The sequence below is a fragment of the Bos grunniens genome, chromosome 13 (genome assembly GCF_055505025.1).
Source record: "Bos grunniens cultivar Pamir isolate PY7600 chromosome 13, Bosgru_T2T1.0, whole genome shotgun sequence".
Lineage (NCBI taxonomy): Eukaryota > Metazoa > Chordata > Mammalia > Artiodactyla > Bovidae > Bos > Bos grunniens.
The window spans coordinates 54409250-54481338 of record NC_141177.1 but is presented as its reverse complement, the minus strand read 5'-3'; positions in this window follow the sequence as shown (position 1 = coordinate 54481338).

The window sequence follows — 72089 nt, the reverse complement described above, 5'->3', positions numbered from 1 at the left end:
GTGCTGCCAGAACACCTGTGACCCAAGCAGCTGCACCACCTCCACACCTGGCCCTCACAGGAGCAAACCCAAGCCCTCCAGGGTAGCCTCACGAGCTAAACCGCAGTGGACGACCCACATGTAGCTGCTGCTGTTGTCACTTCAGTCGTGTCTGACTCTGTGCGACCCCATAGATGGCAGCCCACCAGGCTCCCCCATCCCTGGGATTCTCTAGGCAAGAACACTGGAATGGGTTGCCATTTCCTTCTCCAATGCATGAAAGTGAAAAGTGAAAGTGAACTCGCTCAGTCGTGTCCGACCCTCAGCGACCCCATGGACTGCAGCCTCCCAGGCTCCTCCATCCATGGGATTTTCCAGGCAAGAGTACTGGAGTGGGACCACAATTGAAACCCAGGGGCAGTGCGGCTAAGGAAGAAGATTCAAAACCTTCCCACCAGCTGTACAAGCTGCAGATTAAATCCACATGATCAACTAAGCAGACTCTGTGTCTATGGAATATATAAAAGGCCACTGAGAGCCCCCACAAAAGAAAATACACTAGCTCTGATAGCTGTGGACATTGCAGGCGAGAACACACAGGAGTAGGACCAGATTAGAATCTGAGCAGCCCCCACAGCAGGTCCAGAGATCAGTACAGTGTTGGAGGGCATCCTAGGGAGGTAAGGTGGACTGTGATTCCCAGCATGGGGAAGGACTCCGACAGCAGTGACTCAAGAAAAACATTTACTATTTTTTTTTACTTGTTCTGTAGATTCTTTTGGATTTTTTTTTCCTCCCTCCTGCCCCATTGTAGTTGTCGATTTTATTGGCACTAAGAAATCCTTTTGGGTTTTGTTTTGTTTTGTTTTCTTTTTCCTCAGTCACATTTTTATTGTTGTCATAAACCTCTGCCTCTACATTGGGCTTTTGCAGTTCTGTGGAGTTTTCCTCTTTTTTTATTTTAATTTTTTAAACCTATTATTATTTTTTTTACATTTATTCCTTTGCTTGCTTTTCCTACTGTTCTTTTCCCCTTGCAGTTAATCTTTAATGTATATAAATCTTCTTTATCTACTTCTATTTAACTTTGCATATCTATTCTTTCTTTCCTTTCCCTCCTTTTCCTCTCAACATATTTGTTAGTTTTATTTTCATGGCTTTATTCCCCACTTGGCACCTTGCTTTAGTTTTGTTTCCCAGTTTGTGTTTTAATTAATTTTGTTCCGGTAGATATAATTTTTTGGTTTCCTTTGTTCACCAAGTCAATTTATTGTACTTAATTTTTGTTGGACTGTTTTGATTCTGCTTATGGGTGTATACATATATGTGAATATTCAGTCACACTTTCTATTGTTATAAACCTCTGCCTCTACATTGGGCTTTTGCAGTTCTGTGGAGTTTTCCTTCCTGCCCCCACCCCCACCTTTTTTCTTTCTTCTCCCATTTTATCTCTTTTCTATAATTCTAATTTTTAATTTTTTAAACCTATTATTTTTTACTACATTTATTCCTTCGTGTGCCTTTCGTATTGTTATTTTCCCCTTGCAGTTAATCTTTAATGTATATAAATCTTCTTCATCTACCTTTATTTAACTTTGCAGATCTATTCTTTCTTTTTTTTTTTCTTTCCTTTCCTCTCAACATATTTGTTAGCTTTGTTTTCATTACTTTATTCCCCACTTGGCACCTTGCTTTAGTTTTGTTTTCCAGTTTGTGCTTAAGTTAGTTTTGTTCTTAACTGGTAAGTATAATTTTGTATTGCCTTTCTTTGCCAGATCAATCTACTGTACTTTATTTTTGTTGGACTGTTTTCACTTTGCTCGTGGGTATATAATGTATATGTGTATATTCCATTATTTTAATTATTATTTGCCTGATTTTATAACTGCCATTTGTCTAGAGTTCAGCTTTGGTTTCTCATTTTTGGATATTTCTTTTACTCCCCCTTAATGCCATAACAAACCACTTGTGGAATCTTCATTCCTGACCAGAGATCAAACCCTGAGCCTTTGGAGTGGGAGCACTGACTTCAAGACCCTAGACTGCAGAGAACTAACCCTAGGGAGTACCAAGTAGTGAGAACTCATACAAAGAAAATCACTTGAATATAAGACCTGGCATCACCCAACCACCAGTAGCACCCTGTGCAGGACACCTCATCTAAACAACAACAACAACAAAAAACAAAAATAGAAACCCAATCATCAGCAGACAGGAGTACCACCTCACTCAGCCTTGCCCATCAGGGGAAAAACAAACAAGCACACAAAAACTCAGCACAAATCTCAGCCTCTGTGAAGCTCACACAAACCACTGGACCAACCTTAGGAGGGCAGAAACCAAAAGGAAGAAAGAATTCAACCTTTTTCAAGGAAACAATTCAACTTTCCTTGAAGCCTGGGAAAAGGAGACCTCAAACACAATAATTTTTAAAAAAATGAAAAGGCAGAGAAATACTGCACAAATGAAGGAACAAACTAGAAACACAGAAGTACAAATAAATGAAAATAAATAGAAAAATTACCTGAAAAAGAACTCAGAATAATGATGGCAAAGATGATTAAAAAAAAAAAAAAAACCTTGAAAACAAAATGGGGAAAATGCAAGAATCAATTAAAAAGACCTAGGAGAATTAAAGAATAAGCATACAGAGATAAACAATACAGTTACTGAAATTAAAAATACTCTAGAAGGAATCAGTAGCAGAATATCTGAAGCAGAAGAATGAATCAGTGAGCTGGAAGATAAAACGGTGGAAATAACTTCAGAAGAGCAGAATAAAGTAAAAAGAATGAAAAGAACTGAGGACAGTTACAGACACTTCTGGGACCATATCAAATGCACCAACATTCGAATTATAGGGGTCCCAGAAGAAGAGAAAAAGAAAGGGTATGAGAAAAATTTTTAAGAGATTATAGTTGTAAATTCCCCCAATATGGAAAAGGAAATAGTCAATCAAGTTCAAGAGGTACAAAAAGTCCCATACAGGATAAACCCAAGGAGAAACATGACAAGACATACTAATCAAACTAACAAAGACTAAACACAAAGAAAGAATATTAAAAGCAGCCAGGGAGAAGCAACAAGTAACATACAAGGGAAATCCCATATGCTTAATAGCTGATCTTTCAGCAGAAACTCTGCAGGCCAGAAGGGAATGGCAGGATATATTTAAAATACTGAAAGGGGAAAATCTATAGCCAAGATTACTGTACCCAGCAAGGATCTCATTCAAAATCGGTGGAGAAATAAAAAGCTTTTCAGACAAGCAAAAGTTAAAAGAATTCAGTACAACCAAACCAGCTTTACAACAAATGCTAAAGGGACTTATGTAGTCAAGAAATACAAGGGAAGAAAAAAGATCTACAAAATCAACCCCAAACAATTAGAAAGTGGCAATAGGAACATATATATCAATAATTACTTTAAATGTGAATGGATTAAATGCTCCAACCAAAAGACACAGACTGGCTCAATGGATACAAAAACATATGCTGTCTACAAGAAACCCACTTCAGCCCTCAAGACACATATAGACTGAAAGTGAGAGGATGGAAAAATATATTCCATGCAAATGGGAAGCAAAAGAAAGCTAGAGTAGCAATCCTCATATCAGACAAAATAGACTTTAAAATAAAGAAGATAACAAGAGATAAGGAAGGACACTACGTAATGATCAAGGGATCAGTCCAAGAGGAAGACGTAACAACTGTAAATATCTATGCTCCCAACACAGGATCCCCTCAATACATAAGACAAACACTAACAGACATAAAAGGAGAAACTGACCATAACACAATAATAGTAAGAGACTTTAACATCCCACTCACACCAATGGACAGATCATCAAAGCAGAAAATTAATATGGAAACACAAGTCTTAAATGATACATTAGATGAGATGGATCGCATTGATATCTTCAGGCCATTCCATCCAAATGCAGAAGAATACACCTTCTTCTCAAGGTCACATGGAACATTCTCCAGGATAGATGACATCCTGGGTCACAAATCAAACCTTAGTAAATTTAAGAAAATTGAAATTGTATCAAGCATCTTCTCCGCACACAACGCTATGACACTAGATATCAATTACAAGAAAAAGACTGTAAGAAATGCAAACGCATGGAGATTAAACAACATGTTTCTAAATGACCAATAGGTTACTGAAGAAATCAAAAGGGAAATAAAAAAAATTCTATAAACAAATGACAATAAAAACACAACAACTTAAAACCTATGGGTTCTAAGAGGGAAGTTTATAGCAATACAATCCTAACTCAAGAAACAAGAAAAACATCGAATAGACAACCTAACTTTACACCTAAAGCAACTGGAAAAAGAGGAAGGGAAAAAAATTAGTAGAAGGAAAGAAATAATAAAGATCCAAGCAGAAATAAATGAAAAAGAAATGAAAGAAATAATAGTAAAGATTAATAAAACTAAAAGCTGGTTCTTTGAGAAGATAAACAAAATTGACAAACCCTTAGCCAGATTCATCAAGAAAAAAGAGAGAAGAATCAAATTAGAAATGAAAAAGGAATGTGAAATATATATAAATGTTGGAAATTCTACCTAATTACTAGAGTTTCGTCCATTTCATATGTAGCTACTGTTGGGATTACATTTGAGGATGCAGCTGGAATGTGATTAAGACAAAGACTAATTGTATATAATATCTCTCTACCTCTCTCATTTTCCATCAAAGTGATCAGACAGGGCTCCTTATGTCCTCATTATCTGCTCATTAGCATCCTATAAGGCCATTCCCAGGCTGGCACACTTTCTAAAAGAGTTTTCTATGGAAGATTGGCACTTCTTTTGAACCTGCAAAGAGGCAGCACTGCCAAGTCCCCAAAATCCCTTCCAAGGAGTTCATTTACATACTGGGTCATAGGACTGCTTCTTCCCAGGACCACTAGGGCCCCTCTACATAGGGAGAGAACGAAAGAGCTCTGGGCAAAGGTGTCTGCCAGTCAGGCGGTGTACTGGCTCCCTGCCCAGGACAAATCCGTCATTACTACGACCTTGAATGGAAGGCAGGCATCAGTACTGCTGAGTCATCAATACTAGCTGGTAGTGTGGAAACTCAGGCAGCATCCTTTATGTTGCTGCAGTAACCAATGCTGTGCTTCAGATCCCTTCCTATTCTGATTCCAGATACAACTCTTTAACACAAATATAAAACACCAACCTGAAGGTTTAAAGCCCAAAGGACCAGCAGCACTGATAACCTGGTAGACTTAGGGCAACTAGTTTATTATAAAAGTAATATAATTGATTTTTCCTTTCTGATCCACCCTTTTTTGCTGTCATGGTTTCATGTAGGGACAGGGAAATTCTAGGGCCATATACAGTGGGCAAAAAGTGAAAATCACTGAAATATCCGTAATGGAGTTGGGACCAGTGAGACAAGATGAAAGTGATCTAGGTCAATGCTCAACTTTCCCAGGTCCTTAGGTGGTCAGTGTATTGACGTCTTAGAATGGGGACAAGTCTAAGAGGCAGAGGAGGGTGGCAAGAAGTATTCTCAGATTGAATTCTAAAGGTTCTGAAAGGAAGGAGTGGGGACCTAGAGCAAGAGAGGGGCATTAGAGCAAATTCCAATTCAACAGCTTCCCTGGTACCTCAGTGAGTAAAGACTCTGCCTGCAATGCAGGAGACCTGGGTTCAATCCCCAGGTCAGGAAGATCCCCTAGAGAAGGAAATGGCAACCCACTCCAGTATTCTTGCCTGGAGAATCCCATGAACAGAGAAGCCTGGTGGGCTTCCATGGGGTCACAAGAGTTGGACATAACTTAGTAACTAAACCACTACCAACTCAACAAATCAGACTGCCTGCTCACACCCTTATTTCTGGACTCAGAGGCTCAAAGTATACAGTGAGTCCACACATTCCACCTCAAAGGCCAGCTTTCAAATGTCAGGGCATTTGTTCCTAACAAGTTTGAATTCCATTAGTGATTTTGGATCCATCATCCTCCAAGTCCCCATGCAGGCTCATGAACCATCAGCCTCTTTTCATGGTAATCCCTTAGTCCTTTCCCAAGCTCTCTCCTTCACTACTGTATTTATATGCTTTTGGAGCATACTTTCTTTTTTGCTACATGTGGTTGCTTATCAACATGCCTAGGGAACCGTATAAGCTATAAAGCCTTAGGCAGAGCTAAGACCTCTGCATCTTTACATTCTGCAGTATCCTGAAGATGATGGTGCTCAATAAATGTTTGCAAAATTAATAAGTCATGAAAATATGGATAAAACATAACACAAGAGTATTGTCTCTAGTAGAATTCCAATCTGTGAGACACCTGAGTAAAGAAAATTTTTTTGTGCCTAGAAGTCTTTTCTGTAGGTCCCATTAGCTTCTGCAGACATGCATGAATTTATAAGCATTCTTTGAAAGGTATTTGAGGGACATAAATCACCAAGAAACTGAAATCACTCTGCTTCCTGGAACATAAAATGTAAACCTAACAAATATTCTCTTTTGCACTGAAATTGGACATTTCATGATTCGTAATCATAGATCACAACACAGTATTCTTTCTCTTCTCCCAATACTAACTTGAATTTTCAGTAATTCAAGAAATTTTTCAGTCTTCCAGGCTACCAAAATTTTTACTAATTGTTTATTCTTAGACAGTTAACATTTTTTAAGACAATATGTCCTTCCTAGATCAACTTTGCTTGCCTGTAGCATGGCACTCTTTTGTATCATTTTAATCATTCCCATGTCAGTATAGAGTTCTAATCTGTTATCATTAAATTATTATAGATAGTTTTAGTTATTTCTCTTCGAAAAGAAGACAAGAGAAAATTATTTATATTTGTCTAAAGTTCAATAAATTGGCATGTTCAAGGCAAAGAATAGTTTTTCTCCCACCTGTTTCTTCTACTTATAAATAAGATCTTATTTGTAATTAAGTTTTAACACATGAGCAAAGTCTCTGCTTATATAAGCACAGGGATGATGGACAGATAGATAAATAGATTAGAGATAGATAGACATAAATACATACAAGTGGAAGAAAGTGAACACATATTTGGATTTATATTATACATTTATATTACGTAAAGGTAAAATACCAATCAATTTTGGAAATTTTCTTACAGGTGGTGAGATATGGTTTAGACATGGAAAAGAATGGAGGGACAAAAGGTTTAGCAGAGGGAGATTACACCAAAGATGGAGGCTTACCAGAAAGACTGGGGAGGAACAGTGTTGAGATCGGTAGCCATGACGCATGAGTGAGTGATGAAAAACGGGCACAGTGAGGGAAGTCATAATTAAGACAAAACCGTGACTTTTGTCTTAGCTATGTTGACTAAGGTCATTAATGATCAGTGCCAGTGAATTAGTAGAGATTCATTTGTTGTAGTTATTATTTCATTCATTTGTCCAATAGTTTCAAAAAAGATACTGTTTATATATAATGTCATATACTTAATTATGGATAAAGACGGGCGCGCTAAAGTGCCAGTGGCTGCCACGGGCGTGCTAAAGCCTGGCCGAAAGGAGTCACCCCACGTGCGAGGTCAGGGGCAGAAGCCAGGAGGACCCCATGCCCGAAGGACGGCGGCCAAGAGGAGTTATCCCACGCCCGAGGTCAGGGGCAGTGGCCGAGAGTACCAGACTGCGACAGCGCAGGAACGGCCGAGAGGAGCTACCCCGTGTCTGAGGTCAGGGGCTGCAGCCGGGAGGAGATAACCCCATGCCCCAAGCCATAGGCCAGGGGCGGTGGGTGGGAGGAGCTACCCCACGCCCCTAAGCCTGAGGCAAGGGGCGGCGGCCGGGAGGAGCAACCCCACGTCCAAAGAGCCGTGGCAGCGCGAGTGCAGGAGGGCCTAGAGGAGCTATCCCACGTTGAAGGTCAGGAAGGGCGGCGGTGAGGAGATACCCCTAGTCCAAGGTAAGGAGCAATGGCTGCACTTTGCTGGAGCAGCCGTGAAGATACCCCACGCCCAAGGTAAGAGAAACCCAAGTAAGACGGTAGGTGTTCCAAGACGGCATCAGAGGGCAGACACACTGAAAGCATACTCACAGAAAACTAGTCAATCTAATCACACTAGGACCACAGCCTTGTCTAACTCAATGAAACTAAGCCGTGCCTGTGGGGCAACCGAAGATGGGCGGGTCATGGTGGAGAGATCTGACAGAATGTGGTCCACTGGAGAAGGGAATGGCAAACCACTTCAGTATTCTTGCCTTGAGAACCCCATGAACAGTATGAAAAGGCAAAATGATAGGATACTGAAAGAGAAACTCCAGGTCAGTAGGTGCCGAATATGCTACTGGAGATCAGTGGAGAAATAACTCCAGAAAGAATGAAGGGATGCAAAGCAAAAAGAATACCCAGCTGTGGATGTGACTGGTGATAGAAGCAAGATGATGTAAAGAGCAATATTGCGTAGGAACCTGGAATGTCAGGTCCATGAATCAAGGCAAATTGGAAGTGGTCAAACAAGAGATGGCAAGAGTGAATGTCGACATTCTAGGAATCAGCGAACTGAAATGGACTGGAATGGGTGAATTTAACTCAGATGACCATTATATCTACTACTGCAGGCAGGAATCCCTCAGAAGAAATGGAGTGACCATCATGGTCAACAAAAGAGTCAGAAATGCAGTACTTGTATACAATCTCAAAAACGACAGAATGATCTCTGTTCGTTTCCAAGGCAAACCATTCAATATCACAGTAATCCAAGTCTATGCCCCAACCAGTAATGCTGAAGAAGCTGAAGTTGAATGGTTCTATGAAGACCTACAAGACCTTTTAGAACTAACACCCCAAAAAGATGTTCTTTTCATTATAGGGGACTGGAATGCAAAGGTAGGAAGTTAAGAAACACCTGGAGTAACAGGCAAATTTGGCCTTGGAATACGGAATGAAGCAGGGCAAAGACTAATAGAGTTTTGCCAAGAAAATGCACTGGTCATAACAAACACCCTCTTCCAACAACACAAGAGAAGACTCTACACGTGGACATCACCAGATGGTCAACACCGAAATCAGATTGATTATATTCTTTGCAGCCAAAGATGGAGAAACTGTATACAGTCAGCAAAAACAAGACCAGGAGCTGACTGTGGCTCAGACCATGAACTTCTTATTGCCAAACTCAGACTTAAATTGAAGAAAGTAGGGAAAACCACTAGACCATTCAGGTATGACCTAAATCAAATCCCTTATGATTATACAGTGGAAGTGACAAATAGATTTAAGGGCCTAGAACTGATAGATAGAGTGCCTGATGAACTATGGAATGAGGTTCGTGACATTGTACAGGAGACAGGGATCAAGACCATCCCCATGGAAAAGAAATGCAAAAAAGCAAAATGGCTGTCGGGGGAGGCCTTACAAATAGCTGTGAAAAGAAGAGAAGTGAAAAGCAAAGGAGAAAAGGAAAGATATAAGCATCTGAATGCAGAGTTTCAAAGAATAGCAAGAAGAGATAAGAAAGCCTTCTTCAGCGATCAATGCAAAGAAATAGAGGAAAACAACAGAATGGGAAAGACTAGGGATCTCTTCAAGAAAATCAGAGATACCAAAGGAACATTTCATGCAAAGATGGGCTCGATAAAGGACAGAAATGGTATGGACCTAACAGAAGCAGAATACATTAAGAAGAGGTGGCAAGAATACACAGAAGAACTGTATAAAAGAGATCTTCACAGCCCAGATAATCACGATGGTGTGATCACTGACCTAGAGCCAGCCATCCTGGAATGTGAAGTCAAGTGGGCCTTAGAAAGCATCACTATGAACAAAGCTAGTGGAGGTGATGGAATTCCAGTTGAGCTATTCCAAATCCTGAAAGATGATGCTGTGAAAGTGCTGCACTCAATATGCCAGCAAATTTGGAAAACTCAGCAGTGGCCACAGGACTGGAAAAGGTCAGTTTTCATTCCAATCCCAAAGAAAGGCAATGTCAAAGAATGCTCAAACTACCGCACAATTGCACTCATCTCACACGCTAGTAAAGTAATGCTCAAAATTCTCCAAGCCAGGCTTCAGCAATATGTGAACCGTGGACTTCCTGATGTTCAAGCTGGTTTTAGAAAGGGCAGAGGAACCAGAGATCAAATTGCCAACATCTGCTGGATCATGGAAAAAGCAAGAGAGTTCCAGAAAAGCATCTATTTCTGCTTTATTGACTATGCCAAAGCCTTTGACTGTGTGGATCACAATAAACTGTGGAAAATTCTTCAAGAGATGGGAATACCAGACCACCTGATCTGCCTCTTGAGAAATTTGTATGCAGGTCAGGAAGCAACAGTTAGAACTGGACATGGAACAACAGACTGGTTCCAAATAGGAAAAGGAGTTCGTCAAGGCTGTATATTGTCACCCTGTTTATTTAACTTCTATGCAGAGTACATCATGAGAAACGCTGGACTGGAAGAAACACAAGCTGGAATGAAGATTGCCGGGAGAAATATCAATAACCTCAGATATGCAGATGACACCACCTTTATGGCAGAAAGTGAAGAGGAACTCAAAAGCCTCTTGATGAAAGTGAAAGAGGAGAGTGAAAAAGATGGCTTAAAGCTCAACATTCAGAAAACGAAGATCATGGCATCCGGTCCCACCACTTCATGGGAAATAGATGGGGAAACAGTGGAAACAGTGTCAGACTTTATTTTTCTGGGCTCCAAAATCACTACAGATGGTGACTGCAGCCATGAAATTAAAAGACGCTTACTCCTTGGAAGGAAAGTTATGACCAACCTAGATAGCATATTCAAAAGCAGAGACATTACTTTGCCAACAAAGGTTTGTGTGGTCAAGGCTATGGTTTTTCCTGTGGTCATGTATGGATGTGAGATTTGGACTGTGAAGAAGGCTGAGTGCCGAAGAATTGATGCTTTTGAAGTGTGGTGTTGGAGAAGACTCCTGAGAGTCCCTGGGACTGCAAGGAGATCCAACCAGTCCATCCTGAAAGAGATCAGCCCTGGGATTTCTTTGGAAGGAATGATGCTAAAGCTGAAACTCCAGTACTTTGGCCACCTCACGTGAAGAGTTGACTCATTGGAAAAGACTCTGATGCTGGGAGGGATTGGGGGCAGGAGGAGAAGGGGACGACAGAGGATGAGATGGCTGGATGGCATCACTGACTCGATGGAAGTGAGTCTGAGTGAACTCCGGGAGTTTGTGATGGACAGGGAGGCCTGGTGTGCTGCGATTCATGGGGTCGCAAAGAGTCAGACACAACTGAGCGACTGATCTGCTCTGATCTGATCATTTATTTGCATACACAGAAATCCCTTCTAGTTTAGTAGTAAGTCATATTCATGACAATTATTTTTGAGGTAAGAGAAAGTGAGAAGATACCCCAGATATACATAGTATAGATTTAGATTCATTCTGTCAAAAATATAGAAAGTAATGTTACAGGATTAACCATTTGAGAAATGAACTTTTTGTGTATTGTTTTGTTTTGGTCTTGTACTAAAGTTTTCTCACAATAGAATAATGGATTTTCCCAGCACTTGACCATTTAAGAAGACAGTCCAAGGCTTTGAACCCTAGAAATCAAGAGTTATCTTGTTGCAAGGAGTTAAGCTTTATTTTTAAAAATGTGGATTACCAAGGTAAGAGAGGTCACTAGTCCAAAAGATGAGAGCACTGAAGATTTGGATTCCAGAGAACTGGCCCAACCCAGTCTTAATTCCTTGAACTGAAGGATGGGAACATGGGGTATAAAGCAATGGGTTTTGCACAAGTGGTGGGGACGTTCCCTCTTCCCCAGGATGCTCCCTGAGACCAAATGACAGGCTGGACACCAAGTCTGCAGTTTTATAAGCTGTGACAAAGGTCCCTTCTGGTCAAGCCTGTGGTTGGAGGAAGACCTTGGCAAAGAGCTCTCTGCAGCTCTCCCAGTGCCACTGGGAGATCAGAAACAGGGGAAGCAAAATTACCATGTAGCAGACGTTGTCATGGCAACAATAGTGTAGCTACAAGGATGCTTGGGTTGTAAGCAACAAGAACAATGCTAGTAATTAAAAAGGTCATCTCAGAGAATCAGAAAACTGAAAACCCAGGTCTCCAAAAGGACAGAAACAGTAAAGTTCAGGGTATCGAGGTAACAAGAGATGACCATCTCCTTAGGGCTCCACGATTGGAATGCTTCAGTTTCCATATTTTCTGTGCAGGTATCAAATGCAAGTGTGCGCTAAGTTGCTTCAGTTGTATTCAACTCTTTGCAGCCCCATGGACTATAACCTGCTGGGCTCCTCTGTCTATGGGATTCTTCAGGCAAGAATACTGGAGTGGGTTGCCATGCCATCCTCCAGGGGATCTTCCTGACCCAGGGATGGAATCCGCATCTCTTATGTCTCCTGCATTGGCAGGCAAGTTCTTTACCAGTAGCACCACCTGGTTTAGGTATCAAGTACTCAGCTCCAATTCAAACTTTCAGAAAATTGAGTGTGATTGGCTTGGTAGTTTGGTTGTCCACCCCTTGGCCAAAGAAGGGCAGGGCACTTGGTTAAGAATCCGCCACAATCAGTATACATACAACTAAGGGGAAGTCATTTCCCGTATGAACATGAGGCGCTATGTGCTAAAACAAAGGAACAAACTGGCAAAAACACAGGTGTCTACTACAGAAAGGGCCCTTACAGCTTTTCCCACAGTCGCAGAAGAGCCAGGACAGTTTAAAACCCAGTGTCATACAGGGGTGCTTCTCAGTAACTGATATTCATTGTGATTTATGATAATAATGGTATCTTGAGCCAGTTTTACCTCAATTTAGAAAACTAAAGCAATGAGGCATTTCTTGTGCCCAAGCACAGTGTGGGAAATTCATTCTAGTATGTTCCAGTGGAGTTGTTGGTGATTTTCTACTTATTCCTCCACTTCCACTTTGTACCCATCATCAAACCCCAGGAGGTTGATCTCTGTAGGCTGCAGGTGAGCTCCTTGCCCTCTGGCTTCTGGCTGGTTGGCTCAACGAGGGGTAAGAGATTGGAGGGCAGGAAGAATCTGAGGCTGTGTTCCACCAGGCCCTCCCTGCTGGATGCCATGGAGGGGCTGTTTCTCTGAACCTAAGAGCACAGGCAGGCAGCCCTCTGCTTTCAACCCCTCTCTCCAGAGTTCTCAGAATTGCTCCTCGGTCTTGCCCTTTCAACCCATGAAAGGATGCTTCACAGTCTCTTGCTGGTACCCCTAAACTACTCCCTCCACTTTAGAAAAATTGCCTTAATTAACTTGCTGCAATTATTTCTTTGGAGGAGTCCATCTGTTTCCTGCCTGGCCCCTGACTGACGTACACAGTAAAAAACGAATTCAAGTTGAGGAATCAAGGACACGATAGCCAGCTTGACTCAACCAATCACATCCTGTTGTCAAGTACAAGTGCCAGCCTCTCCTTCACCCAAGAATAAATATGATCTGAGCAGCTGTAGCAGCAAATTTATGTCTGTCAAAGAGCTTAGGAAAGATCAGAGAGCAGCTTTCAGTACAGCTCGCTCTTCAGGAGAATGTGGGGCCAACAGTCACAGGAGCCCATGAAACCCCCCACCCCTTTTTTACCTCCCACCAAAGCAATACAAATGCAATCAGCTCAACTGCCATTCTCACACTTGAAGAGAAGGGGCAAGATGGCACCCAGGTTTGGGCAGCATGACAATGTCATTCTTCCTCACTGGATCATGTGGGTGCCATTTCCAGAGCCTATGCACACATCGCTGGATGCTGTGGACTGTGCCAGGGTGATCTCACAAGGCTTGTACCCCGGTTGCCATAATGGAAGAGAGTGGCTAGACCACACACATTACATATGTGTGAGTGTGTGCTGATGCCAAGTAGCAGCATGTGTTGTTGATCCTATTTCAAAAGCACCCGGCAGTCAGCTGCACCAGGGGGAGAAGAATGTATTGCTGATTGGAGGTAGAGTGAGAGGCAGGATGCCATGTGGTGCTATTGTTAGACAGAGCTGCAGCCAGTCCCAGGAAAAGAACTCTGAGGACAAAAGCGATAGCAAAGAGAGGAGGCTCTTAGAGGTTTCAAGAATCGGCTTCTGCCTTGAACACGTTGGAAGGCAGACCAACCAACAGTTGCTATGGACTGGAAATAGATGCTATGAATTGTCAGAGCTTTTGAAACCAGGTACTAACGTCACCTTCACAAAGGAAAGGGCAGGAAAGAGTTAAATCTCAAAATCCAAGACTACCAGGGAGTGAGAGGTGGGTAGAACGAAACAGTATGCAAAAAGGAGGCACTATGGAGAAGTTCTGAGATGGGGGGACCCTGACACAAACCAAGGCAGTAAACGTCCTAACCTCCTATTCGGTGCTACGAACTGGCTCACTCAACACCACTTCCACTGCTCATGTGCCTTCTTGCATTACACAGACTCAAGTGTCAAAAACTATATTTCTCAGACTCTCTTGCATCCAAGCAAAGGGGGTGTGGGCTTCAAGATACCTTTTGGGGTACTTGTTGTAGGTACAACCTACAATAGTCCACTTTTTCATTTGGAAAGGAAGATTGAAGTTCACTCCAGATTCTTGCTGTGGTAATGGCTGTGTAGTTTGGTGGTTGTTGAGCTAATTGAAAAACATTTCAACTTTCATTCAAAACAATGTCTAGCTTCTCAATTTATCCTTTTCTTGCCTTTGAAACAACTCAGACCTTCAATAGCCGCTATGGCATGCAAAAGCTCTACAATGCAAACTAAAAATACACTACTGAGAGAAAATAAAGAGAAAGTAAATGAATCAAGGTGTATGACATGTACATAGACTGTAGGGCATGGTATTATAAACATCAGATATTCTCCTAATTTATCCATAAGTTTAATGCAACCCCAATCAAAATCCCAGAATTTTACTTCTTTTCTTTTTTTTAGAAATTGGCAAGCTGATCCTAAAATTCATTAAGAAAATACAAAAGGCCAAAAAGAGCAAAGATAGATAGCTGTCAAAATATTATTTCTGGGTCATTATGCCTGTGAGGGTGTTTTCAGAAGAAGAAGCATTTGAATAAGTGGACTGAGGCAAGAAGAGATAAGCATTTGAATTAATGGACTGAGCAAGACCACCCTCCTCAGCCTGGCTGAGTGGGCATCACCCAATCTCTTGAAGGTCTAAATAGAACAAAAAAAAAAGGAAGGATGGGCACATTCATTCTCTCTCTCTTCTTGAACTGGAAGGTGCAAACATGGGCAGCTATGGCAAGGGAGATGACCGGTCTGGTGACAATGTTGGCATCCTGGTAAGCAAATGCTCCTTTGCCTCCTGGTAGGAGCCCCAGTGGCCACTAGGGAAGTAACCACACACTGGCATCCAGAGACCCCCTCCAGATTGCCTTCTCCTGTCTAATGTGGGAACTGGAGCTTCCTCAGGATTCCTTATAGGTTGATACCCATTCGGACTGGCATAACCCCAGCCATAGCTGCCCATGCTTGCACCATCCAATCACTTAGCTTGTCACACTGAGGTTGCCTGGTTGCCCTCCTCCTGCAACCATACTGTAGGTGGAGCTGGGAGAAGCAAACATTATTTCACCTTCATACCCCGGCACCATGCCCAGGTAGGTACAGCAGCCATGATGGTCGAAATGCAGTTTTCTGCAGATTGGCCAAGCTTTTGTCCTCAATTCAGTTAACTGAGCATTGGCTGTGTAGAGTCCAGAGGCAGATGGCGGACTCATCTGTAAGTTTCTCTAACGTCCCCTTCTGAAGCCAGAGGACCCACCCAGCAGGCTGACAGCTGCCTCCAGTCCACTGAGGCATTAGGAGGTGCCATGCACACAGCCAGGCCACTGACCTGAATAGGCCCAACACATCATGAATCCTAAACAGCCATAAAAGCCATCGTCTGGGACTGAATGGCCTCTATCCCATCCAATTTAAATAACACTGCCTCCAGGCTCGTCGGCGCTCTGTTTTAATAACTCAGCCTACCGTTTTAGGTAGAGACCGAGTTATCTGCTATTTCCAAATTAGCCTCCAGTGCTCACCATTAAGTCATCAAATCTTTCCCTGCCAAAACTCATATACCTTAATGCTGAAATATTCCTTGTTTGATTTATCTCTAGTAAACAGCTGATTTTCCCCAAAGTTGGCAGTCAGTCAATGATCTGCCCTGCAGCCTAGGCAATCAGCTGCACTGTTTCCTCATTCATGATGCTATTCAGAGTGCCTTGTCACCTGCGGAGGCCCTTAATCTGGACCAGGTTTGCTGTTGAAAACTGCAGTTCCCTGTGGGTAACAGATGACTGTCAGTGGAACACCGGGGGAGAGTGTTATGGACAGATGTTTGCTACTTACTCAGGTTCTGCTGTAGCTCAGCAGAGGGAAAGGGTTTGGTGCCAGGCAGACCAGAGTTCAAATCCCAGCCCTGTTGTATATCATCTGGGTGACCTCAGGCAAGTTACTTATCCTTTCTGAATTCCAGTTTCTTCTTCTACAGAAACCGGGCTAACCATTCTCAGCTTTGGTGTGAGGATTACATGAGATGACATATATATAAAGTGCCTGGTACTTAAGAGGCCTTAGATAAATGCTAGTTACCCTTTCCATTTGCTATTAACTTGTATCATTAACCTAACACTGTATTTTGGGAACTGCTCAGAAACAGCTGGGCTTCCCAGGTGGCGCTAGTGGTAAAGAACCCACCTGCCAAGGCAGGAAACATAAGAGATGCGGTCAAGAGGTCCTCTCAAGGTGGGCACAGCAACCCACTCCAGTATTCTTGCCTGGAGAATCCCATGAACAGAGGAGCCTGGTGAGCTACAATCCACAGGGTCACAAAGAGTTGGACACAACTGAAGTAACTTAGCACGCACACTCACAAGAAACAGCTAGGAGGAAGCTTACTTGAGAGACTCTGGCACAAGTTGCTTTGTTCACAGATTCACAGACAATGAAGTCAGAGATGACTCCCCTCCAGAAACATAAGAGAAAGTGTGGCCATGCAAACTCTCCCCCTCCCTCTTGACTGTATACTGCCCTAGCTCCCCTGTAGAGTTGGAAACTCTTCACATTGGCCAGAGAGAGATTCTGCTTGGGGGCCTCAGCACTGGCACATATGGTTGCACAGGCACAATTACGGGAGTGCATTCATACCAAAAAATGAAGTGGTGCCTCTGGGATGTGGGGACATGGGTCCCTGGACTTCTCCTTGAGGAGACAGACATACTTTCTCTTTTTAGGTGGAGCCAATAACCTGGCTGCTAGTGTAGAGCCCAGGATGCTGCAGAGAGCTGGCTGGGAATGCCAGTCTCAGAAAATGAAGCAGAGATTCAGCGGTTTCTAACAGCTATCCAGCTTGGAAAGGGGGCCTCATATGACTCTTGGAGGGGAGTTTTGGGTATGTTGATGAGACTATTTGAAATGTACCTAAAGATTCTCAAGGATGGAAGACCCTAACTAGTGTTAGAAGTTAGTATGTATCTGGCAGTTACAAGTATCAGGCACTGTGCTAATTGCTCTTCCTAAATTTATCATTTGATTGTCTCAACAAGGCTAAGAAGGAAGGACTATGTTTCCTCATTTTAAATTGGGGGAAACTGGGATTTATTGAGAACAAAAAATTTATCTGCAGTCACACAGCTGATAAGTGACAGAGGCAGGATTAAAATGCTAGGAGTTTGGTGTCACAGTCCACCCTGTTGGCCATTCTCCAATACTTGATTAAAATACATGATATCAGGCTAGAAGGAGATGGGTTTTCAATGATCCAAAAGTCACATACTTAACAGATAGAAAGATTACAGAGATGTTCACTCAAAGACATTGTGCAGACCAAAAATATTTGCAGGCTAAACTTAGGGTTCCTAACTTGAGATAAAGCTATTAAGTGAAGTTGGATATATTGGAAACATAATCCTAAACTGCTGAGGAATAACTACTAATTAACCCAGGTTAATTAGTATTAGAGTGAAATCAGAAAGAGAAAAACAAATGTCATTGATTAGTTCATGGAATCTAGAAAAAAGGCACTGGTTTTCCTCCATAGTTGTTTAGCTAATCCACTATGTGGGTATTAATATGCAATTTGACCAGAGTTGCCAGCCAGTGGAGTGGAAAAAGACATCCTCCAAAAATGTATAGCCATTATAGCTTAAATCACTACATGTATAAATGCTATATTTAATAATAAATGCTATATATAATGATGCTAAAGCTGAAACTCCAGTACTTTGGCCACCTCATGGGAAGAGTTGACTCATTGGAAAAGACTCTGATGCTGGGAGGGATTGGGAGCAGGAGAAGAAGGGGACAACAGAGGATGAGATGGCTGGATGGCATCACTGACTCGATGGACGTGAGTCTGAGTGAACTCTGGGAGTTGGTAATGGACAGGGAGGCCTGGCGTGCTGCGATTCATGGGGTCTCAAAGAGTCAGACACGACTGAACAACTGAACTGAACTGAACTGAATTAGTATTAGATTTAACTGCTAGGAACAGATAACTTCTCTCTTACATAAATATAGGCCCTTAAGTCTCAGTGCTCTACTCATCTCTTTAAGTGTCTTCTATTAGATCCAAAATGACTGCTCTAACTCTAGCCATCACATCTGCATTCCAGCCAGAAGAAAGGGAAAAAGGGGGTGGGGAGGCACATTCCATCCTTTGAAAGCACTTTCTAGAAGGTACACATATCACTTCCATTTACATCCCATTGGCCAGGATGTAGTCAAATGGCCATACACATTTACAAAGGAGGCTGGGTAATGTTGTCTTGAGTCCAAGAACCCATATGCTAAGCACAAATAGAAGATTGGATAAAGGGAGGAAGGGTATCGGTAGCACAAGCACCATTTGTCATAGGATGATAAACAAGGACCTTTATGATTGGGTCACTTCTCTCCTATCTTTGATGTCCCATCAATCCCCTGTCGATACACACCCACTCCATTTCAGCCGTGTTGAACTGCCTGTATTTCCCTAACCACACCAAACTCCACACTATGTCCTTCCTCTTCTTCTTGCCCAGTTGAGCCTCTCCGTTCTTTCTCTTTTGAGCTCCTTCCTTCCCAACTCCATCTCCAGCCCCATCCCCTATAAGAGTTCCATGTTCCTCTCCAGCCCTCCTCCAAGCACCACAGCATCCTCTACTTTCCTCTCATGTGATTCTCAGTGCAATGTGTTATCACCAACAGTTTACTTACCTGTCCCCTCTGCTAGGTTGCAAATGCCTTCAGGTAGGTCCTGGGTCTTATTCCCTCCCCTAGAGCCTGCTCTCAATCCCTGCCTTCCACTGGCTGGTAAAAATTACATAACTATCAAAGCTCTTTGCACTTCCCTGCACCATTGTCAGAAGCCAAGTGAGAAGCCACTGGAGCCTGGACATGGTTGGGTGTGTCTGTCTTTTAAAAAAAATTGTGGCGATAAAATATTTGATGACTGTAGCATCAAAACTTTAATAAACACACTGCATCACATCTTCATCCACTCCATTTCTCTTCCCCCCAAAGGAATAATTTTTATCAATTTCTTTTCCCTTCTAGTGTTTCTTTATGATATGCAAACAAATACAAATATATGCTTATTTTCCTCCATTTTATGTAAAAATTAGCACTGTTTGTCTTCTTTCGCTCTTCCACTAAATCACATATCCTAGAAATCATACCATGTTGGTAAAAGGAGCACACCTTGATTCCTCTTTACATGGCGTCAGTTCAGTTCAGTCGCTCAGTCGTGTCCGACTCTTTGCAACCCCACGAATCGCAGCACGCCAGGCCTCCCTGTCCATCACCAACTCCCGGAGTTCACTCAGACTCATGTCCATCGAGTCAGTGATGCCATCCAGCCATCTCATCCTCTGTCGTCCCCTTCTCCTCCTGCCCCCAATCCCTCCCAGAATCAGAGCCTTTTCCAATGACTTTTTCAACTTTTCCCATGAGGTGGCCAGAGTACTGGAGTTTCAGCTTCAGCATCATTCATTCCAAAGAAATCCCAGGGCTGATCTCCTTCAGAATGGACTGGTTGGATCTCCTTGCAGTCCAAGGGACTCTCAAGAGTCTTCTCCAATACCACTGTTCAAAAGCATCAATTCTTCGGTGCTCAGCCTTCTTCACAGTCCAACTCTCACATCCATACATGACCACTGGAAAAACCATAGCCTTGACTAGACGAACCTTTGTTGGCAAAGTAATGTCTCTGCTTTCGAATGTGCTATCTAGGTTGGTCATAACTTTCCTTCCAAGGAGTAAGCGTCTTTTAATTTCATGGCTGCACTCACCATCTGTAGTGATTCTGGAGCCCAAAAAAATAAAGTCTGACACTGTTTCCACTGTTTCCCCATCTATTTCCCATGAAGTGGTGGGACCGGATGCCATGATCTTTGTTTTCTGAATGTTGAGCTTTAAGCCAACTTTTCACTCTCCTCTTTCACTTTCATCAAGAGGCTTTTGAGTTCCTCTTCACTTTCTGCCATAAGGGTGGTGTCATCTGCATATCTGAGGTTATTGATATTTCTCCCGGCAATCTTCATTCCAGCTTGTGTTTCTTCCAGTCCAGCATTTCTCATGATGTACTCTGCATATAAGTTAAATAAGCAGGGTGACAATATACAGCCTTTGATGTACTCCTTTTCCTATTTGGAACAAGTCTGTTGTTCCATGTCCAGTTCTAACTGTTGCTTCCTGACCTGCATACAGATTTCTCAAGAGGCAGCTCAGGTGGTCTGGTATTCCCATCTGTTTCAGAATTTTCCACAGTTTATTGTGATCCACACAGTCAAAGGCTTTGGCATAGTCAGTAAAGCAGAAATAGATGTTTTTCTGGCATAGGGTCCCGCTATTGTGGCATTGTGTTTTTTTTTTTAACAAGTTTTCCCTTTGTCACTACAAACAATGCTAAAGATGTTATTTCGTGTACAGAGACATGAACTTACAAAATAAATCCCAAAAGTGGAAATTCTGCATGAAAAGGCAAATGCATTTGTCATCTTGTAGATATTAAGGCATAGCATTCCTAAACGTAAAACAAACCCCCCAAAAAGCCAAATCTGAAGAAGGGTATCTCCTGTGCATTGAAAAAACCTTTTCAAAATAACTCATAATAAAATTTTAAAAGAACAACAAAGAATAATCTTTTCTAAGGAAATAGACCATGAAGATAGTCAGGGCAAATGATCTCATTGTCACCAGAATGTTTTGTCACATTCACAGCGAACAGGGGAAGCACCAGGTGTGAAAAATCACTCCGCCTGAGTTCTTTTTATAAACACAGTACATTTGAACTCAGTGATTTTCTTGACATTTAGAGAAAGGCCATTTCTGCCTGGGGTTTATACTACTACAAAGCTTTTAATGGAGCTGGATACAAATGACAAATTCCCCACACTGGAGGCAGTTTCCTGGAAGCAAGCGGTGTGGCTACACACACCACACAGGGAGCTTTGAAAACATCACAGCACATGAAATTGCCCAGCCATCTGCAGTTTCCTGTCACAGGTGGGGTGGGGCAGGAGTCGCCTCTCTGGACCTCGGCAAATGCGCTGGGGTCGGGCCACGGCCACGTCCATCTGCATCCGTCCAACAGATGCCCTTCTATGAGCTCAGGGTTCCTGCCTCTGGTCTGAACAAGCACAGAAATCACAGCTCAAACATCCTCCCCATAAAAGCTGGTCTTCAGGGAATGTATATATTTAGCAGCATGTCCAAGGTCACAGAGACCAGAGCTGAGCAGGTGTCGAGGATGAGGAAGAGGTAAGGAGAGTTAGTACCCCCCAGCCCTTCCATCGACGAGCCTTCAACCCATTCTGCTTGTGCAGGAGGTGATGAGGTGCCACTTGGCCAGGACATGTGTGGTGGCAGGGGGTGGGGGGTAGCGGGGGTGGAGGGAGAGACACATGGTCTAAGCTCCAGGGCCTGAGACAACAGAATGAGTGGATGCCCTCTCCAGTGGTCTTATCAGTGATTCTGGAAGCAAGTGTGTATGCCAGGGAGATTTAGAGAAAAATCTACAATAGACCAAGGTCACAAAGAGTCAGACACGACTGAGCGACTGATCTGATCTCATCTGATGCAGAAAATAGCTACTGTCTTCAGGGTCCCTGAATCATCCCTTGCACAGGCCTACCCCCTTTGCAGGGTCCCTTCTGTCATATCTCACTTGGGTTACAGCCAGAGCCTCCCAGGTGATCTACAGTTTACACTTTCGTCTATCCTGAACACAGTGCCCAGCGCAATACTTTCTGGTGTGTGACCATGTAGCTCCCCAGTTCAAAAGCTTGCAATGGTGTCCACATCTGGTGCTTTCAGAGCACAGGGCCGTACCTGAGCTGATACCCTCCAGCCTCGAATCCTATCCCCTCCTCTCTCCCCACCTCCTCCACTTCAGCCATGCAGCCTCCTCGTTGGTCCCCAGTCACCATCAGAATCCCACCTTTCAGCTTCTGCCCTTGCTGGTCCTTCTACCTGGAAATCCCACCCCACCCCCCAGAACTGCATAACCTCTTTCCTTTCCTGCGGGCTTCCCTGACCATTCTACTTAAAGGGGTATCATGTATCCCCCTCCCACCGGAATTCCTCACCTCCCTCTGCATATCTTCCTCCAAAGTACTTATCATCATCTATTACACTATTCATTTTACTTATTTATTTCTTCACTGTTTCCTTCATCTCTGCTGGAATATAAGCTCTGTGAGATTGAGGACTTCTGTTTATCATTCTATCCCCACATCTAAATAGTGCCTCACATGCAGTACTCTCGCTAATATTTGTCAAATGAATAAATACAGGAAAGAGGAGATGGGTTCCCCATAAGTAACCTCGTCCCCCTGGGCACAGAAGATTATCTAGAAACTGTCCCCTCCCTGTCCAGCACCTTTAGAAATGACCACAAAGAGATTATCACCTCTGACCTCTAAGAATGGTTATCATCACAAAGACCACAAATGACAAGTTTTGTTCACTTTTCACTTTCATGCACTGGAGAAGGAAATGGCAACCCACTCCAGTGTTCTTGCCTGGAGAGTCCCAGGGACGGGGGAGCCTGGTGGGCTGCTGTCTATGGGGTCGCACAGAGTCGGACACGAATGAAGTGACTTGGCAGCAGCAGCAGCAGACAAGTTTTGACAAGGGTGTGGAGAAAAGAGAACACGTATGCATTGTTGGTGGGAATGTAAATTGATGCAGTCACTATAAAAAACAAAAACCTAAAAATAGAACTACCATATGATCCAGCAATTCCTCTCCTGGGTATATATCCAAAATAAAAAAACAATATTTTAAAAAGACACATGAACCCCAATGTTCATTGCCAAGAAATGCAAGCAACCTAAGTCTCCATCAACAGATGAATAAAGAAGATAACACACATATAATGGAATATTACTAAGCCATAAGAAAAGATAACATTTTGCCATTTGCAACAACATAGATGAACCTGAAAGGTATTAGGCTTAGTGAAATATGTCAGATAGAGAAAGGCAAATATTATATGTTATCACATATACAAAATTTAAAAATTAATGAACATAACAAAGCAGAAACAGACTCACAGATACAGAGAACAAATCAGCGGTTACCAGTGGGGAGAGGGAAGGGAGGAGGGACAAGATAGGGGTGCAGGATTAAGAGATAGAAACTACAAATAAATAAGCTATAAGGATATCATATATTAGGAATTATAGTCAATATTTTATAATAGCTTTAAAGGGAGTATAATCTACAAAAACATTGAATTGCTCTGCTGTACATGTGAAATTAATATAATATTTTAAGTCAACTATACTTCAGTGTAATTGACTTGCTGGTCTTTAATACAAAGGGTATTTCATGCCACAGTGAGGGGGATGATTTTGGACAGAGAGCTTCTTTCCCCAATGTCTAGGGCCTGTCTACGCCATCTGCTCCCAGCCAGCCTCAGGGAGCAACAGAATGAAAGAGCTCACAGAGGTCTTGAGGGGTCAGCACAGTCAGCATGGGGCTCCGTGAGCTGTAGCAGCTCTGGAACGGCACCGCATGCCAGAGATGGACTCTGATCCCATGGACCTTGGCAGCTAGAGGCAGGTTGGCCAAGGGTGACCCAAGCACCTGGCCACCCAAGCTCCAGTGCTGTGACCTTCATGAACAAAGAGCAGGGACACTGTTCCTCTTCCTCCAAAACCATCCTGTCCTAGTTAGTGTGTATTAGACTTCAAGGTCAAAGGACATGCACATTCTTGTTTCCTTTCTATAGGGACTTCATGGCTGATACTTTATCACAAGATAAAAAATAGATGTAAGATATGGAATAAAATATATTTTCAAATTTTATATATAAAGTATATTTAAATATATATATTTATAGGGCCTCCCAGGAGGTGCTAGTGGTAATATACACACATAAACATGTATGTGTATGTATACATACATATATGGTCCATGCACACACACATATAGACAACTTTTATTCTGCATGATTGGTGTTGATCCATGCATGGTCTTTCTAGAAAGTGGTAGGTTATAATGTAATAAATTCTCTCTTAAGCCATAGGTACAGCTTCTCTTCACAGCTTCATCTTTCAGGATTTGAAATAGCTCAACTGGAATTCCATCACCTCCATTAGCTTTGTTCATAGTGATGCTTTCTAAGGCCCACTTGACTTCACATTCCAGGATATCTGGCTCTAGGTGAGTGATCACACCATCGTGATTATCTTGGTCATGAAGATCTTTTTTGCACAGTTCTCCTGTGTATTCTTGCCACCTCTTTTGATATCTTCTGCTTCTGTTAGGTCCATACCATTTCTGTCCTTTATCGAGCCCATCTTTGCATGAAATGTTCCCTTGGTATCTCTAATTTTCTTGAAGAAATCTCTAGTCTTTCCCATTCTGTTGTTTTCCTCTATTTCTTTGCATTGATCGCTGAGGAAGGCTTTCTTATCTCTTCTTGCTATTCTTTGGAACTCTGCATTCAGACGCTTACATCTTTCCTTTTCTCCTTTGCTTTTCACTTTCCTTCTTTTCACAGCTATTTGTAAGGCCTCCCCAGACAGCCATTTTGCTTTTTTGCATTTCTTTTCCATGGGGATGGTCTTGATCCCTGTCTCCTGTACAATGTCACGAACCTCCGTCCATAGTTCATCAGGCACTCTATCTATCAGATCTAGTCCCTTACATTTATTTCTCACTTCCATTGTATAATTATAAGGCATTTGATTTAGGTCATACCTGAATGGTCTAGTGGTTTTCCCTACTTTCTTCAACTTAAGTCTGAATTTGGCAATAAGAAGTTCATGATCTGAGCCACAGTCAGCTCCCGGTCTTGTTTTTGCTGACTGTATAGAGCTTCTCCATCTTTGGCTGCAAAGAATATAATCAATCTGATTTCAGTGTTGACCATCTGGTGATATCCATGTGTAGAGTCTTCTCTTGTGTTGTTGGAAGAGGGTGTTTGCTATGACCAGTGCATTTTCTTGGCAAAACTCTATTAGTCTTTGCCCTGCTTCATTCTGTATTCCAAGGCCAAATTTGCCTGTTACTCCAGGTGTTTCTTGACTTCGTACTTTTGCATTCCAGTCCCCTATAATGAAAAGGACATCTTTTTTGTGTTATTTCTAAAAGGTCTTATAGGTCTTCGTAGAACCGTTCAACTTCAGCTTCTTCAGCGTTACTGTTTGGGGCATAGACTTGGATTACTGTGATATTGAATGGTTTGCCTTGGAAACGAACAGAGATCATTCTGTCGTTTTTGAGATTGCATCCAAGTACTGCATTTTGGACTCTTGACCACGATGGCTACTCTGTTTCTTCTAAGGGATTCCTGCCTTAGAAGAAATGGCCACAGGACTGGAAAAGGTCAGTTTTCATTCCAATCCCGAAGAAAGGCAATGCCAAAGAATGCTCAAACTACCACACTCATCAATGCTCAAACAATTGCACTCATCTCACACGCTAGTAAAGTAATACTCAAAATTCTCCAAGCCAGGCTTCAGCAATACGTGAACTGTGAACTTCCAGATGTTCAAGCTGGTTTTAGAAAAGGCAGAGGAACCAGAGATCAAATTGCCAACATCCGCTGGATCATCGAAAAAGCAAGAGAGTTCCAGAAAAATATCTATTTCTGCTTTATTGACTATGCCAAAGTCTTTGACTATGTGGATCACAATAAACTGTGGAAAATTCTGAAACAGATGGGAATACCAGACCACCTGACCTGCCTCTTGAGAAACCTGTATGCAGGTCAGGAAGCAACAGTTAGAACTGGACATGGAACAACAGACTGGTTCCAAATAGGAAAAGGAGTACATCAAGGCTATATATTGTCACCCTGCTTATTTAACTTATATGCAGAGTACATCATGAGAAATGCTGGACGGGAAGAAACACAAGCTGCAATCAAGATTTCCAGGAGAAATATCAATAACCTCAGATATGCAGATGACACCACCCTTATGGCAGAAAGTGAAGAGGAACTCAAAAGCCTCTTGATGAAAGTGAAAGTGGAGAGTGAAAAGTTGGCTTAAATCTCAACATTCAGAAAATGAAGATCATGGCATCCGGTCCCACCACTTCATGGGAAATAGATGGGGAAACAGTGGAAACGGTGTCAGACTTTATTTTTTGGGGCTCCAAAATCACTGCAGATGGTGACTGCAGCCATGAAATTAAAAGACACTTAGTCCTTGGAAGGAAAGTTATGACAAACCTAGATAGCATATTCAAAAGCAGAGACATTACTTTGCCAACAAAGGTCCGAACCTAGTCAAGGCTATGGTTTTTCCAGTGGTCATGTATGGATGTGAGAGTTGGACTGTGAAGAAAGCTGAGCGCTGAAGAATTGATGCTTTTGAACAGTGGTATTGGAGGAGACTCTTGAGAGTCCCTTGGACTGCAAGGAGATCCAACCAGTCCATCCTAAAGGAGATAAGTCCTGGGTGTTCATTGGAAGGACTTATGCTGAAGCTGAAATTCCAATACTTTGGCCATCTCATGTGAAGAGTTGACTCATTGGAAAAGACCCTGATGCTGGGAGGGATTGGGGGCAGGAGAAGAAGGGGATGACAGAGGATGAGATGGCTGGATGGTATCACCGACTCGATGCACATGAGTTTGAGTGAACTCCAGGAGTTGGTGATGGACAGGGAGGCCTGGCATGCTGTGATTCGTGGAGTCGCAAAGAGTCGGACATGACTGAGCGACTGAACTGAACTGAACTTAACTGACAGCTTCTCTTCAGGACATACAATGTCGTGAAGAGAAGGTAAGGGAGAAGATGATAAGCGTCGATAACATGACTGGGAGGTCCATAAGATGATGTGAGAAAAGGAAGTAAACAAAAACAGTCCAGGGTCCATGGCTGGAGCAGGAAGCACCCAGCACTGGGGGTCCAAAGCCCTCCACTCTGGCCCTTCTTCCTCCCATGGTAGCCCTGAGACCCAGGGAGGTTGCACCCTCCATGCTCTCATCTCCTAAAGCTGATAACAAGAGTGTAACACCAGATGCAATCTGGTGTCTTCTCAAAACATCCATGTCTCATCAAGGTCAAAGCACCCTGTACTTCTAGGCAATCAGGAACGTGGAGAGAAGCCACTGCAAGAAGGTGGTTACATGAGTTCTGATGGTATTCCTAATCAAGTTGCCTGAAGCCTAGATCACTGGTGCTCAACTTGCCCTCATGGAGACATCATGGTTTGAGCCAGATGAATAAACCTCACTGTCACCTTATCAGAAAGGCCTGCCCTGACCATCCTAACTTACATACTCCATCATGTTGCCCTGTTAATGTTACAGACCAGCATCCTATGGGGCCTTTCCAGGGCAGATTCCCCACCCTGGCCTCAACCACCATGTTTTCCACCTGCCTGCTGTAGGAAAACTTTAGTCAAAGAACAAATTTAATCGGAGAAATGAGAAAATGCAGAAACAAAGGAAGACGGTCAAATAAGACAAAACAATAATAGCCATTAAACATAGCCAAGGACCTTTAGTTTCTCCTCAAGGCTACAGATAAATTCTGAGCCGTGTCCTTTGAGCTGTTTGCAGATACTGAAACCGTCACCAGGTGGGAGAAGTTAACAGCATGAAGAGCAGACTGTAGATGGTACATAAATTGCTCCGTTTTACACAATTCCAAGAGCTGGCCTCAAGGAAATGGGAACAAACTGACCTTGGAACTGAAGATTAACTGTACTTAAAACAATCAAGATGGTGCTAGTGATGCTAAGTCACTTCAGTCGTGTCCAACTCTGTGTGACCCCATAGATGGCGGCCCACCAGGCTCCCCCATCCCTGGGATTCTCTAGGCAAGAACACTGGAGTGGTTGCCATTTCCTTCTCCAGCTAGTCATACTGCTGCACAATCAATTTCACGATGACTGTCAGAGCTCACTGTGCTGCTCGGCACACAACCCTGTCCCCAACATATGCAGCCCTAAAACTCTCCTTTAAAAACTCATCGGAAAAGACCCTAAAGCTGGAAAGGATCAGGGGCAAGAAGAGAAGGGAGCAACAGAGGACAAGATGGTTGGATGGCATCACCAACTCAATGGACGTGAGTTTAAGCAAACTCTGGGAGATAGTGAAGGACAGGGAAGCCTGGCATGCTGCAGTCCACAGGGTCACAGAGAGTCAGTCGGACATGAGTGAGCGACTGAACAACAACAAAACTCTGGCTCCCTGATGGGCAAGGGGGAGTTAGCTCTTTGGGACATGAGCCCACCTTCTCCCTAGGGTTTCGAGCCTCCTCAATAAAGCTGTCTTTCCTTTTACCCAACACTTGTCTCTCAGTATTGGATTCCTGAGTGACAAGTAGCCAAACCTGAGTTCAGAAACATGAATCCTCTCTCTTCATTGCACTAACCACAATTTGATTGTCTCGCTTATTTGTTACTTGGTATTTGCCTGTCTCCCTCACCAAATATCAGCTCCATAAGAAGGGGTCTTGCTTTCTTCATTCACCGCTCTGTGTAGTACCTAGAACAGTTCCTGGCACATAGCAAGTCCTCAATTAGTATCTGTTGAGTGAATCAGTGATGTCACCTTAAAAAAAAAAAAAAGAAAAAACAGAGCTTCTTTTGTTCTTCATCCTCACACTATATTGTGGGCATTTCTTCCAGCAAATTCTAGGATCTCATCAAAGGATGCTTTTTTCCTCATGCGGTGAAGATTAATGGGACGGTTTACTCTTGAGTGTACATTATAATAGAGCTGTTAGCAGTTATTAATTACACACCACTGAACACCCCTCATGGCCCAAGGCAGCCCAATGGAAAGCATCAGTTACACCCTGACAGGCATGTCCACTTTGCAGATGAAGTGAAAATGTGAAATGAGGGTAAAATAATCCATCCTGCCCATCTACCAAGTCAGGTGTACAAGCCCCCCCAAACCAGAAAACAACCCTAAAATGGTCTCTCTTGTCTGCCTGGACCAGCCATGACCTGGGCAGTAGAGAGTGTCTCCTAGTAGCCCCCTAGGGTCATGGCATTTGCTCCCATCTTTACAGACTTTGGGTATCTCCCTCCCCTCAGATCCTATCCTCAGGGAGGCCCTGGCCACTTCACCTGAGGTTCCCTTGCAGTCACTCTCAGCCATCCTCCAGCCTTTCTGGGGATGTGATTTTCTGCTTCTCTTCAATCCTCCTCAGTTCAGGCTCTCCCAGGGGATGCACTGTCCACATCGCTTCCTCACTGGGTTCCCTGCCTCCAGTACTTCATCCGCATGCATCCAGATGTCCTTCCTAAAGGGCAAATGGGACCCCTTCACTCACTTCTGTTTACATTCATTCTCAGCGAGGTCCTGTGCATATGAAAAGGGGGATCAGAGACATCCCTTCTTCAAAGAGGGCAGCTTGGGGGTGTTAATGACTCCCCCATAATTTCCAGAATGGTGGAGGCCCCAAAACAGGAGAAAAGAGGAAGACTTGGAGACTCAGAAAACCGAGGAGGGCAGAGAAGTCTAAGAGAAGGGCAGTAAGCAGGACTTGCCAGTGGACAATTTCCTTGACATAGGAAATGATTGTTGAGACTGTCATATTGGCAGTGAAACATCACAGCGTCACCTTCATGGTACTGTAATCCCACACCATGACCCCAAATGAACAGACAAGTACCAGCAGCTGATACTTATGAGCTGGAATTTATGGGCTGGGGAGACATAGGACCACGGCAGAGTGAGCCTGGGTTGCAAGAAAAACAGGAGCCCCAGGAATAAGGGCACAGAGCAGAGAAGCCAGCTTCCTCTGAGCACTTTTGTTAATAAGCAAAAAGACATAGCCCTGAACGAATTTGAGTCAGTGTTACTGAAGTAGATGAACCTAGAGCCTGTTATACAGAGTGAAGTAAGTCAGAAAGAGAAAAACAAATATCATATATTAACACGTATATATATCTAAGAAGTGAAGTAAGTCAGAAAGAGAAAAACAAATATCATATATTAACACATATATATATATGGAATCTAGAAAAATGGTACAGATGAACCTATTTGCAGGGCAGGAATAGAGATACGGCAGGGAGAGGGTGGGACGAACTGAGAGTAGCACTGACACACATACACTGCTGCTGCAGCTGCTAAGTCGCTTCAGTCGCTTCAGTCGACAACTCTGTGCGACCCCATAGGCGGCAGCCCACCAGGTTCCCCTGTCCCTAGGATTCTCCAGGCAAGAACACTGGAGTGGGTTGCCATTTCCTCCAATGCATGAAAGTGGAAAGTGAGGTCGCTCAGTCATGTCCAACTCTTCACGACCCCATGGACTGCAGCCTATCAGGCTCCTCCGTCCAAGGGATTTTCCAGGCAAAAGTACTGGAGTGGGGTGCCATCTCCTTCTCTGATACATACACTACCATGTGTAAAATGGATGGCTAGTGGGAGCCTGCTGTACAGCACAGGGAGCTCAGCTCAGGGATGACCTAGAGAGGTGGGATGGGGCAGCGGGAGGGAGGTACAAGAAGGAAGGGATATATGTATATATATGGCTGATTTACTTTGTTGTACACCAGAAACTAATACAACATTGTAAAGCAATTATCCTGCAATTTAAAATTTTTTTAAAAATCAATATTTGTTCATTAATTGTAACAAACGTATCATAATAAAGTTAAATGATAATGGGGCAAACAAGTAGGCAGATTACGGCAAATCTCTTTTTTTTTTTGAAACCAAACACAAATAACTTTTTTATTTATGGGGTATCGTTTTACATCAATTACATTAAAACCTAACACCAGTTTGCTGTACTCAAGTTAGGTGGCATAACAGTATTTCAGTTAAGCTGGGAGTCACAGGACTTGCACACGTTTATGAAGGTGATGCAAATACTGACGACACGAAGCATTCACAGTTACAGGTTAGCTGCAGTTCACTGACAGTAACCCCCAAGAGAAATGACTTCATGAAAAGAAGCAACCCACATTTTGGTCTCATTTACAGACACCCGACAATTTAGTTGGTCAATGGATTCTATACATTTATTATACAATATATGAAAGTATAACAGATAAGGCTTATAGAGGTATTTTGGCAGTTGTAAGAGTAAAAACCAAGGGCACAAACTAACTTTTAAAGCTTTCTGTATAAACTTCAAAAGCACTGTTAAGATGGAGGCTGAGAGGCAACAGAAGTCTGTTGTTAATCCAGATCCTAGAAGTCTGTCTAGTGAGCTTTATAAAAACTTAGTTCAGAGGTCACGCTTCATATAAGCTGCACATAACATTATAGAGGGTGATTATGGCAAATCAAATAATGCAATTTCCGACCTACCGCAACAGTCAACATCTAAAAGTTGGATTCTGTTATCACAGAGTATTGCAACGTGGAGGCCAAAACACAACGGAAAGAAAGAAAGGGTGGAGATGTAGGTGATAAAGAAAAACCAGAAAAAGGCGCCCTCATTTACTTATCATTTGCCCATAAATAAGTGCTTGGTGACTGCTCAACTTATGTAACTTAGGGAGATTTTTATGAAAAAATATCTTATTACTTCTGGCTCTTCTTCCCGGCAAATCTCTTTTATAATCTTTCTGTAAATGTAAAATGTTTGTAAATTGAAGACTTTATTTCTAAAAAATAAAAATAAAAAGACATAGACCTGAGAAACTGTGTTCTCTAAAACTATAAATTTCCAGAAACTTTCCTGTCCAAAATCATTTTCAGAAGAATGGAACATCCCGCTGCTAGCTGAGACAGCCCAGTCATCTTGGATACAGATGAAGTAGCCTGAATTTCCAACCCAGGTGCAGAGCCTCAGATAAGGGATTTTGGATACAACCGCCCATGTTTAACACTGTTGTTTGCAAAAAAAATCTGAGTCTGCTCCCTTAGCCCAGGAGGATGCTAATTCCTTTACACACAGCCTTACTTTGCTTAGAAACCACATTGATTTAGTTGAATTTCAGGTAAATCCCACCGTTTTCCCCAGTCCTGACAACCTCATCACCTCCTCTGTGTGATCAGACACTCTGGTTTCCCTGGAGTGCTCTCCCCAACTGTCACAAGTCAATAAACCTCATGGTGGATTACACATTTAGCCCTGGAGGTCTAAACTTTATTTCAGACATTCCAGGGAAAGTGATCCCTGAAAAGGACGCAGGAATCTTGTGGAAGTGGGGAGATTCCATCAGTACCAGAGAAAGGAGACAATGGCTCCAAAAGTTGTAACACTTGGGGTTCTCTGGGTTTTATATACATACATAATGAAGAAATGTAGAGTAATAGGGAGTAACTTGGATTTTTGAAGTCAGACAGTCCTGGGTGAAACTCTAGTTCTGGATGAAATTGAATTCTGTTTACTAGCTAGGTGTTACTCAACCTGTCTAAGCTTTTGTGGTCTTTATTCTGGGCAGTTTGTGAGGATTCAGTATGATAATACATGAGAAATGCTTATTACAGTTAACTGTCATATTTTAACTACTCAATAATGTTACCTACACCTCTGTGTAAACTACAAATGAATAGGACTAGGAAATGGAAAGAATTATAAAATAAAAATGTCAGCTCTGCTGAGGCTATAGGATCTGGGTGATTTTCCTTTACATCTTGTATTGTTTTCCTCTCTCCTGGGTGTTCAGCTAGACCACGTTTCCCGGGCTCAGTTAATTACTGGCAATTCTGTTATTCCAGTTGCTGGACTCAAAGAACCTGGAGCCATCCTGGATCCCCCCCCCTCTCCCCTTCCCCCTAATCTAAACGAGTAAATCCTGTTGGTTCTTCCTTCAGTGTCCTACCACTCATCACCCCATTTGCATCCTGATCCCCTCAACCATTATGACTCATCTTGGTTATTGAATCTGCATCCTAACTGGTCTTCCTGCCTGCCTGCCCCCCATAACTCCCTTACAGTGCCACCAGCAGCTAAGAAAATCCTTTTAATATGTAAATCCCACTGTACCCCTTCTCTGCTCCAAACCCTCCAGTGATGCCCACTTCATCTCTTTAGAATAGTTTACAAGGTCCTATGCAAGCTGGTCCTGGTTATTTCTCTGACTTTTTCTCTCACCCTCTCCTCTTTAATGTGGTTCCTCACCAGCCACCCTAGCTTCTTGGCTCTTCCCTGAAATGCTAAGTGTACTCCCATCCCAGGACCTTTGCACATGCTGTTCCCTCTGCCTAGCACACTATTCCTCCAGATTTTCATGTGGCTCACTCCCTCACTTCCTCAGAGTCTGCCCAAGTGCCATCTTCTCAGAGACACCTGCCTGACCACTATGCATGTACGTGTGCACACACACACACACACACACATACACACACACAAAAGGCAAATCTTTCCATTCTCACCACATCCTGTCTCCCATACTCTACCCTGTTTCCCCCACAGCATCTATTGCCATCCAACATACCACATATTTACCTTTCCATTTGTTTATTTCCTATCTCTGCCACTAGGAAAAAAAGTTTTAACTTGATCAGGGACTGATTTGTGTTCACTGCTGTATCTCCAGTATGTAGAACAAAGGTTTCATAAGGTGGATGTTCGATTAATATATTTTTAATGAGCTGTCTGAATGAGATTAAAGATTTTCACGGGTATAATTAATGCCTGTGTACTGCTGAGCAATAGAGACAATAGCATTATTCCTTTTCATCACATGAAACAAACAGGAGAGAAAGAGTAGGTAACTTTCTCCCAGCCACATCAGGGCCTGGGGCTTTCTACTTACAATGTCTGCACAGAAAAGCAGTGGGCTTTGAAGAATCCCCAGGGGTCATGGACTGGCGTGTCTGTTCACCACCCCTACCCCACCCCACACGCACACCTGCATGCATACTGCACTGCAGAAGAAAACCTCCGCAGAGGATGTAGCTGCCTAGCACCAGGCCATGATGAACAGTAGCTGAATCACCGCTATTTGAAGAACTCTGAATCAGCTTGCTCTCTGACTCCACAGAGCTGGGCTTACTGTCTTCAGGTGAGGGTTTAACAGGGAGGCCCAGACCAGCAGCAGCAGCAAGCCCTGGGAATTTGGGAATGCACATTCTTGCCCACCCAGCCCTACTGAGTCAGAAGTTCGGGGAGACTGGGCCCAGCACTATGTGTTTGAACAGGCCGTTAGTGGTAAAGCATCTGCCTGCGATGCAGGAGACACAGGTTCAATACCAGGATTGGGAAGGTTCCCTGGAAGAGCAAATGGCAACCCATTCCAGTGTTCTTGCCTGGGAAATCCCATGGACAGAAGAACCTGGCAGGCTACAGTCCAAGGGGTCGCAAGAGTCGGACATAATTTAGTGACTGAACCACTACCAGCAGACAATTTTAACACACTCAAGTTTGAGAACCACTGCCTTAGTGGGTAAACAAGAACTATGACACTCTCTAGGTCCATCCACATCTCTACAAATAAAATGGGTAACTAATGAGAACCTACTGTATAGTGCAGGGCATGCACGCGTGCTCAGTTGCTCGTGTCCTATTTTGATAAACTGATAAAATTGTCAAGTGCTCTGTTAAGTCTAATATTTAATGCTGATTTGAACATAATGGGATGTATAAAACCAAATGAGGGGAACTAGCTCTCAGGACTGCAGAAACCCTATCGCTTCCCCGTCACTGATCTCTTGCTCAGACTTTATTGTTCCTGTTGGGCTGGTGTGAAATGAATTGATAATATCACCAGTTTTTCAAGGAATAGGTTTCTTTGCTGTAATCACAACCCCCAAGATTAGTGCCTGAACTAATTGAGTTCCTTCATCAGGCCCTTTAAGAATCACAGGCCAGAGTGGAGACAAGAGGCAGAGGAGGGGGGCGGGCGGGCGGCGGATACACACTACTATATGTAAAATAGATACACAACAAGGACCTACTGTGTAGCACAGGAACTATATTCAATATCTTGCAATAGGACTTCCCTGGTGGCCCAGTGGTTAAGAATCAGCCTGCCAATGCAGGGGACATGGATTTGATTCCTGCTACGGGAAGATCCCACATTCTGCAGAGCAACTAAGCCCATGTGCCACAACTACAGAGCCCATGAGCTGCAGCCATTGAGGATCCCTGTGCTCCAGGACAAGAGAAGCCACTGCAATGAGAAGCCTGAGCCCTGCACCTAGAGAGCCGCCCCAACTCACCACAACTAAAGAAAGCCTGCATGCAGCAACGAAGAACCCAACACAGCCAAAAATAAATAAATTTAAATATCTTGCAATAATCCGCAATGGAAAATAATCAGGAAAGGTACATCTGAAACATTTAAAATCAACTACAAGTCAATTTTTAACAATTCACAGGACTAAATGGGCCCTGGAGAGTGAATCATTTTCAGACTCAGAGCTTTGCCCCACCCCCACCCCATCTCAGCCTCAGTAGATGAAAATATGGGACACTATGGGAACAGCATAGAAATATAGGACGTTGCTGAAGTTTGTGGGAGGAAAAACAGAACCTAAGCCTTCTGCCCTAATTACGTGACATTTTTAGCTCATAGTGAACAGAGACTCTTGTGGTTAGTGATGTCATCCATATCCACCCACACTGCTTCTGGACCCAGCAGCCAGTGTTGCTGGAGAATTTCACACAATCCTTTGAGAAAGGCATAGGTTCTCCCTAAAACATCACTTCCTTGCTTGAGTGCCACAATGCCTTTCCATTGCACTGAGAATAAAATCCTAACCCCCTCAACAACAATTAAAAACTAAACAACCCGATTTTAAAAAGGCCTAAAATTTGAATAGACATTTCTCCAAATAAGACTGATAAAAATGGCCAATAAGCACATGAAAAGAGGCTCAAAATCACTAAACATTAGAGAGATGCAAACCGAAAACACAGTGAGATACCATTACTATGGGTACCATTTACTATGGTTATTATTTTTAAAAGAAAAACAAAATTATAAGTGTTGGGGAGAATGTAGAGAAAATGGACTCTTTGACCTTGCTAGTGGGAATGCAAAACGGTGCAGCCATGGAGGAAACATTATGGTGGTTCCTCAAAAAATTAAACATAGAATTATGATATGATCTAGCAGTTCATCTGGGTATATAGCCCCAAAAATTGAGAGCAGGGACTCAGACATACATGTGTACACTGGTGTTCAAAGCAGCATTATTCACAGTAGCTGAAAGGTGGAACAACCCAAAGGTCCACTGATGGAAGATGAATGGATAAACAGGATGTGTTACATGTGTGCAGTGGGATATCACTCAGTCTTTAAAAAAAGAATACAAGTCTGATATGTGCTACAACATGGATGAACCTTGAAGATATTACGCTAAGAGCAATAAGCCAGACACAAAAGGACAAATACTATATGAATGCTCTTATAAGAAGTTCCTAAAACCGTGTCAAATTCACAGAGACAGAAAGTAAACCAGTGGTTCCCAAAGGCTAGAGGGAGGGGGAATTGGGTACACAATTTCCGTTTCAGATGACAAAAAAAGTTCTTGAAATGGAGGGTGGTTATGGTTGCACAACAATGTGAATGTATTAAATGCACGAATGATATAGTTACAAATGGTTAAATTGCTAAGTTTGATGTTACGTATATTTTATGACAACAAAAAATTAACAACCCCAGACTGCTCTCGTACTTGGACCCTTGCACATTTCTTCACCACGCTCTCAGTTGCTCCATTCCTGTTCACCATGCTTCAACTACCCTATCCTTTTTTTTTTTTTTTTTTTTGCAATCATAATATTTATTTTTTCTCTTTTGGATGTACATAAAAAGAGGCCAGTCTATTACTAAAAGAGAAACTAACCTAAGAGTCTGAAGAGTTTAGAAAACATTACTATGCTTCCCCAGTAAGTATTTCAGCCCCCTATTCTTGTTTCAGCTCCTCATACATGTCAAGCTCTTTCTTACCTCGGAGCCTGGCATGTATCTTTTCCCCTGCCAAGAACATTCTTCCCTCTATTCTTTGCAGAGATAAATCCTTTAGATCCTTAGAAACTATGGTGAAAACTAGCTAGATGGTCACCAGTATGAATCTGTTTCCCTTTTCTCCTGAGCACACAGCTATGTCTTACTACCTTGCAGTAAGACATGTCAAGCGATGATGCACAAACATAACATACATCACTCACAGGCCAGCTACCCCCAGCTGAAAAAAAACATGATACAGAAGAGCATGGCGACCGTGAAAGTTATGTGTTGAAAACTGAGGAGCTACAACAGAAGGGAACAGGGTTCTTGAATCACTGCCTGGAAAACAGCCACCTGCTGATCAGGAATATTCCCTTTGGATTTTATGTGAGTGAGAAAAAACTCATCTTTGACCCATTATATTGATATATATTTGGATGTCTCAATTATGCTTATAAAACACTACTCTCTCTCTAACACAGATTTCAGAGACGGGTATTCTCCCCTTGAGCAAAGTCAATAAGCCTTCCCTCATTCACTGTGTCACCATATTGCATCTTGCTCTGTTTTTATAGTTTGTAACTTATTTATTCATCTTAATGTATTTATTTTGGTATGTCTCTCCCAGTAGATAGTAGCCTTCTCTAATACACAAACTGTGTGTCTTGTTTGCCACTGTATTTCCCAGTGCCTAATACAAACTGAATAAACATTTCCAGCCTGAATGAGTAAGAAAGAAAAGAGAAAGAGAAAGAGAAAGAGAGTTCCAGAAAAACATCTATTTCTGCTTTATTGACTATGCCAAAGCCTTTGACTATGTGGATCACAATAAACTGTGGAAAATTCTGAAAAAGATGGGAATACCAGACCACCTAACCTGCCTCTTGAGAAATCTGTATGCAGGTCAGGAAACAACAGTTAGAACTGGACATGGAACAACAGACTGGTTCCAAATAGGAAAAGGAGTACGTCAAGGCAGTATATTGTCACCCTGCTTATTTAACTTATATGCAGAGTACATCATGACAAACACTGGACTGGAAGAAACACAAGCTGGAATCAAGATTGCTGGGAGAAATATCAATAACCTCAGATATGCAGATGACACCACCCTTATGGCAGAAAGTGAAGAGGAACTCAAAAGCCTCTTGATGAAAGTGAAAGTGGAGAGTGAAAAAGTTGGCTTAAAGCTCAACATTCAGAAAACGAAGATCATGGCATCCGGTCCCATCACTTCATGGGAAATAGATGGGGAAACAGTGTCGACTTTATTTTTTGGGGCTCCAAAATCACTGCAGATGGTGACTGCAGCCATGAAATTAAAAGACGCTTAGTCCTTGGAAGGAAAGTTATGACCAACCTAGATAGCATATTCAAAAGCAAAGACATTACTTTGCCAACAAAGGTCCAGCTAGTCAAGGCTATGGTTTTTCCTGTGGTCATGTATGGATGTGAGAGTTGGACTGTGAAGAAGGCTGAGTGCCGAAGAATTGATGCTTTTGAACTGTGGTGTTGGAGAAGACTCTTGAGAGTCCCTTGGACTGCAAGGAGATCCAACCAGTTCATTCTGAAGGAGATCAGCCCTGGGATTTCTTTGGAAGGAATGATGCTAAAGCTGAAACTCCAGTACTTTGGCCACTTCATGCGAAGAGTTGACTCATTGGAAAAGACTCTGATGTTGGGAGGGATTGGGGGCATGAGGAAAAGGGGACGACAGAGGATGAGATGGCTGGATGGCATCACTGACTCGATGGACGTGAGTTTGAGTGAACTCCGGGAGTTGGTGATGGACAGAGAGGCCTGGCGTGCTGCGATTCATGGGGTCGCAAAGAGTCAGACACGACTGAGGGACTGAACTGAACTGAACTGAATACAAACTGAATAAACATTTCCTGCCTGAATGAGTAAAGGTCTAAATTTCAGTCTAGGTGTCAGTGGCATCTGTCTATTCTGTTAGACTGTCCTCCACACTCAAAATGTTTCACAGACCATGTCTTTATCCACCCTCTCCTTGATGGTCTCAGAGCTTTTTGAAACTTACACACTCAAAGCCCTTTAACACAGGGTTTTGTAACTGCGATTGACGCAGTAACAGCCTCCTGTCCCCTACAGACAGAATCTCTTCAGAGTATGTTTGCACTCCTAAACTTGAGTACGTAGTAGGCAGTTAAATGAATTGAGTGAACAAGTGAATCTGTCAAGAGAAAGATATGACTCTGATTCTATCTCAAGTCAGAGGCAGAGCACAGAATGCACCATTTGCATAGTTTGGCTTATTCCTGTCTAGACAAGTGTCATGAGTCACCACAATGCAGGACTGGAGTATGGTCTGCAAAGAGCCATGACCTGTGAGGCAGGAGACATGGGCTCAGAACACACACAGTCCTCAGCTCACTGAGCACCCTGGGCAGCTCACTTTACCTCTAGTGGACTCAAGTCTCCTATCTATAAAGTAGGGGTTTGGGCTAAACAATATTGAAAGACCTTAATTTTTAAATGACATTGCAGTCACCCCTTGGCATATATATGGGATTGGTTCCAGGATCCCTAACTCCAGTCTCATATAAAACAGTGTATACAATCTGCCCTCTGTATCCACGGGTTTCACATCTGCAGATTCGATCTTCGGTTAGTTGAATCTGCTGATTCAAAACCCTAAGATACTGAGAGCCAACTGTATTTAAACCCAGGCAGTCAAAGAGGAAATGGAAAACAATGATTCGGAAACCACTAACCACATATGGTGATGGAGTGCTTGAAATGTCCAGATGGAAATAGGCTATAAATAGGAAATGCACACTGGATTTCAAAGGCTTAGTACGAAACAATGTTGTCGTTCTTGTTCTTGTTGTTTAGTAGCAAAGTTTTCTCGACTCTTTTGTGGCCCCATGGACAGTAAGCCACCAGGCCTCTCTGTACATGGGATTCTGCAGGCAGGAATACTGGATTAGGTTGCCATTTCCTCCTACAGGGGATGTTCCTAACTCAGGGACCAAAGCCGTGCCTCCTGCATTGGCAGGTGGATTCTTTACCACTGAGCCACTAGAAAAGCCCACAATTTCCATATTGATTACGTGTGGAAATGATAATATTTTAGATAAGAAATGAAATATACTATTAAAGTTAACTTTATCCATTTTCTTTTTACTTTTCAAAATGTTACTAGAAATGCAAACATTAACACATTACCTTGATGTGTGACATTATCAGAACTGTAATCCTGCTACACCATCCAAATTACAATGCATAAATCACTGATTCTACATCCTCTTCTGAGATCTCCAAACTCATTGCCAAACAAATCCAAAAATGGTTCAGTAACCTGGAAAGAAAATTCATCATAGACATGTTCCCATGTAGATGTGCAATTTCGTTTCATAACCAGTTTGTTTTAGGTTGAAACTATTTGTAAGAAAGAAAGCAGGTGCAGCAATGAAAAAGCTACAAGGCTGAAACAATCTTAATGGAGACAATTAAAGACAAAATAAAAAAAAAAAGATCTATTTTCTGGATATGGGGTAGCCCTGTGTGCTCCCCTAAGCCTTAGATGTGTTACTGGAAAGGCAAAGAGAATATCTTTTTGTTTGTTTGTTTCACTCATTTCAAAAATGACCAAAGTGTGAGCTGAGCTGATGGTGGGGCTGGTAGAATTACAGAAAAGAGAAACAGTGATGAGAAGTGTGGGTAAAAACCAGTGTTCATATGAGAAATGAGGAATCTGAGGGAAGAGGAGCAGGACCAGGGAGAGAAACCAGGAGAGCGATTATGGAGTTGGCTTGCAGGATCAGCAACAGCAGCATCACCTGGGAATGTGACAGAAACACAGACTCTTGGGCTCATCCCAAGTGGTTGATACGGGGACCCTCATCGCCTATCTACGACTTTTCATGGAGTCTTGGGAAAACATTCATCTAGGACTGGGGTTTCCAAGGAGCAGGTCTTAAACATTTTTGTGATAGATCCCCAAGCCAGCTATTGCCACACATTCTGTTTTACATAAACCCCAGCCCATAGGGCAGCTGGGGTTACCAAAATGAACGGCGGAGAGGGTTACCTCTTCTGGCTGCTTGGTGTCTTAACTGTCAGCTAAGTCTTCCTTTTAGCTTTCTACCATTCTATTCCCTCCCCAGGGACTTCATCACATCACAGGTAAGACTAATGCATAAAGTTATAAATCTAACACTTTCCAAATGAGTTGCTCACACTCTGTAAACATGATGTTACAAAATAATTTATCCCTGGATGTCTTGTATTTTCCTGGTCTCAGTAATCAAGCACCAGAGGTAACAGGGATGGAGAGAAATACCCAAGCAAATTCATTTTTAATAGAACAAGAGTTGTTTGAATTCTCAATCACACCCTTAACGGAAGTGGAATCTAAGCATAGTGCAAATAGTGGGGGAAAGTGCAAATAGAGAAGCCATGACTTCAGGACGAAAGTCACCTCCTCTGGGAAGCCCTCAGCCCAGTCAGGTCCCCAGTTTTAATTACTTCCCATTCACTCTTCACAACACTTTACACAATGGAAAATTATGAGTGTATGTATAGTTTCTTGTTCTACGTAGGTCTCCGCCATCGGGTCCTTGGGAACAAAAACCTTGTGTACATTTTCAGTTCTGTATTTTGTTCATATGGGACACTCAGTGAATATCTGCTAAAGGCATAAACATCCAAGAAGTGCTTCATGATTATGAAATAACTGCAAGATAGTGCTCCAATTTTTTCTGGGTCTGCAGAAGGATTGTGGCCAAGGACAGCAGAGAGGTGAGAGGAAGGGTCAAGGCCCTGAGAGCTTTTGTTCACAACATTTTGTCTACAACAGACATGGGTCAAAAAACATGGTTGGGAACTGGGGCCAAAACCCCACCTGTCATCAAAGGGGAACGAAGAGATTCTGGGAAAGGAAGCCTTGGGATGTACTTGACTCATAACCAAGAAGGAGATACGAGGAAAACTCCAGAAGTTGAATTAGAAAAAAAAAAAAAAACCTTATGGGAAGTTTCCCGAAGCCAAATTAAGGATCAAATTCCTTCCTGAAGTAGGTATAAGTTGGGTCAAGTCCAAGCTGAGTCTCTAAATATTTATTCGATCTTATTTTCCACAGCCGAGTGAACAGTCCTTGCCCATCAAAATGTTGTGATCTGAAAGCCACTCACTTCAGTTTCCAGTGGCCTCTGTCGACACCCCCACTGTTACTCTGTTGGACTCCCGATGCTGAGAATAGAGCATTCACCGATGCTGACTTCTACCACTAATAAACCATGAATCTTCTAATCTGAATCACCAGAACTTTTTAATCTGAAGATACCAGAGGAAGGGAACGCCCCCAGCAAACAGTTATCTATTTTCTCCTCAGATCTACCATCCTAATTGTTCAGCTGGGGACATTACTAGGCCACTTCTCTTGTCCTAAATAAATAAATAAGCTCTGCAGAAATGAACAGATGGAGGAAAATTTCAAAGCAGCACGTGGGCGTTTCAGGCTCAAATCCCATCAACAGATAACAGGATTTATAACAGCCACTCCCACACAGAGCTTTGGAAATTTTAAACTTGTGTGTCATAAGATAGGGTTTCCCCTCCCCCGAACTATCTGCATTGAGTTCAGAGACATGAGGTTCTTCCGTTTGGGTCAAAACCTCTTTCTCCAAGCTAAACAGTCCACACTGCCACTCAAGAAGTGTGTTAGGGGCTACAGGCTATGCTAAGTCACTTCAGTCGTGTTCGACTCTGTGTGACCCCATAGACGGCAGCCCACCAGGCTCCCCCATCCCTGGGATTCTCCAGGCAAGAACACTGGAGTGGGTTGCCATTTCCTCCTCCAATGCATGAAAGTGAAAAGTGAAAGTGAAGTCGCTCAGTTGTGTCCCACTCTTAGCGACCCCATGGATTGCAGCCTAACAGGCTCCTCCGTCCATGGGATTTTCCAAGCAAGAGTACTGGAGTGGGGTGCCATTGCCTTCTCCGAGGGGCTACAGGAGTGGAAAGGAAACCCAAAGTGGGCAGCACTGGGTGTGATCATTTATATTGCTTCTTGCTTCTCTCTTTTTCTCCCAGGTACGCGTGCCTGCATGCCAAGTTGCTTCAGTTGTGTTTAACTCTATGCGACCCCACAGACTGTAGCCTGCTAGGCTCATCTGTCTGTGGGATCCTCCAGGCAAGAATACTGGAGTGGGTTGCCATGCTCTCCTCCAGGGGATCTTTCCCACCCAAAGATGGAACCTGTGTCGGTTATGTCTCCTGCATTGGCAGATGGATTCTTTACCATTAGTGCCACCTGAGAAGCCCTTTCTCCCAGGGGCATTGTACAATTTCCGGAGAAGCAGTGGGTTGATTGTGGTAAATTGGAACCCTCACCTTGACTCAAGGGAAAGACGACTACAAGCATGAATGCTCTTGGTAACCCAGAGCACATGGCCACCTTGTTTCAAAAAAAAACAAGAGAATCTAGACTCAGGTTAATGTCAAAATATTCAGAGGCACCACCTGGCACTCTAGGGAAAGTATCAGCACAGTGGAGAAACCACGTAGTGAGCAAAGCAGGAGGATCATTCTGGGGCATCCAGGAAAGGATTCTGAGTCACTCCAAAGTATTAATAGATGGAGAAGACCCCAAGAATCTGGCTGGACTGGGAGGGATGTAGTGAGCCCTTGACTAGAAGCCATTATTAGTGAGACCCACATTATATGACTTTCCCCCTTGGAATTGATGAGAGTAGAAACCTAAATCACCCTAATCATTAGTATTAGAGTAGAAAGAAGGGCTCTTAATTTCTTCATTGACTATCCAGAAACTCGGGATACTCAAGGGATTAAAATCCATAATGGACATGACTCATCATTGAAGGAAATCTTTAGGGTTGCCTCTAGCCCCTGGTCTGGGCACAGCCTCATAGTTTGATGCATGGCCCACTGAATCACTGCCCCCAGAAATGCAGAGACAAGTGAAATAGCTTTACGGCCAACTCAGGTGGCCACTAGAGCATGGTAACTGGGACTCAGGCACATCCTAAAACCCAATAAAAATAGCATCCCTGCCACACAGCCATACGTAAATGCATCCATCCTATTTCAGCTTCACCTTCCTCAAAGAAATCTTCCTTGACTTGTCCAACTTTGAGGTCTGCCTGTTAAACATCCCCATAGCACCCAGAATTCCTGTACAGTATTTCTCATACCTGTAATCATGCATTTAATGGTCATAATTTTATGTTTAATGTCTGTTTTTCCTGCTAGATTGAGCTCTGTGATAGTTGAAAGCATGTCTATTTTCCTGTTTTGTCCCTAGAGCATTAAAATTGCATGCTGACTAATTCTGGACTATTAGTCAAGAATAGTGCAGGCATTATTTATTAAATCAAGGACCCAATGAATAACTGATAGGATCAATTAATCAACAGTATTTCATGACAGAGGAGAGATTATGAGATTCTTTCAAATGTGTAAAGCAATATGATACACACCCTCAGTCACATACCATGAGATCCAAAACGTAACAGAATTTGGTGGGACCGGATGGAGACATTGACCTTGAAAAAGTCCCATAAGGAGCCTCAGTCGAAGGGCGTGCATGTGCTGTGCTAAGTCACTTCAGCCATATTCAACTCTTTGCAACCCTATGGACTGTAGCCCACCAGACTCCTCAGTCCATAGGGATTCTCCAGGCAAGCATCCTGGAGCAGGTTGCCATGCCCTCCTCCAGGGGATCTTCCCAATCCTTGTCAAACCTGGGTCTCTTCCATCCTCTGCATTGGCAGGCAGTTCTTTACTACTAACACCACCTGGAAAGCCCTCGGTTGAAGATAATGAGCCAAAAACTCAACTTCAGTGGTTGTCAAATGCACATTTCTCCAGTTTGGTGTATCTTCAGCAGCTCGAGATAAGCAAAAAAATGTCTTAATATAATTGGTTTGCAGAACTGGATACCTCAGGAGAATTAAGGTATCAACTTTAGCAAACTTCACCTGTAGTTTTAAGAAACCTAATGGGAATTATTCAAGAATTCAGAATGTGCAAGTGACATAGAATTCTAAGGACACAGGAATACTGAAAGAAATCTTCACTCCACACCAATGCATATACACACTATTTGCCAAGCTATTCTGTTACTAAAAATCTAGAACATTATTGCCCTGAGCATGTAAGGTGCTTCTAGTGTGAGCCCTATATTCATTACATAACCTTGACTTTCTACTTGAATTTAGGTAAAATCAATCAAGAGTCCTCACTGGACACAGATGGACAATGGAACCATCCACACATATTAACCTCATTGAATTAAGTGAGGTTCTTGTGTTTGATTTAAGAGGGAATATTTGAATTTTCTCAATCTCCCACATTTCCTCAGTGACAGTCTTAGGACCAGGTATCAGTGTCTTGGGTTCTGAGGGCTGAAAGCATCCTGGAAGCATAGGATTCTCATGCAGGTTTAAGAACAAGGCTTGACAGTTCCCATTTTAGCCTTTATACACTCTCCAGGGTTCTCCTATTATCCTATTTCTTGGAGGAGAGACCTCCAAGAAAGACTGGAGTTCTCTACTGTCTTGGAGAGGGGAGAGAGCTGAGAAATTATGAGAATTTGTGGTTTTGGACATAAACAAATCCTTATTTTACTTGTATAGCTAACTCTCAAGGAGGAAATTGTGGATTGTGAAATATTTTTCTGAAAAGAGAAATTTAACCTGGTTTATATTACTATAGCCAGTAAAATCATACAGAGGAATTTAGTTATTAGGGAGTAAATTCAATTTCCTATAACAGGGTTTATAAGTTTAAAGGAAGAAACATCATTTTCTTTAATAACTACTTTTAAAGAAACACAGAGATTAACACAGGATAATGATTATAGGTTCTAATCTTGAGTGATAATTATCCAAAAATAAATAACCTCTAAATGAGAGGCCAGATCTTTTTTCCCCTTCTATTTGCCATGAAGTGATGGGACCAGATGTCACGATCTTATTTTTTTGAATGTTGAAACTTAAGCCAGCTTTCTCACTCTCCTCTTCTACCCGCATCAAGAGGCTTTTTGGTTCCTTTTCACTCTTTGCTGTTAAGAGTGGGACCATCTGCATATCTGAGGGTGATATTTCTCCCGGCAATCTTGATTCCAGTTTGTGATTCATCCAGCCTTGGCATTTCACATGATGTACTATTCATGTAGAGGCGTCCCACGTAGCGCTAGTGGTAAACAGCCTGCCTGCCAATGCGTGAGACTTAAGAGATGCAGGTTCGATCCCTGGGGCTGGAAGATGCCCTGGAGGAGGAGACGGCAACCCACTCCAGTGTTCTTGCCTGGAGAATCCCATGCACGGAGAAGACTGGTGGGCTATGGTCCATAGAGTCACAAAGAGTCAGATGTGACTGAAGCGACTTAGCATGCATGCACTAGGCTGCTGCTGCTGCTGCTGCTGCTGCTAAGTCGCTTCAGTAGTGTCCGACTCTGTGAGACCCCATAGACAGCAGCCCACCAGGCTCTCTTGTCCCTGGGATTCTCCAGGCAAGAACACTGGAGTGGGTTGCCATTTCCTTCTCCAATGCATGAAAGTGAAAAGTGAAAGTGAAGTCGCTCAGTCGTGTGTGACTCTTAGCGACCCCATGGACTGCAGCCTACCAGGCTCCTCCATCCATGGGATTTTCCAGGCAAGAGTACTGGAGTTGGGTGCCATTGCCTTCTCCGATGCACTATGCACGTAAGCTAAATAAGCAGGGTGACAGTATACAGCCTTGATGTACTTTTTTCCCAGTTTTGAACCAGTCCATTGTTCCATGTCTGGTTCTAACTGTTGCTTCTTGACCTATATACAGATTTCTCAGGAGGCAGGTAAAGTCATCTGGTACTCCCATCTCTTTAAGAACGTTCCACATTTCTTTGTGATCCACACAGTCAAAGGTTTTGGTGTAATCAATGAAGCAGAAGTAGACGTTTTTCTGGAATTCCCTACCTTTCTCTGTGATCCAACAAATGTTGACAATTTGATATCTTGTTTCTCTGCCTTTTCTAAATCTAGCATGTCCATCTGGATGTTCTCAGTTCATGTACTGTTGAAGCCTAGCTTGAAGGATTTTGAGCATAACCTTACTGGCATGTGAAATGACTGCAATTGCACAGTAGCTTGAGTACTCTTTGGCATTGCCCTACTTTGGGATTGGAACAAAAACTAAACTTTTCTGGTCCTGTGGCCACTGCTGAGTTTTCCAAATTTGCCGACATATTGAGTGCTGCGCTTTAATAGCATCATCTTTTTGGATTTGAAATAGCTCAGCTGGAATTCCATCACCTCCACTAGCTTTGTTCATGGAAATGCTTCCTAAGGCCCTCTTGACTTCACACTCCAGGATGTCTGGCTCTAGGTTAGTAACCACATCATCATGGTTATCCAAGTGCGGATACAGAGTATTCTTGCCACCTCTTCTTAATCTCTTCTGCTTCTGTTTGGCCCTTACCATTTCTGCCCTTTATTGTGCCCATCCTTGCATGAAATTTTCCGTTGATATCTACAACTCTCTTGAAGAGGTCCTTGGCCCTTCCCATCCCACTGTGTGGATATATATATCGCACCCTCCATTTAAGACGGCCTTCTTGTCTCTCCTTGGTATTCTCTGAAGCTCTGCATTCAGTTGGGTATATCTTTCCCTTTCTCCTTTGTCTTTCACTTTTCTTCTTTGCTCAGGAATTCCTAAGGCTCCTCAGACAAGCATTTTCCCTTCTTGCATTTCTTTTTCTTTAGGATGGTCTTGGTCACTGCCTCCTGTACAATGTCACAAACCTCTGTTCTTCAGGCACTCTACCTACCAGATCTAATCCCTTGAATCTATTTGTCACCTCCACTGTATAATCATAAGGAATTTGATTTAGGTCATACCTGAATGACCCAGTGGTTTTTCCTATTTTCTTCAATTAGAGCCTGAATTTTGCAATAAGGAGCTCATGATCTGAGCCACAGTCAGCTCCAGATCTTGTTTTTGCTGATTGTATAGAGTGTCTTCATCTTCAGCTTCGAAGAACATAATCAATTTGATTTCAGTATTGACCATCTGGTGATGTCTATGTGTAGAGTCGTCTCTTGGGTTGTTTGGAAAGGGTGTTTGCTGTGACCAGCATGTTCTCTTGACAAAACTCTGTTAGCCTTTGCCCTGCTTCATTTTGTACTCCAAGATCAAACTTGCCTGTTATTTTGGTTATCTCTTGCCTTCCTACTTTTGCATTCCAATCCCCTATGATAGAAAGGACACTGTTTTTTGGTGTTAGTTCTTAAAGCTCTTGTAGGTCTTCATAGAAGCATTCAAGTCCAGCTTCTTCAGCATTACTAGTCAGGGTATAGACTTGGATTACTGTGATATTGAATGTTTTGCCTTGGAAATGAACAGAGATCATTCTGTTGTTTTTGAGATTGCATCCAAGTACTGCATTTCAGACTCTTTTGTTGACTATGAGGGCTACTCCATTTCTTCTAAGGGATTCTTGCTCTCAGTAGTAAATATAATGGTCATCTGAATTAAATTCACCCATTCCTGTCCATTTTAGTTCACTGATAGGATCCTAAGATGTCAATGTTCAAATAGGTTCATCGGTACCATTTTTCTAGATTTCATGATATTTGTTTTATTTAAAAAAAATTTTTTCCTGAGCTGTATGGAATGCTGGATCTAGGTTCCCTGACCAGGTATTAAACTCACACCCTCTGTAGTAGAAGCGTGGAGCTTAACCACTGGACCACCAGGAAGTACCCCCCCACACCTTTTTTTCATTGTATTTTATGAATCACTAAATATGAGCCTGATTAATTGAATCTTTCTTATCTCTCTGAGATATGGAATTAATTACCTGCACTCTGAATTCTTGAGTCAGTTTTATCAACAAACTTTATTCTATTTCATGGTTTGACCCCATCAAAACAATCATAATCTTATTTCTTTCCATTTTAACCAAGACTGTAATAATGTAATTTTAGGTTTGCCATTTTTAATTTTTACAGGCTAGTTTTAATTTAGGGAATAAAGGAGACCTAATAATATTTACAACCCACTGGCTATAGAATAGTCCATACCTGTTATTTTAAATATAAGTGTAACATTGTATTTTCTACTTATCAGCCCTTGTACCATGACTTTGCAGGAAAGCCCTTGTCCTACTTCCAAAATGGCATCTGGAGAGCCAAGGAAAGAGACTAAGCTGCCAGTGATGGTCTATGAATGCTGTGTTGGGTGGGAGTAGGAGAGGAAAAATATATTTTAAAGTATCAGGCTATGTTTTACATCCAGAAAAAATTATTGTAAGACAAAGGCCCTGGACCCTAATTAATACTCTGCTGTATTTTAAGCTATAGGCTGGATCACCCTGTCTCTCTCTGCTGCTGCTAAGTCATTTCAGTCATGTCTGACTCTGTACAACCCCATAGATGGCAGCCCACTAGGCTCCTCTGTCCCTGGGATTCTCCAGGCAAGAACACTGGAGTGGGTTGCCATTTCCTTCTACAATGCATGGAAGTGAAAAGTGAAAGTGAAGTCGCTCAGTTATGCCTGACTCTTAGCAACCCCATGGACTGCAGCCTACCAGGCTCCTCCATCCATGGGATTTTCCAGGCAAGAGTACTGGAGTGGGGTGCCATTGCCTTCTCCTGTCTCTCTCTAGGAGAGCATAATTCTAATCATACCTTTTTTCTCACTGTCGCTGTCATCCAAGATGTCCTGATAGCCCATCACTCCATTCTTCACGGTGCGAAGCCTAGGAAAATACAGGAAGGTAGCCTCACTCTATCATCTCTTACCCATGACCCTCTCCTGATTCCTCACCCTATTCAGACATCCAGTGCCCTCTTTCTCCCTCCTGCACCCTTCCAACAAAACCCAATCTCAGCAAATGATCCAATAGACGCATGTGTGTTCAAATAGACGTGTCTGAAAACAGATGAATTGGCTAGCCCTCCCCAGAGCACTTGCTCTTCCACAAAAGGACAGGCTGACGTCAAAAGAATGATTCTCGGCTAGTCTCAAATTTCAGAACTCATTGGCCTGGTGGCTATGAATGGTTATCCTGGTGACCTTGAGATCACACTTCAGGATACACTATACCCCTCCCACCTTCTTGTCAACTTATCCAGTATCCCTATCCCCCAGCAACCCCACTCAAGAGTTTTAGTATGTATCTCAGTTTTGAAATTCCCTCAGAGATACAGAACACTCCAAGTTCTGGCATCATCTAAGAAGAACAAGAAATGAAAGTCAGCTTCAAAAGTATCTTGGATTCTAATCATGGCAAGCTCTGTCCCAGAACTGCTGGCATCGATGGCACAGGCTTGGGGAAATCGTGACTAATAAAGAAAAAGCATCCAAGAGTTCATAAAAATCTGATCGTCATCTTAAAAGGTCAGGGGCCAAAGGAATTAAGAAATCACCTGAGTGCTTAAATCTCCATCAGTAGGACAGTGATAAAAAATGGCTGCTACTGACCACAAGCAGCATGACTTAAATGTGCCCCATCTGCTGGGCATCTCAGCATAATCACCAGCGATTCAGCAGCTGGCAGTCTACCACCAAGCTCAAGCAGCAATGAGCCAGGGCTCACAGCTGTACAGTTGACAAAGTCTTACCAGGAGCCAGCCAGCTGCCTCCCTTGCTCTGAGCAGCAGGCTGAGTGGAGCTGGCAGGGCTAGCTAGCCAGCTGCGGCTGATGTCACTACTGTAGGTAGATAGATGGACCTTACTTTTCTTTTTCCTCCACCCATTACGTTTGGGCTTCAAAAGTAATGAATGATGCAAATCCAAACAATGCAGAAACAAGGGAACTGAACACCGTTCCCTACAAAGTCTGAATACTGGACTTTCCTGCAGAAGAGTCCAGAAGGAACTTGGACTTAAAGCATCCTACAGGGACCCTATTAAACTTCTATGTCATTTTTATGAAAGCATGTGACTGAAACTTCCTTTCTCTATGTGAGGCATGTACATAGAGGTTGCTCTCTTTATTAGTAATAAAACACACTGAGTTGATTTCCTTTAAATTTTTTTTTAAACAGACCATATTTGTGGGTGTATTCTGGGTATCACTGCATTTGAGCAGCCACTGTGTTCAGAGCTACGTAGGAAACCAGAAGCAGCCCCTTGTACCTGAATATCACTTATTTTATAATAATCCAAGGGGAATTTCTGAATAAAGCTTTAGTTATGTGTTGAGTGGGCTTCCCTGGTGACTCAGATGAGAAAGCATGTGCCTGCATTGCGGGAGACTTGGGTTTGATCCCTAGGTCAGGAAGATCTGCTGGAGAAGGGGATGGTTACCCACTCCAATGTTCTTGCCTAGAGAATCCCATGGACAGAGAAGCCTGGCGGGCTATAGTCCATGGGGTCACAAAGAGTCGGACGTGACTGAGAGACTAACACTTTCATTTTGTGTGTGTTGAGCACCTAGCATGTGAAGGCACATTACCAGGGTCTTTGCAAATAAGGTAAGGATCTCACAATGCGATCTGAGGTGAAATGAGATCCTGGGTTACCCAGATAGGTCCCAGACCCAATAACAAATGTCCTTATAAGGAATGCACAAAAGACAGACACATTGAAAAGAAAAGAAGACCAGCTGACAATGAAGCTAGAGACTGGCATGATGTGGGCACAAGTCAAAGAGCTTTGGGAACCACCTGAAGCTGGAAAAAGTGATAAAGCGTCCTCCCCTAGTGTCTTCAGAGATAGCACATCCCAGCCAATCCTTTGACTTTGGACTTCTGGTCGCCAGAACTATAAAGACATTATGTGTCTTCGGTTTTTAACTCTCTAACTTTCAGGAACTCCTTACAGGCCTCCCAGCAGACTGAATAATGCATGGGGCATCGCAAATCCTTCTGCAAGGGGACACCAGAGGACCAGGCTATGGAGGACACACTTGGGGGTGAGAGTATTCCCACTCCTAGAAAACAGTTCAGAGAAAGTGTTGAATCAATAGTCAAATAATATTTATTGGCACAACAACAACTGCAAGACTAGTTTCTATCTACAGAGCCTTTGTCAAGTATGGGTCACTATTGTAATCATTCCACACCTAGAACTTGCTTAGTGGTCTTAACAACCCAATGAGACAGCTAGTGAGTCTATCCCCATTTTACAGACAAGCATACTGAGCTCCAAGGGGCTCACTCACTTGCCCAGGTTATCACAGAAATGAGCAGCGGGGCATACCTGGCCATGTCTTTGCATTAAGCCTATTCAGATGCAGAGAATAAAACATTTACTCAGAGTTGAGGGCCCAGTTCTCAACTCAAACGTCCTTGGGCAGGTTTCCCAGACCCTCTGAGCTGGATAGAAGCTCTGGCTGGTCTCCTTGACTGTGATATTCTGGGGTCTCCCAAATCTGTTCCCATTCTGAACTGTTATGATTTGCAAACCAGGTTTTTCCTATTAACTGTAATTTGCTTTTACATTTGCACAGTGTCTTCCTGCCAGACTCTGGACACCTGGTCTGTTCTGCCACACAGTCCGGGAAAACAACCAGAAACACAAGAGAATCAGCACATTCCCCGAGCCATACGGAGGGGAGGGGAGCGATGCACCTCATATTTTAAAATGTCCTTTTCCTCCTGCAGCCAGGCCTCACTGAGAAAGCAGGCCCCAGGGCTGCCAGGAAACCAAGCTGCCTCTCGTTCTTATATTTAAATTTAATTTAACCGTAGCATTACCCTGCGTGTCAACAGTTCAGGACAAATTGATGGATTCTAGTTTAACTATTTAGCTGTGCCAGTGGTAATACGTTCAATCATGCATTAAATTAAAAATGACACTTGGAAATATATATATCCTGGACTCAGTTCTGTGCACCAAATAGGAAAAAATTTAAAATGCTGTCTGGTGGAAGATTACCACTGAAGAAGCATGAATCTAATTACCATAGGTTGCATGGCACACATTTACAAAGCTCCATTTAAAAGACTCTGATGGTAGCAGTTTGGTTATGCAGCTGGCTAAATGGGCCATTTCCTTTCCACAGGAGAGGACTCAACTGCTGCCAAAGCTAAGAGGTCATCATTGCCCCCCACCTCCTCAGACCCCCCTGAATTCCCAGGTACCCATGGCTCACATGTCAACTGCTCCCAATATACAGTCTGGCCCTTCACAGTAGCTCAGAATTCATCCACAAACATAGACAGCTATAAAATAAAAGCAGTTACCATTTATTAACCTCCTAGTATGTGCTACCCACTTTGCGTTTCTTATGTCGTTCAACAGCCCTATGAACTCATTATTATTATCTCATTTTAGCATATGCAGAAGTTGATGTTCAGAGAGGTTAGGTGTATTTTTCAAGGTCACACAGTGGTTCATGGCAAAGCCAGAATCCCAAGCCAGTCCTGTCTAATTCCAATACCCAGGCACTTAACAATGGGCAGCACTGCTACTTAAACCATCACTCTGGAAAATACCCAGTTAAGCAAGCTTCTGGTCACCTTCATTTACCAGCCATGAACCCAAATGAGACTAGGGTATTTTATTTTGTAGGTAAGAACTGCAGAGAAAAGAGTGTTTTCTTAGGATTTTTCCACTCATTTTGCCCTGACTGTTTCCACCAGGGGCAGGCAAGTCCTATGCCACTAGAACTATGGACCCTTCGTGGACCAGGATCAGACATACTTATCTCCTATACCTCAGTGCTCAGCCAGGTACCCAGTCTAAAAAAGGCACGCATGGCCATTTGTGGAGCTTGTTGACCTGGGTGCTGGGGCAGAGAAAGGAGGGAAGTTGGGGCAGCACCAAGGAAAACAGCAGAGGGTGAATAGAGGACCAGCCCATCAGAGGAGCACAGCCACCAGAAATGTAATGGTGAGAGAGAAAAAGCACATTATTTTCCCTTTCAAACTAATAGAAAGGTATTTTCCTTAAGGGGCAGTATAACTGTTACCACAAAGATGACAGCCTCTAGGAACCCTCCTATACTGTTGGAAGGAATGTAAATTGGTACAGTCACTGCTGCTGCTGCTGCTAAGTCACTATAGTTCCTTAAAAACTATAAACACTGTTCCAACAGTATGAAGGTTCCTTAAAAACTATAAATAGAGTTACCAATCCCACTCCAGAGAAAAACATGGTCCAAAAGGATCCATGCACCCCAGTGTTCATAGCAACACTGTTTACAATAGCCAAGACATGGAAGCAACATAAATGTCCATTGACAGGAACGGATAAACAAGATATGGTACATATGTACAATGAAATATTACTCAGTCGTTAAAAAGAACGAAATAATGCCATTTGCAGCAACATGGATGGACCTACAAATTGTCATATTGAATGAAGTGTGTCAAACAGAGAAGGAGAAATATCATATAACATCTTTTCCATGTGTAATCTAAAATGATATAAATGAACTATTTATGAGACAGAAACAGACTCACAGACTTAGAGAACAAACTTAGGGTTGCCAAGGGTGAGAATGGGAGGAAGGGATGCTTAGGGAGCTTGGGATGGACATGCACACACTGCTATATTTAAAATGGATAGCCAACAAAATCTACTACATAGCACAAGGAAGCCTGCTCAAAGTTCAATGTGGCAGCCTGGATGGGAAGGGAATTTGGGGAGAATGGATACATATATATGTATGACTGAGTCCCTTTGCGGTCTACATGAAACTATCACAACATTGTCAACTGGCTTTACTCCAATATAAAGCAAAAAGCTTTTATAAAAAAAGAGGGCAACCTTCAAATTCTTTCCTCTTCCCCAAATTTAGGTTCAAATCATTTTGACTGTGAATCACAACAGAAAAACCTAGAAGCAGATTTTCTCAGTGTAAGTACAAACTTGAGTCAACAAGTAAGCCAAAGAGAGTGCAGAGAAAGATAAAAGCAAATGATCCTTGAATTACTTCTCTTTCTTTCTGCTTCTCCGCATGGGTCCACACTACTGTCACAATGGGGAGACGCAAATAAACCTTATTGTTTCATAAACATTTCAATCACATAACCCAATTAAGTCCAGTGTTCCTGAAACAATTTCATCTTCTAGGAAATGAACATAGATCAAGTGCCAGATACTTCCCTATTCACCCGACTGCTTCTGTGTCTTTGTCTCCTACTTTCTATGCTCAACCATCCTCCCATCTCCTAATGATAGGCTGGCAATTTCTATTCCAAACAGAAGCCATCCAGCCGCCCAGTTCTGCATTTATTTAGCACAGATCCTACTGAGAAATGTCCATTAGTGAGAGCTTTACCATGACCTAACCTTGAGAGTTCTGGGTTGAGTTGGCATTGGCTGTGAGTGGGCAGCCCCAGGACAGGGCTGAAATTAACCTGATTTCAGCAGTTGGCTTCAGAGTCTGTTTGCATCTGCTGCCTTAATGGACTGTGAGAGGGCTGCCAGGTTGTCTTCCAGAACCTGTCGTCAAGGTTGAAGGACGCAGGCAGGCAGCCCAGTGGGAGCCTGGATGATCAGCAGTCCTCTCTGGTCAGTGGTCCCATGCTGTCAGGCAGGTTTATCTGGAAGGCTTGGCTTCTCCTTTTTCCTTTTAATCTAAAAATAAAGGAACTGCTAAACATGTGCTGAGTTTGTTCAATCAGAACAAAACTAAATATTTTCATCAGCCTTGTTTCTTGGGGATCATTTTCGCATTCTAATCCCTTGTGGGAAGGCAGGTTTTTCTACACATGCATGCATGTTAAGTTACTTCACTCACATTCAACTCTTTGCAACAGTATGGACTGTAGTACGCCAGGCTCCTCTGTCCATGGGATTCTCCAGGCAAGAACACTGGAGTAGGTTGCCATGCCCTCTTCCAGGGGATCTTCCTGACCCAGGGATCAAACACACATCTCTTATGTCTCTTGAATTGGCAGACAGGTTCTTTACCTCTAGCAGCACCTGAGAAGCCCTTTCTCCCCGTTACACAGCTCAAAAAAAGGACATTCACCACAAACAGGGGTCTGTCCAATCAAACTGAAATTGCTCAGTCTTGGCCTCTTAAAGAAAAGTCATTGTTATCTTTAATAAACAGTAGCTGTTATTTGTTGAATAGTAATTGTACTCCAAGCCTTATGGTAAACAGTTTAAATAGACCTACTAGTGATAGCAAGGAGATAAAACCAGTCAATCCTAAAGGAAATCAATCCTCAATATTCACTGGAAGAACTGATGCTGAAGCTGAAGCTCTAGTACTTTGGCCACCTGAAGCAAAGAGCTGACTCATTGGAAAATACCCCTGATGCTGGGAAGGGTTGAAGGCAAAAGGATAAGCGGGGTGGGATACAGAGGATGATACGATTAGATAGCATCACCAACTCAGTGGACACGAATATGAGCAAACTCCAGGAGACAGTGAGGAACAGAGGAGCCTGGCATGCTATAGCCCATGGAGGTGCAAAAAATCAGACATGACTTAGCAACTGAACAACAACAACTATTGTCCCCATGGTTCAGATGAGAAAATTGAGGCACTCAGAGGCCATGGAACCTGGCCACAGTTACAGCTAAGAAAGAAGGAACAGGGCTGAAAGTCATTCCCAAGTCAGTTGATCTCTTGGTCCATTCTGGCCAGTTCCTGTAAGGGGAACAAGTGATGGATAAAGTGATGGAGGGTCTGGAGAGTTAGGTGCTCTTCTGAATCTCATTTTCTGCCCCACTGACTTCCATCTTTTTTCAACATTAGAATCCCTTTGTGCTTTTCAAAACAATATCTTCATAATCACTATACTCAACACACATTGAAAGAGCCAAAAGCTACTACAAATTTAATAATGTTTATAAACAAGTTTGTATCTTATTCCTTACAATAAAAGCAATGAACATTACACATGTGTGTAAGTCATCATTATCAAGTTAACACACAATGCTTAGGGCACATAGGGCTTCTTGGAACCCTTGAACTAATTGAGAAAGCAACAGCCAGCATTGATTTGGTTCTTTGTCTCGGGGTTCCCAAAATAGATGGTGTGAGGATGGGTAAGCGTTGTGGCTTAAAAATAACAGCAAACAACAATAACAAACGAAACACATTTAAAGGTTTAAATAAAGGGGTAATTTAAGGAAACACTGAATTTACTGTCAATGTTCTCTTTTTGGAACAAGACAGAAACTTGGCTGCAAAAGGATGAACAGTTCTGGGCTTGGAAAGGACATTTCCCTTTGGAGAAAGTTTCCAAAGCGTTTTCAGAAGAAGGTGGAAGGGAAAGGGAAGAGAAAGAGGAAAGAGGAGGAGGAGAAGGAGAGGAAGAAGAAGGGGAAGAAGAAGAAGAAACTTGTGAATGAAACGAACAGTTCTCCTTCCCAGGACAAAATGCCTAGGACTGCCTACTGACCGCCTGAGGTCAACCTGAACTCTGTGATCTATTGTTTTGCTGTGTTTGCCTTTATTGCAATACCAAAATCTTACCTAGTATGTCCTGTAGGTCACACTTGTCATGCCACCATACTCAGCAAAAGGACACAGAATCAATATGTCCCTTCTTTTAGATCCAGTCAGTCATGAAAAGGCTCTAACAAAAAGTAAAGAAGCTTCTTTCCAATTGTTATTAGTCTCTTGATGGAATGACTTTATTCTGGGTTTCTTGGTCTCAGATGCAGCAGGGAAGCTAGGCAATCTACCAACACAAGGCTGTGCTGTGCTGTGCTTAGTCTGTGCAGGCAGATTCTTTATCATGTGAGCCACCAGGGAAGCCCAAAGGATACTGGAATGGGTTGCCATGCCTCCTCCAGGAGATCTTCCCAACCCAGGGATCGAACCCAGGTCTCCCACATTGTAGGCAGATTCTTTACCATCTGAACCACCAGGGAAGACCCGACCACAAAAGCACAAGATCTGATGGCCTTCCCATTGAAAAATAGTTTGAAATGTCAGATGAGCACTGAGTAACCCCTGGCATCAAAAGAATCAATAGCCTCATCCAAATAGTCCCTAAATTTCAGAAAGGCTTGCAAAGGAAGAAGTGCCCCCTCTTCCATCCAAGCAACAAACATGTTTGGATGTGCATTTATTATGAAATCAGTGTGGGCAAGAGTGTTCATTCTCAATTTGTTTGATAAGAGGACTAGAATTTAAGTCCATATTACTGTCACTACGATTTATCTCAAACAAAAGAAGATAATGAAGGATAACTTGCGTGTGTAATATGACAAGTGACCCATTCAGTCACACACCTATGTTTGGATAGGGTTTATTCTACAGGGTCTGATACTCCAGTCAACAAATGTGACTGAACACGTGTTCACTCAAGGACCTTTGCCTGCTCCAGAGACACCTGGAAGAACATTTCTGGCCCCATCCCTTCTCAGCCCTAATTCTCATAAGTGCAGAAGTACAGCTCAGATTCTGAATTCTACCTCAGCAACCGAACCAGAGTCCCAACCAATTCTTGGTTTGCCAAGGCATTCACTTAATAAGGTCTTGTGAGGAAGACTTCAGGATGATCATGGGAAGAACTCGATACTTGTTGACTCTACTAAGTGCTCTACTCCTGAGGATCTGTATGGCAGCCCTGCCTTTCTAACCTTCACTAACTCTCTGTGAGAATGAGAATAAGGTTTCTATGTCTGTTTTTCACTTGGGAAGATCTGAGACAGAGATCTTAAGGTCCCCTAGTCAAATGAGCCAGCCAGCAAAGCCACGCATAGGGCTGGCATTTCATCACCATCTTTTCTGTTGAACATCTTCTAGAGCAGAAGAGAAAGACTTGTGATGGGGCCTTCAGATTGAGAGAGAAAAGAAGAATCGATCTTGAACTCTTAAAATGTTGGGTTTTTTTTTTTAATTTTATTTTTAAACTTTACATAATTGTATTAGTTTTGCCAAATATCAAAATGAATCCATCACAGGTATGTTGTTTAAAAAGGGAAGAAAGGGGTCAGAGCACGGGGCCAGCCTATGGGAGAACGGGTGTGGGATACACACTGTCAGCACTTGGTCAACCCAAGCCTGCTCTGCAAATCTCGGTCCTCCTCCCCATACATGAGACAAAACAGCATCAGTATCAGACGGCTGTTAAGTAAACTAAATATGATAACATACATTGGAAACAGCAGGCTTTTTAAAAGATATTTTGATATGGAAAATTTTTAGTCTTAATGGAATTTTTTTACAAAATTGCTTCTGTTTTATGTTTCAGTTTTTTGGTCACCGAGGCATGTGGGATCTTAGTTCCCCAACCAGGGATCAAACCTGTACCCCCTGAATTGGAAGGCTGAGTCATAATCACTGGACCACCAGGAAAATCCCAGAACCTGTGGGGTTTTGTCCTCCAACACAGATCTAGTCAGGATGGAGTGGTCTCCTGTCACTTGGATCTAACAGTCTTTATGCCCTGACCCTTACTGTACAACTGTGGATCAGGATCCCAATGAAAGAAGAATGGCCCAAGTGGGAATTAACATCCTCACTTCTCTCTCAAACATTTAAGGACGGTCAGGAAAATCCCTGCATCTCCTACTAGGATTGACTCCCCTTTAGACTTCTCTGGTTCCCTAAATCTTTAAGGATTCACTCACATTTTTGCCCTAACCACATCCCCCTAACCACTCCTTCCTGGTCCCATATTTGCTCCCAGGTCTCTTGGTCCTCCTTTCACATTGTCTTATATTCTCACCTCTAAGAAATATTTTTACCAGAATCTTTGCATGTGGTTTTTGTCCGTTTTACTTCTGAAAAAGGAGAGTTGGAAGAGAAGCTGAGGCAAAGGGGATCGGGGGCTGTGAACTTCACATTGACAACTTTAATGCCACCTTGAAAATTTTAAACACAAGTATTTATATTTTTTATTTTCTCAAGTATTATCTTGGTATATACAGCTTTAAAATTTCCCAAGAGCTTAAATACAACATTCTATATACTCCATAAATTGTGATATTAGTGTTTAGATGGCATGTGAAACACTACAATATTTTTCCTGGCCATCAGTCATAACCAGCATCAGTGCCAACACAGTACATTTTACAACCCTGGATCAAGACCATTCCCATAGAAAAGAAATGCAAAAAAGCAAATGGCTGTCTGGGGAGGCCTTATAAATAGCTGTGAAAAGAAGAGAAGTGAAAAGCAAAGGAGAAAAGGAAAGATATAAACATCTGAATGCAGAGTTCCAAAGAATAGCAAGAAGAGATAAGAAAGCCTTCTTCAGTGATCAATGCAAAGAAATAGAGGAAAACAACAGAATGGGAAAGACTAGAGATCTCTTCAAGAAAATCAGAGATACCAAAGGAACATTTCATGCAAAGATGAGTTCGATAAAGGACAGAAATGGTATGGACCTAACAGAAGCAGATGATATTAAGAAGAGATGGCAAGAATACACAGAAGAACTGTACAAAAAAGATCTTCACGACCCAGATAATCACGATGGTGTGATCACGGACCTAGAGCCAGACATCCTGGAATGTGAAGTCAAGTGGGCCTTAGAAAGCATCACTACGAACAAAGCTAGTGGAGGTGATGGAATTCCAGTTGAGCTATTCCAAATCCTGAAAGATGATGCTGTGAAAGTGCTGCATTCAATATGCCAGCAAATTTGGAAAACTCAGCAGTGGCCACAGGACTGGAAAAGGTCAATTTTCATTCTAATTCCAAAGAAAGGCAATGCCAAAGAATGCTCAAACTACCGCACAATTGCACTCATCTCACACGCTAGTAAAGTAATATTCAAAATTCTCCAAGCCAGGCTTCAGCAATATGTGAACCGTGAACTTCCTGATGTTCAAGCTGGTTTTTGAAAAGGCAGAGGAACCAGAAATCAAGTTGCCAACATCGGCTGGATCATGGAAAAAGCAAGAGAGTTCCAGAAAAGCATCTATTTCTGCTTTATTGACTATGCCAAAGCCTTTGACTGTGTGGATCACAATAAAGTGTGGAAAATTCTGAAAGAGATGGGAATACCAGACCACCTAATCTGCCTCTTGAGAAATTTGTATGCAGGTCAGGAAGCAACAGTTAGAACTGGACATGGAACAACAGACTGGTTCCAAATAGGAAAAGGAGTTCATCAAGGCTGTATATTGTCACCCTGCTTATTTAACTTATATGCAGAGAACATCATGAGAAACACTGGACTGGAAGAAACACAAACTGAAATCAAGATTGCCGGGAGAAATCTCAATAACCTCAGATATGCAGATGACACCACCCTTATGGCAGAAAGTGAAGAGGAACTCAAAAGCCTCTTGATGAAAGTCAAAGTGGACAGTGAAAAAGTTGGCTTAAAGCTCAACATTCAGAAAACGAAGATCATGGCATCTGGTCCCACCAGTTCATGGGAAATAGATGGGGAAACAGTGGAAACAGTGTCAGACTTTATTTTCCTGGGCTCCAAAATCACTACAGATGGTGAGTTCAGCCATGAAATTAAAAGACGCTTACTCCTTGGAAGGAAAGTTATGACCAACCTAGATAGCATACTCAAAAGCAGAGACATTACTTTGCCAACAAAGTTTCGTCTAGTCAAGGCTATGGTTTTTCCAGTGGTCATGTATGGATGTGAGAGTTGGCCTGTGAAGAAGGCTGAGCGCCGAAGAATTGATGTTTTTGAACTGTGGTGTTGGAGAAGACTCTTGAGAATCTCTTGGACTGCAAGGAGATCCAACCAGTCCATTCTGAAGGAGATCAGCCCTGGGATTTCTTTGGAAGGAATGATGCTAAAGCTGAAACTCCAGTACTTTGGCCACCTCATGGGAAGAGTTGACTCATTGGAAAAGACTCTGATGCTGGGAGGGATTGGGGGCAGGAGGAGAAGGGGACGACAGACGATGAGAAGGCTGGATGGCATCACTGACTCGATGGACGTGAGTCTGAGTGAACTCTGGGAGTTGATGATGGACAGGGAGGCCTGGCGTACTGCGATTCATGGGGTCACAAAGAGTTGGACACGACTGAGCGACTGATCTTATCTGGATTTTTTCTTCATTCCAACTCTTATTTATATTTTAACAGTCATTTGACCATGAATTCCTTTTTATTCTTAATTTAAATGAAAACATATTTTCCACTCTTGACATAGTCATGCTGAATTCTAAAGTGTCAGCCTATTTCCATGGATTATTATAAAATGAGAATATTATTGAATATACTCACATCTCAAAGAACAATAAAAGACTACAAATATACAAAGTTTTGATTTCTTCATTATAAATGCTAATTGACAAGGGAAATGATGACAAAAGTGAGTCCTAAATGTGTCCAAATAGCTTTAAAAAAATTTCAATAAAAATCAATATCCTACCACTATTATTACTTTTTTTTTTTTTTTGGCAGCTGTGGGATCTTAGTTCTCTGATCAGAGATCAAACCCCAGGCAGTGAAAGCACTGAGTTCTAACCATTGGACATCCAGGGAATCCCACACCCTATGGCTATTTTTAAATTCCAAAATTAGATGGAAGAAATGTCTGGACCCTGGTTCTCTGGAACTCAGATTCTCTGCTTGGGCTTCTTGATTCCTCTTATTTCTGCATGTCAATTAGTTTCTTGATTTCTACCTTCATGCCACCTGCCTTACCTGCCCACCCCTTACTTTGTCCATGGCCATCTGACCTCCAGTAGATGATAGTCTGTTTTTTATCTACCCCTTGTCCTCTCAAATGACCCCTCCATCCCTCACTTGTTACTATGAAAATTAAGCTAAAAGTTGAACCCTAAATGCCAAAAATACAAACACAAGCTACGTTTTCAAATAAAACTCTGCTTAAAACACAAAAGACTTAAGTGGAGATGCTCCCATGCAGAAAATCCATTCCTCTGAGAACCATAATAGGAAGCAAGAAAGTTGCTGCTTTGAGTTGAGATGAAGATAAAGAGAGACTGAGCCAAGTTGAAGAATATGCCGCCACGGCCGGAATTCCTGACCAAGAGGATGGTGAACAAACCACGAAGGATATGAAGTCCTGGGCTCTGGTTCTGCTCTAGCTTTGTCCTAGATTTGTTCTATCACTTTATTTTTTTTAATACTTTTAATAGGAACAATTTTAAAAGGCTTCCTTGAATTTTGTTACAATATTGCTTCTGTTTTATGTTTGTTTTTTTTGCCCGTGTGGCATGTGGGATCTTAGCTCCCCAACCAGGGACTGAACTCACACGCCCTGCTCTAGAAGGCAGAGTCTTAACCACTGGACCACCAGAGAAGTCCATGTTCCATCACTTTATAGACAACAGTTGATCTCTGGCTAAAAGAGACTGTCTTTAATACCAATACCTTTAGTATTCTCATTTTCCTTCCTACCATTTGGCAAAAATGGTACCACCACCCCACCCCACCCCCACCTTCCATCGAGCCACTCTCAGCAGAGAGATCACTGGAAGTGACTTCAAATCTGGACAGCTCCTTACTAGCAAGAGTAATTAGCCAAAGTGGAATCACATGGCTACTAGCCTGCATCAGAAGAACACAGATGTCCTTGGAAATAAAACCATGAAAAACAACAACCAGTACTTGTTTTCTGAGTCATAGGAATAATCATCAGACAATTAAAAAAATTATTCTTGTTTCAATTTTTAAATTTTTCCTAAAGGGACATATATGGCTGGACTAGTAATAAAACTGTAAATAATTTTATGATAGTTATACATTATCTATATTCGGGGGAAGATAGTTGTTTGTGCTTATTTTTTCAGTGATGTTCTATTCTAAACCATATGTTATTTGATGTAAATTGATAACTTCATTGTTAAATTTATTGGCATTGTTAAATCTACTGCTACTGGCTGCTGAGTCTCTGTCAGACATCCTGTGAGGAGCTTTACCGTGGAATTCAGAGACACAATCAGTTTTTATCAAGAGCATTTGGAGTGTTGCTCCTTTCGCTGCAATTAAAGGCCTGTGCTCTCTGAGCTCCATTGATAGCAACGATTCCCTCTGATTGGTGGTAGCTGCCCTTAGATTTCTCCTCATTTACCTGACTTGCTCAAAGAATAAGGATTTTCTAACATTCCATGCCCTTCCATTGAAGAGGTCTGGATTTAAAAATTCATTTAAAAACATATTGTAGTTTGAAAAAAAAATTGCCCTTGTAATTAAAACAAACAAATGTGAAATTCAAAACACATATTCCAGACTGTTGTCTTAGATTTTATTAACCAATGTTACAACAAATGGAATTTTACAGGGACAATTAAGAGAAAAGGCTATTGTTTTAACTCTCCTGACATTTCAGTGTGCTTATGCTCTCACATCAAGATCTGGAGCCCTGAAGAGCCTGCTGGCTACCTAAGCAAGCGTAATGAGGATCATAAGAGTACATAGCTCATACATTCACAGCAGGGATTCATTGCATAATTATGCACTTAGGAGCTTAGAATGATGACCAGCACCTACTAAACACTGCATATTAGCTACTGTCCCCTTGGTACCATGGAATTCAGTGAAACTGTGCGCTTGTCCATCAACATCCTTTCATACTCCCAGCTCAGTCTTAAGCCCTAGAAACATGTGTAGCACATAAGATGGTTTACTCCATCCTCAGAATCATCTGACCTTGACTCCATCTTCTATCAGATATTTATGAGGCTAATCTGATCCAGGTTTGAATCCCAGTCTTATCACTTTACAGTCAGAAGCCAGGTCATCTGTAAAATGAGGGCACTCTCTGTTTGGTAAGGGCATCTTGAGCATGTAAGTCAGCGTGTGTGAAGATTACTGCACAATACTTGGTACATCATGGATGCTTCATAAATGGGAAACATAGGATTTTATCATTATAATTTTTAAAGCTAAAGATATCATTGAGTTTAATGGGAGTTGTTTTTTTTTTTCTTCTTTTTTTGCTTCCTTGTCTTTGGTCTTTCCATGAAGAAAAGGGCTTCACTGGTGGCTCAGAAAGTAAAGAATCCACCTGCAATGCAGAAGATCTGGGTTCAGTCCCTGGGTAGGGAAGATCCCCTGGCGGAGGGCATGGCAACCCACTCCAGTATTCTTCGAGCTTCCCTGGTGGCTCAGATGATAAAGAATCTGCCTGCAATGCAGGAGACCTAAGTTCAATACCTAAGTCGGGAAGATTCCCTGGAGTAGGAAATGGCAACCCACTCTAGTATTCTCACCTGGAGAATCCCATGGACAGAGGAGCCTGGTGGGTAAGAAAAGACTCTGAGAACATTCCTGCTCTTCCATAGCAGCAATGACCAGTGGGAATACCCCTTTGAAACAGCTAAAGCTCTACAGGAGCATGAGATGTGTGGTGGTCTTGGTTTTCCTGAGTCTTGGCAGATTCACTGGTACTTCAGCATGTCCAAACTGCTATATTTTAAATGGATAACCAACAAGGACATTCTGTATAGCACAGGGAACTCTGCTCAATGTTATGTGGCAGCCAGGATGGGAGGGGAGTTCAGGAAAGAATGGATACATGTATATGTATGGCTGAGTCCCTTTGCTGTCAACTTGAAACTATCACAACATTGTTAATCAGCTATACCCCAATATAAAGTAAAAAGTTTTAAAATAAAGTACCTTGTGGAGTGCCCTTGGGGAATGAACAGTTCACTAAATTTAACAGCCCCATGATACTCTGGCAGAACCAACACAAGTGCCCGGTTACAGCTGTGATAAGTATTACTCTACATTCCAAAATCCAAAGCTAGCTCTCCAAGCTAATCCCAGAACAGACTGGAATCTAGCAAAACACAAGGTACAGTAGAAGTACTCAGAGGAAGTTACTTTCTATACAACTGTCAGCCTACATTGCGTGGGCTTCATTTGACTTAATTATTTGATTTATGAATGGTCAATGTTATTGACCATCCAGCTACCCATAAACCTTTCCACTTAATAAAACAATGACTTACTAGCCCATGAGTTCAATAAACAGGCATTGAAAGGGAATAGTACGAACGGAGGCTACTGACAAAGGTAGCCAGACACTCCTGGCTCCACAAGCAGCCTCCCAAAGACAGCAGAGAATTCACTTTGGATCTATCAGTTCAGTTCAGTTCAGTTCAGTCACTCAGTCGTGTCTGACTCTTTGAGACCCCATGAATTGCAGCACGCCAGGCCTCCCTGTCCATCACCAACTCCGGAGTTCACTCAGACTCACGTCCATCGAGTCAGTGATGCCATCCAGCCATCTCATCCTCTGTCGTCCCCTTCTCCTCCTGCCCCCAATCCCTCCCAGCATCAGAGTCTTTTCCAATGAGTCAACTCTTCGCGTGAGGTGGCCAAAGTACTGGAGTTTCAGCTTCAGCATCATTCCCTCCAAAGAAATCCCAGGGCTGATCTCCTTCAGAATGGACTGGTTGGATCTCCTTGCAGTCCAAGGGACTCTATAGATACCTTGTTTGTGTCTGCATAAAGAAATTATTGCATGATTCAACTCTAACTTAGTTCTTCTAAATAGCAATGAATATTTTAATGTTGTAAGAACACTGCTGAACATGTTACCGATTAGACACACACATATGTAAAAAGAAAACCCCATGAACAGTATGAAAAGGCAAAAAGATAGGACACTGAAAGATGAACTCCCCAGGTTGGTAGGTACACAATATGCTACTGGAGATCAGTGGAGAAATAACTCCAGAAAGAATGAAGGGATGGAGCCAAAGCAAAAACAACACCCAGTTGTGGATGTGACTGGTGATAGAAGCCAAATCTGATGTTGTAAAAAGCAATATTGCATAGGAACCTGGAATGTTAGGTCCATGAATCAAGGCAAATTGGAAGTGGTCAAACAGGAGACGGCAAGAGTGAACATTGACATTTCAGGAATCACTGAACTAAAATGGACTGGAATGGGTGAATTTAACTCAGATGACCATTATATCTACTACTGTGGACAAGAATCCCTTAGAACAAATGGAGTAGCCATAATAGTCAACAAAAGTCCAAAATGCAGTACTTGGGTGCAATCTCAAAAACAACAGAATGATCTCTGTTCATTTCCAATGCAAACTATTCAATATCACAATAATCCAAGTCTATGCCCTGACCAGTAATGCTGAAGAAGCTGACACTGAGGAGTTCTATGAAGACCTACAAGACCTTCTAGAACTAACACCCAAAAAGGTGTCCTTTTCATTCCAGGGGACTGGAATGCAAAAGTAGGAAGTCAAGAAATACCTGGAATAACAGCAAATTTGGCCTTGGACTACAGAATGAAGCAGGGCAAAGGCTAAGAGAGTCTTGCCAAGAGAACGCACTGGTCATAGCAAACACCTTCTTCCAACAACATAAGAGACTACTCTAAACATGGACATCACCAGATGGTCAATACCGAAATCAGGTTGATTATATTCTTTGCAGCCAAAGATGGAGGAGCTCTATATAGTCAGCAGAAATAAGACCAGGAGCTGACTGTGACTCAGATCATGAATTCCTTATTGTCAAATTAAAACTTAAATTAAAGAAAGTAGGGAAAACCACTAGACCATTCAGGTATGACCTAAATCAAATCCCTTATGATTATATAGTAGAAGTGAGAAATAGATTCAAGGGGATTAGATATGATAGACAGAGTTCCTGAAGAACTATGGATGGAGGTTTGTGACACTGTATAGGAGACAGAGATCAAGACCATCCCCAAGAAAAAGAAATGCAAAAAAGCAAAGTGGCTGTCTGAGGAGGGCTTACAAATAGCTGTGAAAAGAAGGGAAGCAAAAAGCAAAGGAGAAAAGGAAAGATATACCCATTTGCATGCAGAGTTCCAAAGAATAGCAAGGAGAGATAAGAAAGCCTTCCTCAGCAATCAATGTAAAGAAATAGAGGAAAACAATAGAATGGGAAAGACTAGAGATCTCTTCAAGAAAATTAGAGATACCAAGGAAACATTTCATGCAAAGATGGGCACAATAAAGGACAGAAATGGTATAGACCTAACAGAAGCAGAAGATATTAAGAAGAGGTGGCAAGAATACACAGAAGAACTATACAAAAAAGATCTTCATGACCCAGATAATCCCAATGGTGTGATCACTTACCTAGAGCCAGACATTCTGGAATGCGAAGTCAAATGGGCCTTAGGAAGCATCACTATGAACAAAGCTAGTGGAGGTGATGAAATTCCAGTTGAGCTATTTCAAATTCTAAAAGATGATGCTGTGAAAGTGCTGCACTCAATATGCCATCAAATTTGGAAAACTCAGCAGTGGCCATGGGACTGGAAAAGGTCAGTTTTCATTCCAATCCCAAAAAAGGCAATGCCAAAGAATGCTCAAACTACCACACAATTCACTCATCTCATATGCTAGTAAAGTAATGCTCAAAATTCTCCAAGCCAGGCTTCAACAGTACATGAACCATGAACTTCCAGATGTTCAAGCTGGTTTTAGAAAAGGCAGAGGAAACAGAGATCAAATTGCCAACATCTGTTGGATCATCAAAAAAACAAGAGAATTCCAGAAAAACATCTATTTCTGCTTTATTGACTATGCCAAAGCCTTTGACTGGGTGGATCACAACCAGCCGTGGAAAATTCTTAAAGAGATGGGAATACCAGACCACCTGATCTGCCTCTTGAGAAATCTGTATGCAGGTGAGGAAGCAACAGTTAGAACTGGACATGGAACAACAGACTGCTTCCAAACTGGGAAAAGAGTATGTCAAGGCTGTATGTTGTCACCCAGCTTATTTAACTTATATGCAGAGTACATCATGAGAAACATTGGGCTGGATGAAGCACAAGCTGGAATCAAGATTGCCAGGAGAAATATCAATAACCTCAGATATGCAGATGACACCATCTTTATAGCAGAAAGCAAAAAAGAACTAAAGAGCCTCTTGAAGAAATTAAAGAGGAGAATGAAAAAGTTGGCTTAAAACTCAACATTCAGAAAACTAAAATCATGACATCTGGTCCCATCACTTCATGGGAAATAGATGGGGAAACAGTGGAAACAGTGGCAGACTTTAATTGTGGTGGGGGGGGGGGGTGGGGAGCTCCAAAATCACTGCAGGTGGTAACTGCAGCCATGAGATTAAAATACGCTTATTCCTTGGAAGGAAAGTTATGATCAACCAAGACAGCATATTAAAAAGCAGAGACATTCCTTTGCCAACAAAGGTCCGTCTAGTCAAAGCTATGGTTTTTCCAGTAGTCATGTATGGATGTGAGAGTTGGATTATAAAGAAATATGAGCACCGAAGAATTGATGCTTTTGAACTGCAGTGTTGGAGAAGACTCCTGAGTGTCCCTTGGTCTGCAAGGAGACCCAAGCAGTCCATCCTAAAGGAAATCAATCCTGAATATTCATTGGAAGGACTGATGCTGAAGCTGAAACTCTAATACTTTGGCCACCTGATGTGAAGAACTGGCTCATTTGAAAAGACCCTAATGCTAGGAAAGATTGAAGGTGGGAGGAGAAGGGGTTGACAGAGGATGAGATGGTTGGATGGCATCACCGACTCAATGGACATGAGTTTGAGTAAACTCTGGGAGTTGGTGATGGACAGGGAGGTCTGGTGTGCTGCAGTCCATGGGTCACAAAGAGTTGGACACGACTGAGCAACTGAACTCAACTGAACTGATATGTAAAAAGAACATACTCATCTTATGGAGTATTCAACATCTTGGCCATTTGTCAGGCAGTATAAAATAATTATTTCAGGGACTTCCCTGGTATCCAGTGGTTAGAAATCTGTCTTCCAACAGAGGGGATTCAGGTTTGATCCCTGGTTGGGGAACTAAGCTCCCACAAGCTGTGGGGCAACTAAGCTTGAGCGCTGTAACTGCTGAACCTATGTACCACAATGAAAGATCCTGCACGATGCAACTAAAATGCAAAGCAGATAAATAAATAATGTCACTTATGTGGCGTGGATTTGCTGCTTCTATACATTAAACCATGGTAAGGTTCAGAGCACATGGGAAAGAAAAACCTTTGTGATGCCATAATATTCAGTCCACACTGAGGAAGCTAGAGGTTCCTTCAAATGATAATCCCAGCTCGAGAACAAGGTCTGAAGGTCTGTGTGCCTCCATTTCCTTTAAAGATTTGCTGAATCTCACATCTTATGGCAGGGTTTAACTCTGGGCTATCCTCATAATGAAATGCTCCCCTACTCTGGTCAGTTTCTGCATCCCCACCCCTCCCACTGTAATCCAACTGTAACCCAGCAGTCCTCATTTTAAGCACCTACAACAAAGACCAGAGTGTAATAACCTGTCTCTTGCTGCCTGCAAACAGATTGTGAGTTCAGCTCTTCCAATAGAAGTGCACATTAAAAATGCTCAGTCTCATAGTGAACAGACTTGTGGACCCAGTAGGGGAAGGAGAGGGTGGGACGAATTGCAAGAATAGCATGGAAATATGTACATTACCATATGTGAAGTAGATAAGAAGTAGGAGTTTGCTGTGTGACACAGGGAACTCAAGCCAGTGCTCTGTGACAACCCAGAGGGGTGGGACGGGGTGGGAGACGGGAGGAGGATTCAGGAGGGAGGGGACATATGTATACCTGTGGCTGATCATGATGATGAATGGCAGAGGCCAACACAGTACTGTAAAGCAATTATCCTCCAATAAAAAACAACAACAAAAAATTAAATGCTCAGTCTCTGCATTCCTCACTGCAAGAGATGCTTGAGACTTGCTGACAAAACCCTACAACAGCATGCAAACAAAAACCCAGTTCTGCCTCCCTCAGCCTGTGTTCCTGCAGAAAGCCTGGGGCAGACAGCACAAGGAAAGCGTTCTTTGGCTCTGTACCATCACCCACAGAGGCAAGTCCCTGCTCTGTTCTTTCATTTACTCAGACCTTCTTGCAAGCCCCTGAGTCTGTGTGGGTACATAGGAGGGCTGGAAAGAGGGGGCCAGCTTGTGGTGACAGATCCTATATGAGCAAGGCCAGAAGAGGTCCAATCAGTCGGCCACGTGCTAGGGCAGAATTGACATGAAATGTTACACCCACCTGATAAAACCTGGTAACCTAAAAGCCGGGGAGACACACAGAAGAACTAAAAAAGCTGAGAATTTTATTTTTCATTTTGTTGAATATTTACAAAGTAATTTTATTGCTTATAAGACATTGTGAATTAATCCAATATACTTAGGTCAATAATCTTCACTGTTTTGCATGGTTTATCATGTAAACACATAAATAATTTGCATCTCAGTTTGGTTTTCATGGTATGGTATAGTATTTATGAAAAAAAGTGCAATTCATGCTCCCAATAACGTAAAACTTATATAACTGGAAGAGGAAGAAAAGGGCATCATATATACATGTGGGTGGTGAGAGCATTTATGTAATTTCTGTGTTGTCATAAGAAATAAAAATTCTTAAAGTTGCTTAGAAACTGACTGACATTTTTACTTTTAGCCATGCAGCACTTCAATTTACTAAAACTTGTTGCTCATTCTACTATTGGATGGAAAAGATCAAAGAAAACAAAACAAACTCAAATCAGGAATTTATTTTATAACTTTTTTATATCTTTTCCACACCATCCAGAAGTATATGTAGATTATACATATTCTACATATACAGAACTGTCAATGCTATAAGATGATCTTCAAATTTTAAATAAAGGCTGCAACAGACCCCTTTGACTTCCCAGGAGGTCCATTAATTTTATGACATCTTGCCAGATATTTTAATTAATCATGGTCTTCATGACTAATGAAGGCCATGAATACATGTGCCTCAGTTATGATTCATTGAGCTCCACACACAGATCTAGAAAGAAAGAATCCTGCAAATGTTGAGTTCAATAGACATCATGTGCTTTAATCAACCAGGAGACAGAAACTCATCAAAGGATAACCAATAAAAGTCAATCAACCTGGAGACAGAAATTCATCAATGGATTCCCAATAAAGGTCAGTCAACCTAGAGACCGAAACTCATGGACAGATACACCAGGAGAAGAAAGTTTGATGAGAAATAGGATGTTTATATAAGTCTCATAGTGAAAGTGTTAGTCACTCAGCCGTATCTGACTCTTTGCGAACCCATGGACTATAGCCCACCAGACTCCTCTGTCCATGGAAATCTCCAGGCAAGAATACTGGAGTGGGTTGCCATTCCCTTCTC